The sequence below is a fragment of the Melospiza melodia genome, chromosome 3 (assembly GCF_035770615.1).
Source record: "Melospiza melodia melodia isolate bMelMel2 chromosome 3, bMelMel2.pri, whole genome shotgun sequence".
Taxonomy (NCBI): domain Eukaryota; kingdom Metazoa; phylum Chordata; class Aves; order Passeriformes; family Passerellidae; genus Melospiza; species Melospiza melodia.
Window position 1 is genome coordinate 129936973 of NC_086196.1, and position 69925 is coordinate 130006897.

Below are 69925 nucleotides of genomic sequence, written 5' to 3' on the forward strand. Positions count from 1 at the left end.
ACTAACATTTTTATCTTGTCTTCCTCTTACCAGTTGCATATTTTCAGAATCGTGTATCTTTTAAAATGAACTTTTTTTGCTGCACTTCTACTTAACTCAGTAAACACTCTCTAAAAATCATTTTTATTTTAAGAGGTGAGCACAAAAGGAAGATGCAATTTCTTTCCATAACATAATCAAATAGAGGTTTTTCAAAGTTCCCATGTCATTTAAATATGCCGTATCAGTAGTGGCATGGTGAATGCCAATGAAACACCACTGTCTATTACACCAGCATCATTCTGCTGGTGAATTTCCCCATGTAGACAAGTCCTTAGCAGTATTCCCCAGTGTTCCTCCCATTGTGAGTGACATTTCATAGAGCTGAGAAGAATAACATTGAAATGACCCCAAACCGTGATGGATCATGGCAAAATTGTGAAAATGCTGAGGCTTTGAACATTAATTATTTTGGACTTTAAATACTTCTTTCTTTTATTAATTTAGTGGAATTAGGAAGCTATTAAATAGAACAGACCAAACAAAAAGAAGCCAGGAATTGTCACCAAAAAAAAAAAAATTATTGCAGCCAAAGTGGGACCACCAGGCTAACAAATCTCACTGCAAAACACCTACAAGGTTACTGCTATTCGTACACCCAGACCCGGCTCATATTACTCCATATGGTGATAAATGCAAGCTGTGCTTTTTTTTTTTTTTCTGGGAAATGGTTTTTAATTATTATCAGAGTCATATCCATCTCTAAACACCATGTAGTTTCTCTATTCTTACCAGCCTGCAGCCCTTTTAGCTGGCTTTTGTGTTTCCCTTGACAAGCAGTGGCTTCCCAAGCTGGGAAGGGCTCTGAGAACATCTCCAGCTTTTCCTCCTGCTCCAGAAACAATTGCAGAAAGCCACTAAACTTGGCTGAGGAGGCAGCAAGGCAAGGTCAGGGTGTCTTTTTCTTGGCTGTCCTGCAGCAATGTCACCTCAGCTGCATTGATAGATGGCATTTGCTCCCACGTGTCAGTCTCTGCAGAAACTATTCAGAATTACAATAAAACCTACAACTCTTCCTTCCATTTGTGACTTTCAGGTGCAAAATGGCCAAACCATCATGATCTATTCAGTAAATTCTCAGCAAATGATGCATATAGACAGAGAGGAAAATCGCAATCATAAATTAATTGTGCATCAAAGGAGGTCACATCTTGGATATCTGCTCACTGGTTACCTGGATATCTTGGATATCTGCTCACTGGAAGAGGCTTCTCCCCCAAAACCTGGAAACTTATCAGGGTAGGTGATAAACAAATAGCAATAAGCAGGATTCCATCCAGTTGGGATTTGAATGCCTGCAAAGATGGAGACTCCACATGCCCTCTGGGCAACCTGTACCCATGTCACACACATCATAAAGAAAGCATTTCCTGATGTCCAAGAGGGACCCTCGTGTGTTTCAGTTTTGTGCCCATGATCCTGCCACTGACTATCACTGAAAAATGCCTCAGTTCTTTGCACCCTCCCTTCTTTATACCTTCTCTCTTATTCAGGTTGAACATTCCCAACTCTAATTCCTTTGTACAGAAACTCATCAGCTTTAAATTGCAGTCTTAAAATAGACTTAACTCAGACACTCATCTGGCATGGGCCCTCTCCAGGCACCTTTGGGCTACATCAGCAGAGCACTACAGAGCAGACTTGGCTGTTATGGGCTCTGCAGTATCTATCTGGGGTTTAAATGGGAGACTTGCAGTTGTAACACATTCTATCCAGCCTAGGAGTGGTAAAATTCCATTTGTTTGAAATATTTGTCTCTGTACTTAATCATGTTCCTTGCTTGCTCTTCGATAATGCTCGTTTTGTTCTCACATATTTTTTTGCATCATTTTAAAACGGGTGGGGGGAGATATTTCACAGAAAAAAAATATATATATTAGCAAAAAGAGTTTCATGCAACTATAATTCCATTTAGATCACTGTCAGTGACAGGCAGAATTTACTTAAAAATATTTTCTGTGCTTTACGGTTACTCATTCATGCAAATAAAGATAGCCCTTGAAGCCAAGTCACCTTGCCCTCTCAATCATCCACCTTGCCCTCCAGAGCTCTGGGGGGAATGCTAAATTAAAATCTGTCTGCTCTGGCAGAGGTGGTTTTTTTGATATAAAGCCAGAATAATTATTCAGACATATGTTTACAGCTGCAAGGTTATATTTTGCTGAAGATTTTTTAAAGTGAAAATGTAACTTGGTTGCTAAAGGGTTTACTGTTTAATCACTGCAGAGGTATGGAAGTCAGGAAAATTTGTGAATTTACCTTCTTTCATCTCAGTCCTTGTGATTTGTTTGTTTAGCTCACTTTTTTTTTTTAATAACATAAAATTTTGGAGGGTCTAAAACATTTCCAAGTCATATTATTTAAAGAGTTTCATTCTATTTTTGTGCATACAAGCAGAGTTTCCCCTCTTTTTTGCCTTCTGTGATGATAATAAACACTGGCCAGAGTGAAACGAAACACTGCAGGAAAATTGTGTTAGTCATGTTAAGAAGAGTTCAATGAAGGGCTTCAAACAATATTTTGAGTTGTTTTGCAGCAGTGAAAATTAGCTGGAAGGATGACAAATGCAAATTGAGAAATGCCTAGTTGGAATTTACAAACTGTCCTGTAATGAAAAGAGATCCAGACTTTAATTTTTTAACTGTAACAATCCTTGAAGCAACAAGAACAGAAGAAACAGAAGGGGAAAATTCTCCAAAGGAAGACAATTTTGACTTTGATGATTTAACAGCACTCACGTTGCATAAACTTTGCAGGAACAGGTAATATAACACAAAACAAAGCTTCCTCCAATGTGGCAGGATTCCACTACAGGTATCAAACTCTCAGGAGACTGTCTGTCATCATGCTAACTTAGAGAGAGACATGAAATACCTCTCCATGTTCCCCTCATTTTTATTTAGCCCTCTTCTCAGTTAAGCTGGAGCTTTCAAATGCTGTCTGTTGCAAAGCAGGTCTGGATAGCTTGGCAGACTCCCTTTCCACCTCAACAGCTGGAACACATCTGTGATGCATGAGGTACATAGTGCATCCTGATTTTTGCCTCTCTCCTTCATTAGTGTGTTGTTTAGCTGCTCCTGAAAGAAAAATAATTGTAGTTAGATCAGTGGTTTTCAGTCATTCACCTGCCTTGGGGTTTTCCACTGCCCTGGAAACACGGCCTTGGGAAGCTGCAAAGCCAGGAAGTTGGTGGCCAGGAATGCCAAGGCTTTGAGCAAGAGAAAGATGGAAACACTGGAAAAAGCTCAAGTCATAGTAAACATTCAGAAAAAATTGCCTCATAGAAAAAGATTCCAGAATCTTAATTTTTATTGATTTATTTATTACGTAAATAATATCATTTATAGAATACATATTTTATATATATATATATATAAAATAAATGATACTGCATATTATTTAAACAAAAATCATTGAGAAGTGATTGCTGCAAGCAGGCACCTTCAAGATCTCTTATGCTGCATGGCTTTTTGGTTCAGCAGGAAAAGACATCCAGGTGTTTGAAGCCAAAGCTACAGAAAAAAAGTATAAACATTTTTTAAAAGGAGCTTCATTAATATCTAAAATAATCACCAGGTGAAGTTTTATGAATGTCTCAAAGCTTCCATTCCAGGACTGGATAAGTTTCTGAAGATGAAGGAGCTATCTGGGCATGGAGATAGAGAGGAGCCTGGCTTGTATCCTGAGAGAGGTGACACGAGTCGTTGCTGCAGGTTCCTCTGTCCTTGCAGTCCCACAGAATCAGAGACACTGTGGAAAGAGGTTCAAGAAGCTTGCAGACAAAGAAAATTATTTGGAGTTTGTGAACTCTTACTTTAAAGCAAGAATCACTTCTCAAAATACCTTTGAAACTAGGCCACATTTTGTGTGTTGAGAATAGGCAGAAGGAGGAAAAAAAAATTGCAATTAATTCAGAGAAAGTCTGCTTGTTTATTTTCTTCATCTCTCTGTCTCATAATACATTACATATTGTGAGGTTGAAGTCTTTAGTGCAATCTAATAATCAGGAGAGTTTGAGAAAAAATTCATGTGCACAAAGAAACTTTTTCTCAGTTATAATGTCTAAGCCTGGATAATGACATTACATTTTTGAGACACCCAGATCAACATTGCAACAGCCCATTCCAAGACCTATCAACTTTCATTAACACAGCAATTCATCCCTGCCTTAATCTTTCTTCTTAAACTGTTCAAACTGTGAACCAAATAAAATGTCTGTATCCACATGGCTTAAGTTTTACTAAAGTCTGATATTTAGCTCAGGGTCTGATTCACTAAAACATCTGCCTGCCAGTCTAGATTTGTACATTGATTTTCAGGTAAGACATCTCTCTTTAAAAGACCAGACTTCATGCTGGAATTTAACACTGAGTACAGAAAAAGGTGTACTGACATTCAGTTCAGGGGCTTAATGAATCAAACCAGAATGATTCAGGCCTTATCAGCCTCAGTTATGTGTTGTTTCATCTTCTTCCCTGCCCATTTAATTTAAGAATAATCTTTTGTCACTGTTGTTTTTTTAAAACTTAAGAATCAGGTGGACTGCAACCAATTTCTGACACAATTTTTTTCTTCTTTAATGGAAAGTCAAGGTGCTTTCTAGTCTTTCTGAAAGAAACTCATAAAAGGCAACTTTTTTTTTTTTAGGAGTAGATTTCTGCTCTTTGCAGATATTGCAGAGAGTTGTCCTCTTGTTTAATTGAAAAGCAGCCATGTTTGATGGAGAAATTCCAGCCTCAGCCTGTGGGCTGATGTTTTCAAGGTGTTTATAATACCTAGTGTTCTGTTTCAGCTGTGTTACCCTGTGAACTGGCAAGAAGCTGGTTTATCTGTAGCAGTGCAGGGAGACAGACACCACAGAACTGTCAAAGAGTCACAGAATGGTGTGGGTTGGGGGGACTTTACAGATCATCTGGTTCCAACTCCTCTGTCATGGGCAGGGACACCTTTCCCTAGACCAGGTTGCTCAGAGCTCCATCTGACACGGCCTTGAACATTTCCAGGGATGGGGCATCCACAGCTTCTCCAGGCAATCTGTCCCCGTGCCTCACCTCCCTCATAGTAAAAAATCTCTTCCTAACTATCACCAGACCACCTGCATTTCGGGTTGGTCCTGCAGTCCTGTAAACAGGCACTGCTGTTGTCAAAGAAAGATAAGTCTCTTTTGAGGAGAGTTATTTAAATCCAAAGAAAATCATCAAATCTATTTCCATGGCATTTATCAATATAACATTCATTTACAGAGAGTCCTGAGAGCATGTGTTGCTAAAAACAAGGGTCAAGACAGAGGAGCTGGGGAGTACAATTGCACCAAGTCCTACAGAGAACACCAAGTATTTGCCTCCCATCATGACCTACCCTGGCAATCAACCTTTGAAGTAGTGTTCCAAACCAATCCCTTCCTTCACTGAGAATAATTCCTTATTCCCCAAGTAGCCTCGCTGATGGAGAGGTAAGGAAGTGTGGAAAACCTTTGCCTGTATAGCAGCCTAAGGAGCTTGTGAGCCTCCATGGATCAAATAACTAAGGTGGCGAGCCCATTGGAATCACTGTCTGCACACAGGAGCTCACAGACATGCCTATCTATCTACCTACATATACATACATACACATATGTCTGGCACTTGCACTCTTATCAAATCCAGCTGAGTGGATGCAATGATAAATTCCAAACAATAATTTCTGCAAAGAGCAATCCAGATATGTGGCAGCAGCAGAAAACAAAGAGGCAGAGCAAGCCATGATCTGCTATGAAACATCTCTCTTCCTCAGCCTGCAGCCCACTCAAACAGCATCACAACTCTATGCAGCTGTCCTACCTCAAACAAAACAACATGACGCTCTCCACGAGTCACTAGCTACAACATGAAACTCCTCTGCATTCTGACAGCCATCCAGCTCCATCCCAAGCCTGAATTCCTTTCCAAAGGCCCAAGATCTCTGTGCTCTCCCTACTACAGCCTCTTGCCACTGATGCCCAGAGAAGATGAGCAAATCTGGAGAGCTAAGTGAAGCCACACAGACACCTTGAGGTATGACCATGAGGAGACACAGGCTGGTGCAGATGGCATTTATTTCACAGCTGTGCACTGGAGAGGCAAATTTTGGAGCTGCCTGGTGTGTGAAGAGACTTTTCTGTCCCCTACAACATTGCTGTGTGTTGGCAGCAGAGTTTTCATAGATATCCAGAGACAAAGACTCGTGACTTTTTGCCTTCTCCCTTGAAACCACAGGAGGCCTTTGAGCAGGTAAAACTTCCACCTCCCTCCACTGTAACTGGCACCACAGAGCTTGACAGACTTGTAAAACCATAGGCAACTCTAGTTAATATCATCCCTAGGGATATATGGAACTTGCTTGTAGCAGGTGTTATTTAGCTTTTGAAGTTCCTGAAATTGCCCAGAAGTTAAGGAAGAGAGAGGAAATTTGCACAAAATATGTTAAAATACTTTTGGGGGTGTAGAGAAGGCAAAGATACTGAAAGCAGTGCCACACAGATAATGCTAAAGCATTTAAATTTCAACATTTGAAGCTTCAGATTAGCTGGCTATGGTCAAATTTTCAGTCTTAGAAGCTAAGTAATAAGATCTAAATGTGGACAGCGCAATTAAACCCTTGTATTTAGAAGCCAAAAAAGTATAGCTGTTTGACATCTCCTGAAATGAGGTGAATGTGTGTGTGTGTAAGTACTTACAGACTCTAGTGAGCTCCTGTAGTTTTGAGACACAGTACCTCATCCTTAATCATTCATGTCTTAAACCAGTTTGCAAAGATGCCTCAGGTGAACTCAGAAGAAAATAAGCAGGACACAGATCTGAATTTTAAAGGTACATACACAGTCTCGTGCTGCAAACAAAGTTAAAACCAGAAAACAGGTATTAAACACAGGATTCTGTCTTATCAAGAGATACAGGGGTGGTTCTCTGAATTAGAGTTGTAGCAGCCTTTGTAGAGGAAGTGTGTTTTCTACAGCAGATGGAGAATTTATGTTCTAATGATGAACTCAAGGTAAAGAAAACCATTACCAGTGGACCACAAATATATGGATGAATGAGACAAGACTTATTCTGAAGAGGAAATTTTTGTAACTAATTAAGGAGATACAGGTGGCCAGTAGAGTTACCCTCGCTAACTGGGACCAAACAAAAATTGCAAAATGTGCCTTCACTGTTTGATGAAGAGCCTTCTTCACAGAAACCAGGTATGTGCTCTGTACCAAAGGATGCCCAACTCACGTTTCCTACGTCCCATCCATGAGGATGAGCCCTCAGTCAGCTGCATTAATCCATGTCCCAGTATATCCCAGGCCCACGCCTTGTCTGGGTGTGACAAAAATGGCCTTGAAACTGCATGATAGCATTAAACATCTCACCATGCTCCTATGAGATGGAGCAGAATTTTGTGATAATTCTAAGGTGACAGGCAAAATTTGGACAAGGAACAAAATTCACACTGGATTCCTGTCCTTTACTTAGACTCAGAAAGACCAACTGGCAAAATTCATTAAACTTCTGGACTATGTTTATCTTCAATCAGATGAAAAAAGATAAGAAAAATAAAGGGAGCCTAGGCAAGCAATCCCTGCCATTTAAAAACTTCATTAAAGCCTATATTAAATTTCTGGATAAGCTTCTTTTTTTGTCCTAATGAAACTTTTCATTCTTGTTCTCAGAATTGTGCAGAAACTTCAGTGCCTGAAGTATACAGGCATGCCCAGACTCTCTCCTAACTTCCCCTCCTCCTCCAGCCCCCTTAAATAGCAACCCTTAGATAACAAAAGTTTCTTCAACTTTTTTCAGCATTTCTGTCACAGCACCTGACCAAGCCAGCCTGATCATGGAGAAAGAAGGAAGCAGTGTTCATTGCCTCATCTACTTTCCTCTCTCTGCATGGTATGACCAGCCTGGATAACACTGGGAGCCACAAGCCTGGTGTGCATCAGTCTGATATGAGCCTTTACTGATCATGTTTATCCAGCACCTACTCAGTTTGATCTGCATACCGAGCCACATGAAGGCTGTGAGGCAGAAAGTGCATTTCAAAAATGTGATTTTCCTTTCAGATAAATGCGTTTTACTCAGAGCAGGCTGAATTCTAACTTCTCTCCCGGATTTTGCATTTAAAAATTACTCTTGAAAGTTGAGCAGCTAAGCGTCCAAATCTATGGGGAAAGTTCCAGCCTCAGTCTGTAAGGCAGGAACTTTACCCGTGCGCTGTGCTTTCTGCTCAACTTTTGGTGTGTTTGGAATTTATCTACTTTTCATTGTTTTAATCACAACAGTTCTGAGTGCTTTCAAATGCCCAGAGGACTGCTGATCAATAGATATAATTGCAGATTCAACCCACACAAGTCTATGGGGCTGGATGAGATCCACCCAAGGCTGCTTGGGGAGATGGAGTAAGGGCTCACAAGGAGGCTTTCCATCACTGACCGGCAGTCCTGACTGGATGTTAGCAAATGTGAAGCCCATCTACAAGAAGGGTCAGAAGGACAATCCAGGGAAGTGGTGGAATAACCATGGAGGTATTTTAAAAACTGTGGATGTGGCACCTGAGGACAGTTTAGTGGTGGACTTGACAGTGCTGGGTTAACTGTTGGATTCAATTATCTTAAAGGTCCTATCCAACCTCAGAGATTCTATGATTCTAAAATTATCAGAAATAGAAAGGTCTTCTTTTTCTTTTTCACTGAAGTTTCTTCTTGTTAGACAGCATTAATTGACCCCTTTTATTGATATTCTCTATAGCAAAAGAGAAAGTAGTGATTGGGAAATATCCATACAGCTGTCACTGCCCACAGCTGCTCCTATGGCTTACTCACCTGTAATGACTACTGCTTTTGGAGAAATTTCACACATGTAGGATATGATGCTGCACAGGACCACATAGAGGCTTTCTTCAGTGTTGCAACCAGGGCCTATAGCAAGACCAGGCTGATTTTTCCTATGCTTTCTGTGATGTTGCTATGTAATATCCCAAGGGCTAAAGAAATATTTGGCTATATGTAACAAAATAGGAAAATTAGCTGAAACAATAGCTGGGCAGATCAGAAATATCAAAGTCATGAAGAGAGAGATTCACAAGAAAAGATGTGCCAAGAGCAACTGTGCTTTATAGATACATGCTTAAATAGAAATACAAATGTTTGGGGACAATAAAGCCCAGGTCCCACACATTTCAAACTGATCACCTGAGAAAAGCCTACCTGCAGCTCCTCCTCACCTCCACTTCTCATCTGTAAGACAAAAACAGCACTATCATCATCACCACCCTTATTGGAGAGCCATAAAAACAAAACAAGGCTTCTGAAGCACCTCAAAACCATGGTTTTGAACAATACAGAAAAACTTCACAAAAACGAACAACTTCTGCCTGCCGAGCCAAGTTTGAATAGCAGGCAGAGACCACACACAGAATAATTCAAAACGAAAGGGCTGCCTCTTAAATAAGTATTGCCCCTTCCACATACAGAGTAAGGCCACAGCTCTGTGAGAATAATATTGTGCAATGCTATGCCTAAAACTTCTCATGAAGGGGGTGAATTAAAGGCCGATAGAAAACTTGGACAGGGTTGATGTATCTCTTCTGAGTGCTTATCCACATAGCAATTTCTTTTGAAAGCATCTTTTAGTGTAATAAATGCAATTGAGGGAGAGAAAATTATTTAGTGCAATGTGAAAATCCAGAGATAAAAGAAATACTTGGTTTGTGCTCTTGAGTTGACTCTGAGATCAGTGTTCCTTAAATGGATTTCTCTGATTTCAGACCCTTTATGTGAACTTTCCAAAATGAAGAACTCCGTAAATTACTAGAAGCTAAAACAAACACTTGTTGGCTAAATTAAAATTTCCTCCATTTTCTTTTCCATACATCCCCACAACCAATGGTTAGTAAATGTCTTTTTCTGATAGTGTTTGCATAAAAGGCAAATACAGCTGTTTGAGGACTGGGGTTTTTTTGATGATCCAGATTGATTTGTGAAGAGGTATCACAGAATTTCTATTCAAGTTCAAGGTTTATTATATGTCCTCAGATCCTGAGGCATCCCAGCAAAACCTCCCTGAAGAAAAACCCTAAAATGTTTAGGATCTGTGTCCGTATCTCTATATTCAGTGATGCCTCTATATATTTGTATATAGAAATACATATGCATGTACTAAATATATAATTACATTTATGTTTCCATTTAGATGTATCCATATATCCCTGTATTTCTATCTGGATATAACAAGTGGCAAATCAAAGAGCTGGAGAACCAAATATTGACTCCCCAGTGTGTTGCAGGCCTAGCCTGAGTGTCTGGGAAATGCCCCAGGGAAGGGGAAACCACTCATGTACTGATGTGGTGCAGCCTCATCCCACCCCAGCACCAGCAGGGGCTGCCTTGGCTCCTCTGGTGCTCCCAGGGCAGCAGCCAGCGGGGATGGCTCTGCTGGAAGCAGCAGGACAGGAACAGGACAGGGACGGGGATGGGGTCGGGAGGGAGCGATGTGTGCCCTGCCAGTGAGGTCCCCAGGGGCAGCACAGGGATCCCCTGCTGCAACTCAGCCTTCCCAGGGCCAGGCAGAGGAGGGGAGGCTCGGTTCCCCAATTAAATTTTATACATCCCTCCACTGTTTCTCAGGTTGCTTTCAGAATCAGAAAATCCAAGAAATATATTCACAGATGTTCCCTTGTTTATTTGTTGACTCTGTGTAATTTGTTTGCCCTAATTTGTTTTTGTCTATCATGGGACTTCCCTTTTTAATTTCCCTTTCTCTGTTTACCACTCTTTGTGGAGCAGCGGTCTGTTAAGCTGTGAGAGGCACATGCCAAATTAAAAAAAAAAGGGGGGAGGGGGGAAAGGCACCGCAGATTGTTTTAAGCACTGGCTGCCCCTTTGGGCCTGAAGGCCTTGCTTGCAGCCTGCACCTGCTCCTCCTCTTGAGACACGGGGCTCCTGATCTTTATCCCCTGCCTTTAAGCTGCCTGATTCCTATTATCCAAACTCAAACAGCGTTCTCTACATTCACGCCTCCAGCACTTGGCATGAAATTAATAAGCCTGGCTGATATATTTCCCTGGAAGCCTGCCACTCTTTAACAGTGGTGTTAGATTAAAAATTTTGGCATGGTTAATGAACAGGGAAAAGCTGAAGCCAAAAGTTTCATGCAGCAATGCAAAGATTTGGGGGTTATGAAAAGAATACCAACTTTGTTCGCATTTTCTGAATGCCGTCCTAATTACAGGGTTAGATAACAGACACAACAAAATAGTCATGGCTAGAAGAAAGGACGTGTTCTCATCCTTCCCTCGCATTTGATTTTATCTGTAGCCTTTTCAATCGCATCCCATTCTGCTGTATTGTGTGACCTGAAACACAGTGGTGTTCAGTTGGATTCAAAACTCTGCATTCACACAATTAGCACTGAAAGGGGGCCACAAATCCAGAAACCGCCCTGCCCCACCCTCCCCAAGGTCTGGGAACAGTGCAGTCCTGCTTCAGACTCTTCTGGAGACTGGGAACAACCTCTTCCCCAACAGCAAAGCCCAAGGTGGATTGAAGGTGGCAATCATGTCCCCAAGTCATTCAGGCCTTTGGGCATTTCTGATCTTCATCCATCTTTGGTTTTAAGAGATCTCATTTATAGGATGCTGACAGCATGGTTAGGTTTTTTCACTAGAAAAAATAATCCTAACAAGAAATTGCATGTGCACCCATGTGTGAGTCAGAAGTACATGCATGTATACATACACATGTGTAAGAAGTGCTGTTGATTCTTTCAGGTGCAAGCCTTGTGTCCAAATTTGCCTGACATATAGGTGCATTCACTGACTTTCTGTTCTCCCACTTTGGAAACGAATGATCTTAAAGTTTCCCTGTAAGAGTCACTTTTGCCCCCTGGTTACTACATCATGGCTATGCTGTTACTACCAAAGCTATAAAAATACTCTGGAACACAGTCTGCCAAACTGAAAGAGACATGAAACTAGTGCTAAAGCATGCCTAGCATGTCACCTGTGAGCCTGACGTAGCATTAGGGAGAAGATGAGACTTGTCTTTTCTCCTGACTGCCACAGGTCCCATAGCTGTAAAGCCACAGTGTCCTACTAGTTGCAGAAATTCTTCCCTCCTTCATTTCCTATGGACTCTGGGCTGTGCTCCCAAAAATCCCTGAGTACCTCACCACTCATCTGAACTCCACACCAAGGGCCATCCTCTGCTGAAAAGAGGTCCATGCCAGGAGGAGATCCAGCAGTCTTTTTGCTCTTGAAAACTGCAGCAGTGCTATTGACAACAGAAAAGAGCAACTTCTCCAGCTCACTGCTCAAGGGAAACTTGGAGTGAAAGGACCTTGTATCACCTTACTGTTGTCCCAGATGCTTTCCCTCCCCTGCCCCTTTTCTCCTCTCTTACAAAGAGATTTGTCACCATACCTTGACCAAAGCTGTTTAACATGTCCTATGTCTTATGCAGCTCACCTGTTCCTTCTCTCCTTTCCTCCTGCCCTCTGGAATGTATTTGTATTCTGTTTATTAAGGTACTCATTGGAACTCCATTTTCCTGGTCTTTCCATTTAGCTTTCATCCTTCAAAATTTCTTCTTCCATACTTTTTTGTGATTTCCAGCTGACTGAAAGGAACATCTCTTCCACATTAAAAAGTCTTGGCCATTGTGCAACCACTGAGGCAGCCAGACTCCTTTCCCTTTAGAGCAATGGCCTGCCCTCAGTGCTAATTTTGCAGAAGTGAGATGTGTCCCTCCCTTGAGTTCTGAACATGAGGTGCCCTGTTTGGGCTGGCTGCTGGCTCTTTATGCACCATGCTGGATTCCTGTCCTGGATTCCTGCCCTGTGTGGCTGGGGAGGAGCAGTGTCACACATCAGCCAGTGCATTAATGCCTCACTGACACCACCACGCCAGCTGCAGGCTTGGCTGATAGCACAGAAAAGTGTGAAAGGGTAAGGAAATTGCTAATCTGAGTGATAGGGCATGGCTCCCTGGGCAAGTCCTACCTCTCACAGCTGCTCTTTACACATGCATGCCCTTGGACAGCCTCCCAGGCTGCCTCACTCCAAGGGTCTCCCAGAACGCCCCTCCTCTCCACCCAGGGTCAAGGCATCTCCTCCTGCACTAGCACCAGCAGCTGGAGGCCAATGACACATGAAGTGCATGCTGAACATAATAAGAGTTTACAATGCTAATAACTTAAGCAGGCAGCATTTGACCCAGGCATAAGTGTGACATGGCAAAAAAAGCGATACGGAAGCACAACTTGTCAGGCTTCGCATCTTACGTCTAGATGAAAGAGGGCATCTGCAAAGCATGACCTTTCCCAAAGTGTCCTGCTTGACCTGCTGTGGAGCTGTTTCTGGAGGCAGGAGGGACAGGCCCATGGGGACTGTCCCCATGACTAGACAGTGGGAGCCTTTGTTTCAGAAGTTTGAAATTTTGCTGAGTCTAGAAACCTTTTTTTCTTCCATTGTCTGCCAAAGAGCAGCAGTTCATAGTTTTTGTTTTGCAAGCAACAGTTTCAAGGAAAATTACTTTTCTTCTGCCAAATTACCAATTTCCCATTTGAAGAAAACAGACTGGAAGGAAAGTTTTCAGCCAGTACCAGCCACCCAGCACCAGTTTCTTCATTCTGCAATCCTTCCTTATGAGTCCTTTGTGCACCATTGATCTACACTCTTCCAGCCTACCTGACAGCCCCAGGCACAGTGAAACTGTGATTTTCTCCGTACAGCCAGAACAGACTATGCAAAAACACTATGCATTTCCATTAGATTGTAAGGCAAGGTAGCCCCAGCCACACACTTCAAATATTTGCAAATTTATGATGTTTTGAATGTCCAGCACATCTTTAATTTTTATTGACGAGTTGCACAATAGTTCATCATTAGTAAAACGTAATCAAAATTAATTGATTATGAGCTCACTGTGTATTAATCAGAATTGTCTGCTACTGCAGAAAATGGCAATTAGTCTATGTTACCACTGTGTGAAAAGCAAACAACTGGTCTAAACACATGCTAAGCCATCATTTAGTGTTACATGGCTCCCACCATTCTGGTCTCTATTCCACATAAAAATGGCAAAATCAGAAAATATGTACAATAATGCAGAAATAATTTGTTCATGTGACATTTTGGAAAGAATGTGACAAAAATGTTAAATATCTCTCCACATAATCTCACTACATAAACTGTTCCTAGCATCTGAGTCAGCCATACCACATGATACTACAATCTCCTCAGATTACATGGAGTTTGAGAAGTGTGGGTAAACACAAATGTTATAATTGCCAAAATAAAAGAGTGTTAAGACAGGCAGAATCCAGTTTAAAACCTAGCTTAAGAGACTGGATCCATCCTCTTTCTGAAACAGCTTCAGCTGAGCACATTTAGAAATCTCCCTATAAATCTTCATCTGTAGCAGGGCTTATTGCCTCCATTCCCAGCAGGCAGCCTGTTGCCTCACGCCTTGGAACCCTTCTTTATATTAATTTCCCTTCCCCTTATGTTTTATCTGACTAGAAAGATTTTTCTCCCTTAATCTTTATTATTGTTTATGTGGATGTATGGAAAATAACAAACCTAAGGGAAAAAGACATCTGTATTTAGGCTGGCTTGCAGGAACAGTTGGCATAATGGACAGTGGCTGGGACCTGGGCTCCAGCATTTTCCCAGCAGATGCTCTGAAGATCTTAGCAGTCTGCACAAAACCACACTATCAGTCCCTGTTTCAGACCTGTTCTGACACATTTGTTTGTCTGCTTTTCCTGTCCATCCTGTCCTCACGCCTCTTCCCAAAGCCTGTGAAAGCAAGTCCCAGGCTAATGCTGGCACACAGTGAGGCCCTGGCAGAACCAGTGGTGCACATCAGAGTTTAAGGTTGAATGAGTTGGGGCTGAAAACTCCAGTTTTCCATGGGGGCTGTGCTGAGAGCAAGGGCTGTGGGGGTTACTGAGTGAATCAGGGAAGGGTTGTTTGAGAAATGGGTACTATGTGTGAATTGTGCAAGTGTTCTGGAGACCCACACAAAAGATAAGTCACAGGGACAATATGATAGAAAAGATACACCAGAACTGCACCTGAGGACAACTGTCTGCTGTCACTTATTCCTCTGCCTATCCCAAATGGTGTCAGATAATCAGAGGTCAGCTGTCAAGCAGCAAAGTTCACAAACCTGAGGCAAGGCAGCATCTTGAAAAGACCATCTTAGATCTTCTTCAGAAGCCTTATCAATTCTTTATCTTCTTTTTTCACAAGAGGGTGGCTTGACTACTGGCTTCTCCAGAAATAATCCAGCTCTTCCTTTTGCCCCCTATTTGTCTTCCTAGATTAAACTTTGATGGTACTAATTTCAAGATTTTCTCACATGATTTTTTCTATTGAAGAAAGCAGCAGGTGTTTCCCATGAGGCCCATTCAGCTGGGGTGCCCTTACTCCAGCTTTGCACAAGGCACAGAGGCTGGACCATCCCCTCTCCCAGTCCCCAGTGTGATGCCCCTCACTCCCAGTCACACATGGGTGCTGGGGACATGTTCATCTCCTACAAGGTCCTGCTCCCCCAGGCTGTGATCTGGCATATTTTGGGACACAGGTCTTTTGTGATCAGTGCACACAACTGCATCCATTGTACGACTCAGTTTTTCCACCCCAGATTTCCAACCCAACATGTGACCTAAGAATTATCATAGCACCTTTCACACTCATCTAATTCCAAGCTAAATCTCAGCAGCTCATATTTCCTGTCTTTATGTGGATTTCCATCTCCTCTGGTTTGTTTTTTTTTATAAGGCAGCGGATGGTTGTCAAACACATTATCTGCACAGATCAGTCCCAGTCAAAGCTGGAACACATCACTGGAGTTTTTCCCTAGGATTGTCTGGGAACTTCATTCAGCACTCTGTGGCAAGCTCTGCCTTGCCCTGCAACCAGCAAAAATATCTTTAACTACCCCAGGTGCCAGCTGCCTCCTGCCAGATGGTCAGGGAATTTTCTCCTTTGGTTTTAGACTGACCCAGCAAAGATGGCACGCTCCCATCTACGTGACCCAGCACAGAGCTGTGCCCTCACTCAGCCAGCTTTGAATGGCTTCTCTCCCATAATTGTGATACTGCCACTTTTATCAAGAGATCTGGGAGGGAAGGATCCATCTCTATTAATTTGTGGAACAGGGACCTTGCAGTTGCTGAGTGATTTGTTCCCCAGCCCCAGAAAAGCCCAGTTCCAGGCACCTGGTGTAAAACCCTGTGCCATGGACTCACGTCTCACCATGGATTTGCTGGAACACCCAAGGCCAGATTTGCTGAGGATGCTGAGGATGCCATGCGTTGCCCTGGGGCCCTGCTGACACCCTGCCAGAGCCAGGCTGGCAGAGCTGCTGAGGCAGCTGCTTGCCCACATCTCCCAGCTCTGCCCAGCAGTGACTATCCATGGAGGGGCAGAGGTACCAGGGAAATCCTCAAAGTGAGAGCACGGCGCACTCGTGAAATCGGAGCCTTGCCTAATTATTTCACTTAGCATTCTTAATGTAGCCAATTATACAGGAGGGTGCAATTATTCATGCTATAGGAATTGTGACATGAGAGCAGGTCAGTGGACTTTTTATTATTAGATAAAGTTCATCTCTCCAGAAATATTCTCATGGGCCAGTCTGTGGCAGCCGAATGAACTCTCGCAGGAGTGGTGAACCATTGCTAATTCTGCCTGATCCATATGCAGAACACATTTCACCCTCCTTGTCATCTTTAACACTATCAGCAAGGTACCTTTTAAAAAATCTGTAAGACCCTAGTACAAATGCCTCCGCAGCTCTTTGCCATGGAAAAAAACACAAAATTTAAAGACAAAAAGTTAAATACACATTATTCAATGTAAGTTAGAAGGAGCTGAGTATAGACATGCTGAAATTACTGTTATTGTGATAGAATAGAGAGAATAGGATAGAGCAGAACAGAAGTTGCTTCTTTGTCCAGGTCAGTTAGCCTATATTCTCCAAGTAGGAGTAGTTTAAGTTGATGATACAGTCTGCTATCTCTTTGAGTCATTTTTATTTACAGGCATGTGTACAAAGCCTTTTTTCCACCATCCCAGTTCTACATCTCTTCCAGCCCACATTGTACCCAAAAAATGAGTTCTCTTCCCTTGTCTTTTCCAACATCATGTCTTCTTTCCTTTTTTTTAAATCTCTTAGATCTTCTTGGCTATATAGTTCACCAAACTCATCCTCTCCTTCCCCTAAATAAGTTCATTTCCAACCAGGTTTACAAGAAATCTACATCTTCTGCAACTGTTGTATCTATTTTGGTCCTGAATGCAGTGTAGTTGCCACATTCACAAGTTTTGATCAGGTTTTCCCTAATCTGAACCATAAAAATAGAATAGTCAACCAAAGTTTGGTAGTGTCCAGTGACAGATGGCTTGAAGAAAGATGCAAAAATCTTCATATAGATAATTAAGGAGAAAGCTGCTCTTGGAATGTGGAACTCTACACGGAGGAAGTGTCTTCTTAAACCCCATCTCTTGACTGGTTTCTCTATTCACTGAGGCAAAAAGGTTTATATCCCTTTGCATATTTAATTGCATCTAATATAGCTGTAGACTTCCTCATGATCTGTAATTGCCCTAATAGTAAATGTCTAATTTGCTTCTAATCCTGCCAACCACTTGGAGCTCTATCATATAGAACCACCATCACTACACGTTTATTTTTCATCATGTTAAAAAGCTTTTTTTTTTTGTTTTTAAGTAGTAGTAGTGCTTTCTAGTTTAGATATTCATTTCATCTGGCATTACCAGAAAGAATATGCAATCTATTTACTTTTTTCATTTTCAGTGTTACAAATTCTGCCAATATGTTCCCACTTCCTTATTTTCTTTCCAAGCTAAGCAGTCTTAGTCATTTCAACCATAACTCAGATGGAAGCACCTTCTATTTTAACAACCACCTCTGCTACTGAGATGGCAGCTTCTGCTTCACGCTTCTTTTTTGAGACAAAGAGCACAGAACTCAGACCAGAATTCTGGGTGATGTCATATTTTATGATTTTCATCTTCTCATATTTTATTATTTGCACCTTCATGACATGTCAGGTGTGACTGGAATGTGCTCTGCCTTCAGCTCCATTCTGTGCACAGCCCACCTTTCAATCCTCTCACCTACAGCTCCCTATTGATCAGCCACTTCCACTGGCTGTGCCAATTCTTTTCTCAGTTATGCTGAACTGAGATCCCAGCAATATTTATGAGTAGTTTAATCTACTCTTTCCAATGAACAGAATAATTTAAGCTCCCTTGTATTCACTATGAGCAGAAATCAGAGCTTTCTGCATCACAATCTACTAAGTAATTTATTTTCTTTTATAAACCCTCTTTTCAAAACCTGATAGTCAACACCAAGAGATTCGCTCATAATCTCTTCTCTCAGGTCATTGAACTTTCTCCTACTGGTCTTGGTTTTCACCCCAGTACTTCCTACCTGAGTTCTGGTCTAGGCCTGAGTTGATGTATCCACCCCCCTTCATTATTTCTTCACGTAAAATAGAGGAGTTGATTTCCCCCCCTGTGTATCATGAAAGTTTTCATCCAAACAAGGAAAGGTTTACACCATGGATCACTAACACATGATAGTGCTGATACTTCCTAGGCTTTGACCTAGTAGCTCAATAAACACAAGGTCCAAAAATACATTTTAAAGCTGGTTACTTTTGCTTTAAGGCTAAAGTAAAGTTATGCAGAACAAATTCCAACCTTCCCACCAAAGGAGAAAGGGTGAGAGAGAGAAAGAGAGGCATGGCTTGCTGATATAAGTATGAATAAGTAAGAATATGGCAAATCCTCTGCAGCAGGTGGAAGAATTTTTCTTTCAAGTTTTATGACCATAGACACCACAGTCAATGCATTAAGTTATCCATAATGACGTGTTTGCAGCCTGGATCTTCCAGTGTAAATTGATTAGAAATGTGGACAAACAAGAGGAAAATGTGCAGTTATGCCTGGCCCAAAGTTCTTTACAATAAAATAGTATCACAGACCCGCTTGCATGACAGAAAAACTGCTTCCTGGACAGTGTCTGAAGACACTATATAATTATGTAATGAGGAAAGGCCAAGATTTTCAAAGAGGGAATGAAACATGGGAAGCTATTACGTGACAAAAGGAGCCATCTGACCAAATTGTCGGGGCTGAAAAGATGGCAAATCCTGACCTTGTTGATTTGTGGGTTTTTAATTATGAAAAGGAATAAAAAGAAGCCTGCAGAGGTGATGCATTGCCATCTGTTGTAGATATCTGTCTGAGGATGTTACAAAATGCTCTCCAGAGACAGAGAGGTACCTGTTCTACACATTGGCCACTGAAGGGTGCCTCCATGATATCATCCCACTGTAGAGATCCAAGAGAGTAAGGGAACTCATTTGATTTAAACATCTAACTTGAAGACAGCTGAATTAATTTGGACGTTCTTTACCCAGTTTTCCTTTTGTTGAATTCCATCTTTGTTCCCAAAGGAAAGATTGTGACTCCAGTGCTCAGTGACCTCGGGTGCTCACTGTGCATGGACCCAAGGAGATGCTGAGCACAGCAGCAGCCTGCAGCAGCTGACATTGCAGCAGCTTCTCCAGAACTGAGCTTGGCCAGCTTTTAGCTAGGAAGGCTTCAGTATAGAGCTCTGCTTTCTGCTGCAAAGCACAGGAAGACTCAGGCTAACACCTCACGTACCTGCATTCACTGCAAAGGATCAAAATTGCTCACAGACACCTGAAGAAAACAAAACAGAAAACTGCAAAATTTTCCCTAATACTCCATTAAACCCACAATGAAGAGAAGAAAGGGAAACATGAGCAGCCATGAGAGGCACACTTACATGACTACGTGCAGACGGATGTAATCTCACTCCAGTGTGGAAACAGAGAGCTGCATTACTGCAAGGATGTGCAGGAGCTAAAAACTCACTCTCATCTCTCCTCAGACCTTAGTTTCACTGCAGGAAGGTTGGTGGGGTTGGTAGTTGTGAACACCTGCTTGACAGAAATGAGTGTGAAATGCAAAGTGCTTGTTCAGCTCTTTGGCAATGTTAAGTGCCTCTAAAACACTGCAAGTGCTGCGCATATTTATTATTCAACTTTTAAAGGTGTAACGGGAACTGGCAATCATTATTGGCCTGGCCAGAGCCTGTGTCAGATTTGTTCTTGCTGGAATTAAAAAGCATGGCTATTAAAATTTGAGCAGGAAAACTCGATCATTAGCTCATATAATTGCCTCATAATATATATGGACTGGTTTATCCCTCTGTGATCAGACCAGGGAAATAAGCTCATAATTCTCATGGCCTGTATCACCAGCTTTACTCCTGGCCAAGAGTCCAGCTCAAATTCTGCTCTGGTGGAAGATCAGTATTGACCAAGCACAGGCACAACAGCTGAGTGCAGTGTGAACTTTAGAGATAATGACAGGCAATGATAAAAAGCAGAAAACAAGATAAAGAAATAGAGTCCTACCCTAACGACACAACAACACGCCACCAGTTTGTTGCCACTGAACTTTTCTTGCCATCAGGCCTCATCAGACAGACCAAGGCTGTGCTCCAGCAGCTGCCTTGCCATACAACATAGTCTAGGCAACAGTTTATTCCACCATCCCTGGAGCATCTCCTACCCACCCTCCTGGCTCTGCTCTGGGCTCCCAGAAATTCACTCAGCCCTGATAACCCCATGGTTTAAGGAAAAGTTAATTGAACCTATAAATATGCAGGCTTCCTAGAGAACTTAGTTCCTCTGCACCAGAAAAAAATTTTAAAAAAAATATTCACTAAATTCTGTTAGAGCAAAAATAAAGGCAAACAGGCTCATAAAGATTACAAAAATGTAAAGTGCTTTTAAACTACACTTACTAGAGTCCTTGTCACAGACTTTCCTAGAATCTGCATGTATCATATGCCCATCTTCCTGGGGAGTGGAGAAGAAGGGTGTAGTTTGATAAGTGCATTGTATTTGCTACAAGAGAGCCTTCTGTGAGAAGCTACCAGAAGCTTCCCCTGTGTCCACTGGAGCCAATTCCAGCCAGCTCCAACACAGACTCTGTGCTGACCACAGCTGAGCCCATCAGCAAATGGTGAATGGAGCCTCTGGAAGGACAGGTTTAATCTGGGGTGGGCAGGAGGAGGGAACAGTGCAACAGCTCCAGGTGCTGAAGCAGAGATTGCCCTGCAGCCCCTGGTGCAGCCCGTGGTGTGGCAGCCGTGTCCCTGCTGCCCATGGAGGCCCGGGGAGAGCAGAGTTCCACCTGCAGCCTGTGGAGGAGCCTGTGTCAGAGCAGCTGGATGCCCAAAGGACACTGTGACCCTGGGGGAAGCCTGTGCTGGAGCAGCTCCTGGCAGGATCCACGTTCCCATGGAGAGAGGAGCCCACACTGGAGCCGGTTTGCTGGCAGGACCCGTAGCCCTGTGAGGGCAGCCAGTGGAGCAGCTGCTCCTGGAGGGCTGCACTCCATGGAAAGGACCCACATTCCAGTAGTTCATGAGGAACTGCAGGCTCCCCACTGGAGCAGGGCAAGAGGGCGAGGAATCCTCCCCCATGAGGAGGAAGGAGCAGCAGAGACAACACAGCCCCCACTCTCCATCCCCCAAGCTGCTCGGATGGGAGGAGGGAGAGAATTCAGGAATAAAGCTGAGCCCAGGGAGAAGGGAGGGGTGGGGATGTGTTTTTAAGGTTTTGAGTTGTTTCCCATTGTCTCAAATCAGTCTGATTTAAAGGGCAATAAATCACATTAATTTCCACAAGTCGAGTATGTTTTGCCTGTAATGTTAAGCGCTCAGGGATGTCTCTTTATCTCATCCCACAACATTTCTGTTATCTTTTCTCTCCCCTTTCCAGCTGAGAAGAAGCGCAGTAGAGCAGCTTTGATGGGCATAAGCAAAGAAAATAATATAAAGGTAAGGCAACATTTCAGGCTGGGCAGTACAGGCACAGATCTCACCAAGGTTTGGTTCTTCTGAACCAAAATTAAGAGATTCCATAAAGAAGGCCCAGGACTGACTGCATGGTCAGAGGTGAATCTGAAAGAGCAGGATCAGATTTAGAGGATGTTCTTCTATTTAGAATGAAAGGAATGCTGTGAAGGGAGGAAAAAACAGGCAATGGGTTTGAGTACTCCTCAAAAATATCTTTTGAATGCCCACTGGAAAACAGCTATCAGCACCTTCAGTGGAAGTTTAACTGAGACTGAAGCAGCAGGTAAATACTGAATGCATTTGGTCAAATGTATCAGAATTCCACTGGCATGCAGCAGGGATGGACTTGATCTACTGTTCTGACACAATAATTATCTGGTAGCTGATTTATCTCCTACCCTTTATGAGATATGACAGTGTTCACTGATCAAACACAACTTTCTTCAGTCACAAAAGGTGGTCAAACCCTTTCGTTTTGTGAGCTGGGGCTCACCAGACCTCTCTGTATTAGTATGCTGAGGGTGGCCCAGCAGCAGAGTAGCATGGAGGGCAGCAGTTGTTTTGTTTTGAGCCCACTTTGTGTTTTTCAGCCCCAAGCATCGCCTCCAGCCACTTTCACTTCCTTAAGAGGATTATTTGCCAGCGATATTTTCTTGAAAAAGCATCAACACAATGTAATGCTGTTACTTTTTCTTACAAAAATAAGAGAAGTGAATGACCAAGCATATGTCCATGAGGGATTACTGATATCATTAACATTTCTTGTTTATTTGGTGGCTTAAAAATAACAACAGCAACAAAACCAGACTTGTCTCAAAACTCTTAGTGAAGACTAGCTGATCTTGGTAACCTCATGTTCTTCTCTCCCCTTCCACCACCCACTTCACTGCATAGCCTGGGAAAATAAGCATTTGGCTTTCAGCTCCACAGGCAACAGAAATAGCTCTCAGAACCAAAATTTTCCTCCAGGCTGACTCAGATTAACATTTTTTCAGTATTTCCAGTTAATTTAGACTGCACTTGGAGTAATTTTTGGTAAAGACTAAATCACTTGGGTGGATTTAGAGCAAAAAATATCTCTCATGAAGGGGTAGGTCATGATGAGGAGGAACCTTTGTGCTCTGGTGCTGGAGGCGCCAGTGGAGGTTGGGGTGCACTGGTGTGGGGTTGGTTCCCTTCACCTTCACTTGACAGAGGCCTACCTGCTGTAGGCAATAATTCCCTTTCTCCCAGAAAAACATGTTTCTTACAAGAGAAACATCAGCACTCCTTCAGTGGGAACTTTGCAGTTATGTTCCAGGTGAGATCTGTATGTACCAAGGCAGGTTTCCAGCCTTCTACACAGCATCATTTTTCCATGTCTTTAAACATTGCTCCCAAGGTAACAACACTCCATACAAAAAAAAAAGTAAAAAACATCTACTGTTGGATTCATACATCTCTATCTTAGGACACCAAAACCTCAGTTTCCAGTGTATTTTCTTCAGAAGAGAAAAAAATAAGAGATTATTGTTCTCTATAAATGGGGAACTTGGAGGCCAGGTGGGGCTGCCAGGACCTCAGGGGAGATGAGTTTTTAGAAGTGGTTGTTGAGATGCTGGGAGAAGATCCAAATATCAAAAGTATAAAAAGAATTAATACTTTAAAAAAAATAAAATTAAAAGAGGACTGTGTGCTTATTGGTGGATAGGTCACAAGGAACCAGCTGACAGTAGGAAATGTCCAATATTTGAGCAGTTGAAGTGGTCACAGCCCCCGTGCTGCATTTGCTGCTGAGAGGAGCTAACACAAATATCTATATGGATTCTGTTTTACTTCCAGGTTTGTTGCAGAAGTCATTTACAATCTGTCTTATTAGAAGACATTTCTGTCAACAAACTTACTCCCCTGACTATTGAGGTAACCAATTTGAAAAGGGAACAAAGATCTAATAGCAGAAATGCTCTCTCCCTCTTTCCCCAAAAATCAGTTACTGGTGGGCTGTGTAGGATTTGTGCTCATGCACCAGTGCTGGGTATGAGCCTGAAGGCTCAGTTTGATATAGGTGTATTTGTGAAAGCAATGTAAGTACAGAGAAATCCCACTTCTGAAGTTTACATTCAATTTTGGGTGTAAAATCCAAATGGATTGGATTTCGGATCCAAACCTTAATTTGAAAGAAACATGTTGCAACCCAAGGCAGATCTGGGAGGCTGTAATTCCATGCAAAACAAGCCAGATTTGTAAATCTGTGTAAAACCACTGAGAGATAGGTCACACATGTACCTACACAGCAAGTCCAATCCATTCACAGTGGGCATGTGGAGCCTGACCCAGCAAGCACCAGGTTGGCCAAATGGAGATTTTCATCAGTCACCCCATGGTTTCTCATCTGCCCTTCACGGTTAAGGGTCAGGCTCCTTTTGCTTTTCCAGTGCTGCCTGAGCATCCCCTCCTGCCAGCGTGGGCGTGCTGAGCCTTGCACTGGGAGCTGGAGCCAGCCTGGGGCTGAGAGGGTGGGTCAGTAACCTGCTGCTCTGCATCTGGCCAGCGTATCTGTGCACTGCCGGCTGCACGGGGCCAAAACTGCCTCAGCACCAGTCAGGGCTCCCATCCTGTCAGCTGCTAAGGGTGGTTTTTCCATCAGAAGGTGGCAGAGATTGTTCTTGGGGAGATGTGAGTTTCGCCTCTGCTGCGACCTTCTTTTTCTTCAATGCCTCAATGCAAAGAGTGGCTGCTCTACTGTAAATGTCAAAAAGCTCTAGAATGCTGGAGAGCTGATACTACTCAATAGACATCCTATCCCTACAACCCTAAACTTGCAAAATGGGCTCCTTCACAGATGCTCAGAGGTACTCTTGTCCCCAGTTTGCAATAGGGAAACTGAGGCACGGCAAGCGTGGGTGACTAGCACAAGGTCATACATGCCAGTGGGAGTTCTGGGAACACAGCCCAGAAGCTTCTGGCATATTGAGACACAGGCATATATTTCATACTGCCTTGGCAGGCTGCGGTGCTCTCGTCTCCTCCCCTCACTGTGTGTGCCACAGAAACAGCGTTTGTTCTCCACAACTTCCTTCCAAATGTTTCCAACATCACTTCTGCTGTGAGCTGTAGAACTCCTGCTCGGTCTCTATGAGCACTTGTCCAGCCAGAATGTGGCTGTTCCTGCTTGCTGCTAGGCTGGACTTCCTCTGATCCTGACTATTTGCCAGTTTCTGTACCTTTGATTGGCACATAGGGTCAGTCTGGAGAGCTTGTCCCACCATCTCTAGCTGTTATAGACCTTCTGGTCACTAACACTGATCATGAGGACATTTGTTTTCCTTTGGTTTTACCAGAAATTTCTAATTCTGATAATAATTACAACTTTTACCCTTTGCTAACAGTAAAGAGCTAAGGCAAAAAGAGACACCAGCCTATTAGCAACCCACAGGAGGGTCCAGATCTATGGTTTTATTAAACTATTTGTTGGCTGAAACCTGTGTTGAATGTGGGTCGGGTCTTTCAATGAAGAAGGAATAATTTGGAGTGCATCTAGGAGAACTTGTGAGCATCACAGCTAACCATTAAACTGTTTGTGGGCTCTCTGTTATTTTTTTTTCTTGGAAGGAAGTCCTGACCTTGAAAGTTGTGCAAACACGGGAGTTGTGCAAACACGTTTCCCCCGCTCCCTTCTTGCCCTGCATGCAGCACCAGGGATGGTATCACACGCTCTCCACACACTGATGATAAGCTGAACTAACAAGAGTATGAGGAAAATGTGCCAAACCCACAGAGGGAAATGAAAATCAAATCCCCTTTCTCGCATCAGCGTCAAATTTTTATTTCTTGACAAGATAGGAGCTCGGTGGAAGGGAAACGAAACGATTAAAAAACAGATAAAAACTAGAAAGGAGCTGCATATCCAAGTCATTCACTGCCCTCCCGTGGCTGTGTGTAAAGCACATCCAAAGCACTTGGCAGCAAAAGAAGGCCTCCTCTTCAAGTCAGTGCAAATACATTTGCCAAATTAGTAGATTTTCGTTATCTTATCTTTCACCAACATTTAATGTTTGGCTGTTGGCTGAAAAATAGTTTATACCTTAAATACTGGTAGAATATTACTAGAAAATAACAGAGGGTATGTTATGTGTACAACTGAATTGAAAAACTGTGAGAAGATACAATATATTAATAGTTATCTACAGTTTTTAGAAAATTGTAATAGTGCATTCTTGTGAAAAAGGGAATTTAAAAACCTTGTTATAAAAATATTATTCTCTGAAATTACTCCATTTTTTTTCTTAATACAACACAAGAGTCCCTGAAAAATTCCTGATCAGGTGCAGGTAGGATTACACAGATTACTCATTTTCCTCTGCTGTTGCCAAAGGGGAAGGATTGGGATTGTCAAGTGTGTTGGAATCATTATTTTGCAGCTTTTAATCCAGCCTCATTTTTGGCACGTGTTGTATTTGTTGTCAACAGATACACAGCTGAGGTTTAAGAGATGTTCAGCAATCCTAAATCAAAAAATTGAGTAAATTTTTCAGAATTTCTGCTGTTTTTCTAAACTGTTTCCCACTTTCACCCATCAACATTCTACAGATTGCTAAATTACTGCCACACTGCTGACACACACAGGTTTCTGTGAAAATACTGGGGAGGTGAGCTGTCAGCACAGAGGCAGAAGCTGAAGGGCAGGTGTCATTGCACATGTGATAGTTCAGGGCCAGCATCTCTCCTGTGGGTGTCCCCACACCATGCAGTGCCAGGGGATCCAGTGGACAGATGTCCCTTGGGGCTGTCCCTTGGCAGCCACCCTGTGAGGAAAACCCTAAGCAAGGGCTGGGGAGGGAATTTTCCAGCATGGACAAGTCTTTCTATGTAAATACAGCTTCTCAGTAGTAGCCTACACAGAGGGAGAAGGCTGGGCCCTGGTTTCCTCTCCACAAGAGCACAGGGGAGATGGGTGATTTGGTGAGATGCAGCAAAGCCTGGAGGCTTTTGTTTAGCACAGCATCGTGCATCCAGAGGCACCACGAAATGGAGAGTAGGTGGTCAGGAGCTGAAACAAGAGAAACTAAGGAGGCAGATTTGTCAGCACAGAGGGATCCAGGAGTCAGCCAAGCATGCTGGCAATGCTGTGCTACCACCTGTGCATCCATCAAGGCAAGCACAGCAGAGGTGTTTGCAAAGGAACGATTCAGGACAGAGCTGGGAACGTCCCTGCAGCTGACAGCCACTGATCATCACCAAGGATTCTGCAACAGAAGAAAGGGACACAAACAACAGAATTATGTACGCTTCCCTGATGTATAAAGACAGCAAGATTGGATGGGACATCTCACGTCTCTCTTCTAGGAATAAGACATAACTAAAATCAACAACAGTGTCACATGGGCCACCCCTTGAAGAAAGATGTCAGGGTCTTTTTTGCAGCTTCTTCCAGCAGATCTCTTCAGAGTCTCTTTCAATTTTCCCCAGGAAAGAAAATAGGAATATTTATGATCAGAAGTTCCACGGCTCGATCCCCTCCCAGGGAGATGGCAGGCTGCATGAGCAGGAGGATGCACATCAGGGTGTGCAGGAGCAGCCAGCTCTGCTGGAGACTTGTCACAGCAGCCAGGAGGAGGCTGAGCAGCACAAGCAAGCTGAAGGCAAATCAGGTAGAAGCCCAACTTCAGTCATCCACAATGATGTTTTGCTGAACGCAAAGTGGATGATTTATTTCTGCTTCCTGATATATGGCTGCTAAGAGATGAAGCACCAAGTAGGGAGCAAAACACGTTTCAAAAGCATGGTATGTCTGCATTAGATGATGTACTTTTGTTGCTGAAAGCTTGTGCCTTGATTCACTTGGCTTGAATGTTAAACTGTCTGACTATACCCTGCTTAGGATGGGAAGGTTACAGAAGGGAAAGATCAGCACTTTAAATTACAAACATCATTCAGTCATTTAAAGTTCTGAATAAACAAAAACTAATTACATTTTTGAATACATATGGAACAAAATGCTGACTAAACTAGGCCAGAAGGGGGGCACCAAAGGGGTCTGACATCTCTGGTGCCAGTCAATCACTCATATCTATTTCATTTCATTCACGTGTCAAAGAGAAAAAATATTTACTTGCCTAACAAAGCTTCGTGTGCTTATGTTAGCAGTGGTCTGATGACATGAGCTCCCCTCAGCTCCAGCACAGGGGCAAATGGGCTTAGATTACAGCTAAAAACAGCACTTCTGTTTGAGGGAGATTACACGAGAGTGAGAATGAAAACCCAGCCAAACAGGGACTCTGCTGGGCCTTTCCTCATTCGGGGCAATGTTATACCAGATCAGAATCAGGGTGATTGATGCCTAAGCTGTCATTTTAACCCCAGCATGGAAGTTTGGGGATGTGCAATTAATAACTGGTCCTGGTGCCTCCCAGCAGTGTGGAATCAGATAAGGGGCTTGGTGTGAGCTGCTTCTTGGGCCAGGGCTGCCTCAAACTCATTTCTATAATTTATTTTTTTAAGTTTGAAGCATCATTTGATCTTGAACCTGAATGGAAATAGGAAAGTTCCATAAGATTTGCAAGCTGAAATGCTGCAGGATGACTTGTTCTGCTTCAACATTTTTTGCCTCATTGAGTGACACAGGGTGTGTGGAGAGGCTGCCCCAGGGGCTGCACCATCCCAGGCTGCAGGGAAATATCCACCCCAAAATACAGGGCTTGTGGCTCCTTCGAGTCATTTCTGCCATGCTTTGGTATCTGTGAAACTAAAAGTCACCAATATTTGTAATAAAGGCTGTACAAATTATGATTTTATAAACACTGTTTACCAGAATATTAAGTATTGTATTTATCATTTCCTTCCTCACCCCAGTTTCTTTTCCCTCTTCCCATCTCCCCAGCTATCAAAAGCCAGTAGAATACAAGATTGTCTGTAGAGCCGAGAGAGCGTTTAATTTAGATGATGAATGAACCTCTTTCTGCCTTACAATTCAATGAGACAAGTATACACTTAGATTTGTGCATATAAAAGATGTCACAGAACCTACAATCGTTGGTTCCCATCTTGAAAGGAAACCTCAAACGTCAGCAGCAAATCCAGAAGTTTCTCATCTTAAATGGCAAATGCTCAATGTTAAGGTGATCTGATAGAAGCCACCCTGAAACTTTCAAGATGCCACCAAGCTTCAGAGCCTGGTTTTAGACTGGTAAAAGTTCATCACAAAATCTAGCTGGCCAGCAGCAGGTACTTCAAGACAGCCTGAGCCACAGTTGCAATAAAGCAGGTGCTTCTTACAGACTTTGTGCAGAGGGACTTGCCTGCTGCAGCCACTTGATCTCTATTGTCAGGTATCACAGCGTCAAATAAGATGGCAAGAGACACCCTCCTGTGGATCTCATTCCCTTTCTTCCTGTTGAAGCTTCACAATCATACTAGAATGAATTTTAAAGAATTTAAAACTTTACATAATAACCATAGGTTTGCATGTGTAAAATGATTGCTTGTCTTCTATTATCCTCCTCCTATTCAAGGCTTCTGATTTACTCAATTTGTTTAAATGCTTGCTCCTTCTCCTCACCAATCATGCCTACTTGCCAGAGGATATCACAGTGCATGATCCTGTCTGATGCTACCAGGCTCCTGTGATGCATGGTTCCAAAGCTCTCCACAATCCATGTACAGGTTAAAATATATATGTACAATAATAGGCAAGGCACGTCATTATGAAGCACTTGATATTTCTGCATCCAAAACCACAGAGAGATTTGTTTTACAGTCATACCATTCATTCTTGTTTGCCATGTTTTTTGGCTTATTGTAAAAGTACTAATATTTTCATGGCTTTCAATTGAAAAAATGAAGACTTCTTTAACAACTTTTCTGAGGGTTTTGATTTTGTGAACTACTTCAGTAAGCAGGCTTTAAAAAGGGCTGCTATTCACTCTGACGCTCCAAGTAGGCAAATGTATCCATAGCTATATAAATGGTGCATCAGATGGAGTTGCTTTTTTCTCCTCTTCAGTTCTCATCTTTTGGCCTCAGCAGAAATCAAATACCTAACAATAGTTACAGCAGCTAGAAATTCTTCATATCATCCTCACACTTTCACAATTCCTTGTTATTCTGAAGGATTTTGGTAGCTGGTTATGTGCTACAATGAAACCCCAAGTCATGTTTGTTAAGAAATGTAGAATAAAGTGAGTGTGATATTTGAATTATTTTGTTGGAATAGCAGGGCTGCCATTTCAGAAAATAGCTGGGAGAATATTTACTATTCAGATAGCACTAAGCTGGGCAGGCAGAGTAGCTACAGTCCCACCTTTAAAATGTGTAACCGTGCTTTTCAGTTGAAATATTACAGGAAAATTCTCTGGAGCTGTAAAAAGCATGGGCTGTTCACAACTTGCTCAACAACTCAGGAGAGAGAAGGCACAAACTTCACCCCCTGCTCTATCAAAACATGCACACATTTGGGAGCCACCTGCTTTCACAGTGATGCTTCCTTCACCAGCAAACCTTCGCATTTTCCCCTTGTGAATCATTGTGTGACAGTGAATCACTGATGATCTCCAGGACCAAAAATAGGGCTGGGCGCAGAGAGAGGCTGGGGTAGGAGCCACCTTTCCTGTGTTCATCCCTGGCTCTCCCAAGCAACAGTGAGCCCGCTGTTCCAGCTCTGAACACCCCAGATCTCCTGGGAGCAATCACCTTTCCCTGCTCCACGGTTATTTCTGCAGCGCAGCGCTCCCAGAGCCGCATTAGCATGCGGTGGAGTTTGCACCCCGGGTAATTATGGTTTTCTTTGTCACAGTGAATCACTGCATGTGAAATTACGGCAATTTCCCTATGCAGAGATGTAGTTGATAAATCAAAGCTGCTTACTAGATAATAGCCGTGCTTCAGGTTGTTCCAAAGAAATGCTGCCTTCCAAATGATGGCCCAACCTCAAAGCCTTCATGCCTAAGCAGAGAAAAACTCAGAGAAAACTCAGCTCCTGTCACTGCTGTCTGTAAGGTTAGCACACCCTCAGCCACTGCAGAGTCTACTGTGAAGGACAGAGAAACTGCATCTGCCTGGTGCCAGCCCGTGTGTCCTCTCTCCAAATGTTATTATTTCTGCATCATATTTTCTCCTTTCAATTTCCTCCTTGTTTTGATAAAAAAGTCTTTATTTTAGACTCTCAATTTCCATCCTAATCAGTGCTTCTCTAAGACCCTCTAACCCACTTAAACTGCATCTGCTAAGAAACTCTTTGATGGCTATTGTTTATATCTTTCCTTCTTTCTTTGAGTCCACCCACTGGTGCTTCCTATATCAAATTCCAATTTCTTGCACTTAGTTTCAAGGCTCTTGACAACTCTGTCTTTCTTGTCTTGTCTATTACTGCATTTATCAACTTGTTAGTATTTTTGAAGCACCCAGAAACCATGGTAATGACTGCCACAGAGAAGCTCATAAGGAAATTAATCATTCTGCTTCCATTGTAGGACTTGAATCCTGTGCAGTAAGTAAGGCTTGGAGTTCAAACTTCAAAAGAAATCCCCACCAGCTCATCATTAATTCATCAGTCTCTACCTCCTGCACCAGATGAGGCAGAGGTCCTAAGGAAAAGAAAACAGTAAGAGAAAGAATGAATTGAAATCTGCACTCCATACCTATGCAAAAAGAGGTGGCATTAAAACTACATGTGCAATGGAACTCTGGTATTTCCTAACCATGGAGTGCTCAGTGTTCTGAAATCTGAAGTTCCCTTGAACAACTTCCCCTGTCTGAAATGGTACATCATGGCCCAGAAAAAGCATCGAAGTAGAGGTGATCACTGGGCTTCCAGGTAGACACAACTGGTTTTGGGTGGGATTCAGCCTGGGACTGAGGTGTTAAATTTGGTGTCTGACCATAGGGTACACTCCTGAGCCATGGTCATCTTCCACAATCCCCCAGGGAAATGTGGGTCACACAGTCAGTGCAGCAGGGGCAGCTCTGCTCACCCAACAGCTAACACTTGTGCTCTGCTGAGGAGCCCCGAGGCTGCATGGCCCCTCAGAGCAGCTCTTCATGGATTACAACAATGCAGGCACCTAGAGAAGCCTAGAAAAGTCATAAAATAAAATCAAATGTTCATGGCTAAATGCACAGCCAACACTGTACTGAGACTATCTTTCTCCTGTTTTTCTTGCTGCACCATTTTTTTCTCAGACTGCAAACTTCACAGTATTTCACCTGAGCCATTGAAAACACTGCATGCAAGGACTCATGCTGGCCAGATAATTTGGGCCCTACCACAACATAAACATTGAATAACATTAGTTGCAACACCAACATCACTTTCATCTTCCCTTTAGAAGCTCCCTTTAGGTAGGATTTGTTTGCAGCTCTTCAGCCATCATTTCAGATGCTGTGGGTAGCCTGTCTGCCCTCCAGTTGCTGCTCCTGGTCTCACCTGGATCCTGCCAGCCTTCTCTACACAGATGCCTCGGGTCTCCCAGGACACACTGGGCACCCACCTTGCGCCCTTGAGCCCATCTCACAACAGACACCAGCATGAGGGAAAAGCTGGCAGAGACCTGATCAGCTGCTGTGAACAATTTAACTGGGAAATGAGCAATATTGGAAGGTTTTGGGGTTGAATGGACCTTTACAGGTCACCTAGTTGAATCCCACTTCAATTAGTAGAGATGTTACCATGCAGGATCTGGCCAATAGATAAATGGCTTTTCAGGGAACTTATCTGGGCAGTTTCCCAAGGGTTGCTGTCCTGGGGCACCCTTGGACCATGTGCCTGCCTCCATCTCCTCACACAGAGAACACAGGCACCCACCCTCACCTTTTTGGCAGCACTCTCTGAAGTAAGGATCAGATTTACCACCAGTTACTATAATTTACCAGATTCCCACTGACAGAGCTGCAGTGAGCAACTGTGTGTGCCCATATGGCCCAGAACTACTGTGTGGCATCCAGGATATTTCTCACATGCTGCAATTTAAAGTTTTTGGGAGTAGAGGATAAACAGAGTTTGTGAGTATTTCACCAAGACAGAGGTTCACTGAAACAGAAAGACCCCTGAACTTGACAGGACTCTGCTTTGGCTGCCAGTTCTTCCAAGCTTGCAATATTAAATGTTTCAATAGTGCATGTTTCTGACCCCCATGTTTACTAAACACATTGAAATTTCTAGCCTTCATGGGGGGAAAAAGTCTATAAACAACCTCACCAACCATAGAAGTTTAAGGCAGTGAAAGGAGCAATCTACAGGCTTGGTCTTGACTTGTCTTTGGTTTTCTTTGGGGGATTGTATTATTTTTGCTAGGTTGAGTTGGGTGTTCCGGGATTTTTTTTTTTGTTTTTAATACAACACTGACCCTATCACTTAGGAAGCTGGACCTGATGTCAGGCCTCTGTGAGGTTTGAAAGGCCTGCATACAGTTTTGCACCTTTATTGCCTGCCTGCTGTTGCCCTGTGTTTGTTCCAGCCAGGACCCATCTCCTGTCACACAGCCCCTCTGCTGCTTTTGGGGCAGCACACTAAGCCTGGCTAAGGACTTGCACTTGCTGAGAATTTTCAAAAATATAGAGAAACTAGCTAGCACAGTGCTCTGAGCAAAGACCTTAAAGGTTCTGCACTCCTGACAGAGCTGCCTCCTCAGGATTACTTATTTTCACTCTGGTAGCAGTAGCCATAAAAACAGAGCAAGGAGAGCAGGGACCCCTCCTCATACCCAAGTTTATGTCAGTTCTTCCTCTTGTGCTACACCCTGAAATCTTTCGTGAGTGTCAAGGGGAGAGGGGATCAGTGACAGAATGATTCCATTCAAACAATGCTGGCGGCTAAAGTATTTGCCTGGGGAGATGAGGGCTTAACTGACTGGTCATTAAAGTTTCATGCAATCCCTGCTCTCAAGAGAGCAACTCTCAGCTGCTCACAGTTCCACAGAAAGCAGACACAGAATAAGGACATGAACCAGAAAGGTATTTTAGATCCATTAGTTATAATTTACACACCAATGACATACAGCATAAAGACAAAATATACAGATCTTCATATATATGTACATTGATCAACACAGTGCACAATTTAAAGTTATGTTACAATCAAGTGTACAATTTTAAATATGGCTTTATAAACTAGTAATAACAGTGCTAAAATAATGTATGTCTCGTGTAGTTCATAGACAAACAACATAATGCAGCTGCAGCATCAGAGTCCCCATTTAGAAATGTGTTGCTTCATTTTGTTAGGTTAACCTTGTACACTGCAGCTAGCTGGATATATCCCTTGCCCATATACATCTACATATACTTTATTCTTGCTGGATTGCACACCCCTGTCTTTGGGACTTGCATTCTTCAAGTATCCTGAAAAATAAGAACTTGTACATTTGAGGAAAGATAAGTCAGAAGAACAAATTAAGAAGTGAGAGAAGAACACACACAATCATAGTGCCCAGTGAAGATACCAATGTGACCAGTGCAGACAAAAAAAGCACTTTTAAGGGAGCTTAAAAAAGAACAACAGTCACATCTTGTTTGCCTTACTGCCCCCAATAAAGCAAAATTTTACTGAAGTATAATTAGACAGGAATGAGAGAAGTGGTAAATTCGGGGTCACTTGGAAGCTCTGTTGGAAACTCCGGCAACGCTGAAGCAAATGGCACTTTTGTCAATGACTTCAAAGTGGAGCAGGGTTTTATTTATTCCACAAAACTTGAATGCCTTTTGGAAGCATATGTTTCAGCTGTAACTTGTTGAGCTGAATGTGTAAATCATTACATGAAATCCCACAAACCTTTTTATGCTGAAGTCTGACCAAAAGCCCATAAGGATCTCCTTGGCCTTGAAAAACCTGGGAGTGGTGCAACCAGGACAGAACTAAGGGTTTACACTGTAGTGACACACAGTGCTCTCAGTGACTGGCATTCCTGTGCTGTACACAGACTAACACCGTTTAACATTCCAAATTGCTCAAGAGAGCTGCAGAAACCTCTGCCACAAAGTATTTCACACTTGGGCACCTCCACAGGGAATGAACACACACTAAGCCCTCCCCAACGGCCATCAGAGAGAGGACTGCCCCAAACCAGTGAGATGGAGCTGATTCCTGTTGCAACCCTTCTCTCCACCAAGGCAAGGCTGTGGAGACTGGGGTCACTGCCCTGAAAATTGGATGCACATGTGCAGTGTGGGGGAACAGCTTCCCTCCACAGGACACCAGTACAACAGCCCACACTCACCAGCAGGCTCAGAGCTCACTGCCAAGGCTCATTCCCAAACAGACCCCTGGCTCTGCAGCTCAGCCACAGGCTGAGAGCAGGCTGTGCCCAATAGGGGCCACAGCTACCACAATGAGCCCCTGCACATCTACCCAGCACCCAAGGCACAGCATGCATGGATACCCCAAAGCACAGATGAACCGCTGAAAGCCACTGCAGCCACTCAGAGCTACTTCTATTCCTCTGGTTCCATGGGATTAAACACTACAACCTGCATGCTGCTCTGGATCACAGCTGCTGTGATGGCCATGGTATGGCCATGACTCACACCTATGGGTACCCATTTCCATATCCCAGCTACTGGATCATCCAATTTAATTCTGTATTTAGAGAGCATAATTTGCTTTATTAGTATCACATGCCTAAATCATAATTTTGCAGTATTTGGGGAGGGAAGGAGGGCTAGGCCAAACAGCTACTTGTCAAAAAACAGCTTCAAATTCTTATTCAAACATCTAAGGACAAGACCCACTTGAATTCATCCCCTGCCACAGAAATTTCACTTGGTGAGCTGCCCTGCATAAATCTGCACATAACACGCTTTTCCAGCAGGCAATATTTTGTAAGGCTTAGCATCTGACAGATACAGGCCTTTCAAGGAAAACAGTATGAAACTGTCATGATTACTTGAGCAGACATCACTGACAAAAGCAAATTTGTGCCTGAACTGTTGCTGCAGAAATATTTCAGGCAGTATTTTTTCAAAGAGAATATAGATCTGGAGGGACACTGCCAAGGTTTTAAAGATCAAAATGTGTTACTTGCAGTGCTATAATTGGATGGAAACAGTCCTCCAGATCTGAAACATCAGGTTCAGTTTGGTTTTTAAATCAAACACCACATTTGCAGGATTTCTGTAGGACCTATACATCCCAGTGCCTGTTTCCCCCACTCAGTAACAGTGAGCTCTGCTGACAGAGCCAGTGAGACCAACAGGGGTAAACAAATCCCTTCTGACATGACAGAGTGTCACACAGTCAAACACTGCCACTCACATGGAAAAAACCAACAGACTGCTTCAAATCTAACTCCACTGGAAATGCAGGGCTTGCTTTGAACTCCCATTCTCCAAGTGAGGGGCAGAGCAATCACTCATTCCTTTAAAGCAGCACTAGGGAAACACAAAGGCAGTACTCAGCCTTTGGCAGTATTTAGGGTCAAAGAACCAGGAGGAACAGTGCTGTCTCTTCACTAGGATTTGGGCTGTGCTCCAGCTCATAAGCAGGGCAGGGGTCCCATCCATCCAGTGCACGAGTGGCCCCTGAACCCCTCCTAACATCACCCCACAGTGAGTTTCTGGCTGTGGCAGAGGGATCTGCAGCCAGGGAAAAACCTTCTGTGTTCTGTGTCACCTCAGACATGATGTCCTGGCATCCATCAGCCTCCAGCTCCTGCCAGGAGCTGCTATCCCAGCTCACCTGGCAATCCACAGCTGTCCCCAGCAGTTTCATGGCTGCAGAGACACCTGCTGACCCCCAACCTCCACAGCAGCACCATCAGGATCTCCAGCATCCCTACAATGGACTCGCTCACAATTTTCATCAGGGAGGGAGGAAAAAAAGAAAAAGGAAAAAAAAAACCAAAAGGAAATTAAGATGCCCTCTATTTTTAGTTCTGTACTGCCCCTCAGCATTAACATTAAAAATAGATATGATGGAATGGAAAAAAAAAAAAAAGACTGCAGGACTAAGAAAACGTTGTTCTTTTAGCAAAATTTTGGAAAGTCAAAAACAATTGCTCCCTTTTTAAGAAAACACATCCTTTTTTTTTCCCATGCAAACCAAAATAAATGAACACTTTTTAATTTATTTTTTTAAACTTTTTGTTTGTTTGTTTCCCCACAATTTACCAAGACAGCTTTCAAAAGAAAATGCATGGATTAAATCTTTTAAAGAGGTCTGACCATCCTTTAATGGTCTTTTAATGACTGGGACTCATCTGCTGCAAGCACACCTTGCAATGCTGAACAAATGGAGAAAGCACAGCCTCAAACATGCATCAGTAAATGAATGAGAACATCTCCATCAGAATTTCCAACACACTAATGATTTTAAATAGGAGCTTTTTGGTGCAGATTCCTTTTATTCAGAATATCAATACCTACAATTTTTGCAGATAAAATCTCTCCTGACTTTGCCATGGAGTTACCCAGGCCATTACCTCTGCACTTTCAAGCCCAAGACTTATCTTCCTGTGCCCTATTTTTGTGCTTAGTTTCCTGAGAAGTGTCCCAAGTAACTGGATGATATCTTCCCCCTTGGTTTTGGTTCACTTTGCCATTCATACTTGCCCACAACATTGACTGGAATAAGGCTCCAAGGACATGCCTAGGGAATTGTGGAAACAGGTGCAAATTCACACCAAACTTGTCAGCTCCCACTGCAGTGGCTCCATGCATGAACAGACCTGGGGTTTCAGTGCAGACAAAGGTGTCCCTGCTTTCAAAGCCAAGGCTAACTCCAAGTTTCCCAGAGCAGGCACTCAGGATCCTAGGGAGCAAGCTATTCTTTGAGTGCTGGAGGTATTTCAAGCTCCAGACTCACTACAACTACCAACAATTAACATCCTAAAGCAGCTGTCTGCCCTGTGTGCTCCTAGAACATTTGGTACAACCAACACATTATAAAAAACTTGCTGAGGGATCCTGATTCATCTAACTGTAAGTCACTGAGAATGTCATAATTTAAATAGGCCACCAACAAAGTCTGCAGTCAAATACCCAATTTTATACGCATATTTAAAAACACAACAGCTCAGTATGTTTGATATGCTCTCTCTCTACCAAAATCAACTAATCATAGCCAAGCAACACTGAAGTACATGCTTAACTTCAAAGCTGTGAGTAAATCCAATGGATTCATTCTCATCTCTAACCTGCATTTAGGGAGACGTGAACATGAAGCATGTCAGAACCTGTGCAATCATTCTGGAATCCAGATCCAGAGACATGTCAGCAAAGGCAATTTAAATTAAATTCTGGTCATGCTTTCAGCATCTGCATTTCCCCATACACATGGCAGTGCTGAGGGAACTGTCCCATCTCACCTCCTCCCATGCATCAGCTTTAGGGACTGTGCACTGCAAGCCAGCACAGTGCCCAGCACCCCCTGAAGCCCCTCCCTAGGCAGCTGTAAAACATTCAATTGCCTGGGCCAACAGCCTGCAGCTACACAGCATCCCATGCCTACTGATACCTCAAACTGCTTTCCACCTTCTTGGGTTTGCTGTCTGTTGGTAAGGAACACAAAGCACCCACTGCTGAGACACACCAGGCTTTTAGCAGCAAATCCCAGCTCTTTAGCCTTGCCTAGAAATAGCAGACAGCAGCCATGAGCAGGGAGTAAAAACATAATAATAATTCACTAACACAGAAGAAACTTGACCAACAGACATTCCAGATGAGTTAACATTGACATCTCCCTCCTGCATAAAAGTATTCTAGAATAGTGATTTCAACCTTCTGCAAAGAACAAGAAACATTAACCAGCTCCTTTCTGCAAGATTATGTTTTCTTCCATCCTTCCCTGACTGTCTCCAAAAGAACTGGGAGCAATTCTTTCCTGCAGACCCTGTAATACCCAAAGTATGGGTAGCTATCAAATAAAATTCCCCCGAAACTTTGCCAAAGCACAGAATCTTTTTCGGTTGGAAAAGACCTTTGAGATCATCAAGTCCAAGTTTTAACCTAGCACTACCAAGTCCACCACCAAACAATGTCCCTGAAGTGCCACAATCTGCATGGCTTTTAAATACCTCCAGGGGTGGTGACTGAGCAGCCTGTTCCAATGTTTGACAACCCTTTCAGTGAAGTTTTTCCCAATATCCAATCCAAATCTCCCCTGGCACTTGAGGCCATTCCACTTATCCTAGAGCTTGTTACCTGGGAGAAGAGACAAACCTCCACCTTGCTACAACCTCCTCAGGCAGTTGTAGAGAGCAATAAGGTCTCTCCCGAGACTCCTTTTCTCCAGGCTAAACACCCTCAGCTCCCTCAGCTGCTCCTCACAAGACTTGTGTTCCAGTTCCTTTCACCAGCTTCATTGTCCTTCTCTGGACATGCCCCAGCACCTCAATGACTTTCTTGTAGTGAAGGGCCCAGAACAGAACACAGGATTTGGGGTGCAGCCTCACCAGTGCTGAGACAGGGGGCAATCACTGCCCTGGTCCTGCTGGCCACACTGCTGATACAGGCCAGGGTGCTGCATGAATCTCATGCACCTCAGCACACCCCTGGCTTATATTGGCATGGCAGTCAGCCAACACCATCAGGGCCTTTTCTTTACAGCATCCATCATTTCCTTCCATGGAAGAAAGCTGTGCCAGTCATACCTCTTCCATTTCTGTCCTCAACCCACTGCTGTAAAGATAAGATAATAACACAAACCAGCTGTGACAAATGCTCCATTTCCCAGAAGTTTGTCCCACTTTGATGGGAGATCTGGTTTTGAACATGAACAAATATAGGCTTGAAAGGTCCTGCTGCCCTCTAGACCTCCAGTTCGCCCACGTGTGTTTTAAATGTGTTTACCTTGGTCCACCTGAACAATTACACAAAACAAAATACGGTTGAAATAGTCCAAGCACTATGTGACAGCTGAATCAAGCAAAATGGTCTCTTCCAAAGTGGTATAAACCTCTTCCTGACCTGAAGGGGAAAACAAATCAGAGTGATCCCAAGAAACAGCTTATCTGCACAATGGGAGACACTTGTACACATCACTTGCATTGTTCATGATCTCTGTACTCATCCATGTCCACATCTGAGTCAAAGAGGGAGTGTCCAGTGTAATCTGTGTCAGGGGTTTGGGAAATACTGTTCCCTTCCTCATCAAATGTTTCTGTCCTTGAATAAAAACTGAAGTCCTGCAAAGGGGAGTAAGTCTTGCTTGCTTCACTGCTCTCCTCAGATTCATACAGAGTGTTGTCATCATCATGGTGCCATTCTGGCCAAAATTTCCTCCTTATTCTTTCACAATACATGGCAAGGTTAATGAGTTCACCTGCAACACAACACAACAGACTTCAGTAAATATATCCAGGCAATAATGCTCTAACTCACCTGATGATGCAAAAACACATCAGTTGTGTTAGGAAACAAACTGTGTAGGGCCTTTCCAAAGAAGTTTCAAAATTCCAAGATGCCATCAATCCCCTTAGCAGCTGTTTTTAATTTTAATGTAACGACATACAAGAAGGGTTACACAGGAATAAGAACAAATGCATGGTCACACAAATAGCAAAGTAAGTATCCCAAATTCAACCTCTACAAAAAGAAGTCAAGACAAGACACTAAAACTGTAAGGTTTCTGTCGTAGAACTTTTTGCTTAATTGCAAACACATGGTTCCTAAAGACAGAATTTGATCTTCTGGATGACAGAGCATACTTATTAAATACAGTGAATGTGGGGTTTTCACCACCAGATGGCAGCGTTGTCTGCAACATAAATTCACATTTAATATGGCCACCGGCTCACTCCTACTGCTCCCAGCCCTAGTATCTTATGCTTGGTTTATAAATACACGTATGCTTACAGAATAAATCGTTAAAAAAATCAAAAAAGAAATAACAGCCTGTTAAAGGGGAGGTGAATGTAAAACCTGTATTCATGACAGCATAAGTAGGTTGATAGGTACAGAGAATCAACCACACTGATTGGGTATTTCAATCTATTATCTTCTATTTATTTTCATTCGAGACAAACTAATTCAACAAGCATAGTAATCCTTCTACACAGCCATGAGCCCTTCAGAATTTTACCTGTGATGCCCCAGACATCAAGAGGAAGAACTGCATAGCCAATATTTATAGCCTTTCCTCATTATCTGAGGAAAAGAATAAGGCTGTGCCTCTTCACCACAGGTTTAGCAGAGCTGTCTTGCACAGAGTAGGTTTACAGGTCAGATTCACTCCTTTTACACTATTTTACTATATCCTTTTCCTCCTTAGCTCTTCCCATTTTTCATGCTGTGCGGTTTTACTATGAAAATGGATGCAAAGATACTTTATCCCACAAAAAAGAACCAAATCAAAGAACAACCCTCTGTGGGGAGAAGGGGCTTGCTGGCTTCCAATTCATGCAAAAGCAAAGTGACTCCAAAGCCAAGCTGGATCTCTTCCTTGCCTGGCATCTTCAGGAGCAGCAAAGGCTGTAATTTCAGTGAGACAAGAGCACTTGCAGTTCTACTATCAAGAAAAGTTCTCAGCTCAGCAGAATTTGGTTAATGGCTGTTCTTCTGTTTTCTCATACATTACCCAGCATTCACTCCTTAGAAGCTTTAAGGCTTTGCCATGTTAAACAGGGAAAAGATCAAGTAAAGAAATAAAAACAATTGCTGTGTAGAACACTAAAGAGAAAACAAAGAATTTTAACAGAAAACAATATTACAGGATACAAATGCTACATCAAAGGCAAGAACAGTCTGCTGAAGTACTGCAGTCTTCAAAATGTCCTTCCAAGGTACTCCAGGTTTAAACGTGAAAAATGCCACCAAGAGCTTTTAATCAGAGTTCACTTATGCCTTCTTACCTTTGATTAGTCTCTCTGGTCGAGTCCCTGGTAATGTCCACATTGCCTGTGCCAGATGTCCAAAGACAGTGGCATCAACAGTAGAAACAGTTGATCCCATAATGTACTTCTTGTCACCTGTAAATACAACAGCAAATATTTCTTTATTGGATGTCACTCTTCCCCAAATTAAAAAAAAAAATCACAGCTCCACCTTTAGCATATTCATTTTACTGAAATAATTTCAATGAAAATGTTCACTTGCTCAAAGACAGGGATTCCAAAGCTGTTTCAAGGGTTCAGCAGGTGAAATCCATTACTGCAGCTGCCCCTGTGCTCAAGACTTCTATAACCAGGCCAATTACAGACCCACCACTGGCCAAGGAACGTCCTCTGTTCCTCACAGCTGGCAGTGCTCACACCCTGTACTCGTTCTGCTGCATTTAAAATCTGCTCTGTAGCTACAATATGCCTGAAAACACCATTTCTGCCTTTGCTGCAAACCCAAAACCACTCAACCACGATTCAAAATCATGAACTTGCTGAAAGAAGCTTGTCACCCTTTACTTCCCACCCATCCAGATCCAGGTTCAACTTTCTCATCTGATCAGCTGGAAAAAGAAAAGTCACACCCAAAGATCTCCTCCCTCCCTGTTTGTTCAGGGTGAAATGGATGCACCAGTCAGACCTGCAGCAAGTGCTCAGAAACAACCTGCATCTCCAGGAGGAGGACAAAGCCACAGGCAGGAGTGGACAGGTCCTCTCACACACCCCCACTGCAGTGCCCTCACCCCCACTGACCCCTGACAGGGAGAATTCAGGGGCATGTCAGGCACTAAGTGAAACAGCAGCCCTTGGGGACTGGCCTGGTGCAGTGGAGGGACAGGTCTGCTCCTCTCAGTTCTGCTTGACCTCTCTGGGCACCCCAATATCATGATAGCCCTAAACAGCCACCACAGCACAAACAGACCAGCAACTAAGGGAAGAAAACACATCTTTTCAAAGCCACTGTTTGCTACAAAACATCCACTGTAGACTGGTTTTCCCATCACAGGCAGAAGACCTGGAACAAAGACCAGGCACAGAGCACACAGTGAGTGAAACATGAAGTACTGCAGAGGTCAGGTTAGCTGGCTGCACTGCTCCTGCCTCGGCCCAAAGTGCCATTAACTCTGTGAAATGTGGCACCTAATTGAATTCTCAAAATCCACTTATCCCATCTCCCCAGGACATTCTTCCAAGCTGCCTGTAATTCAGCAGGTTATTCAATGTTCAGTTTATTGAGCAAGTTCCAGAGGAACTGTCCAGTGTAAAATGCATCAAATTCCAGAGTACAGTACAAGGAATGCTGCCAAGCCCCTGCACAAGAGCACAGCAAAACAGGAATACCCAGTAACAGTAACCTTCTCTGGCCTGTCAGATGTCATTTGAACATGCAGCTAACTCTCCCCAGCTCCTTCCACGGTTCCATCAATTCATTGTTTGAAAACTCTGTACAGGGTAAATGTTGTGTCTTTTTGGTATTTATCTGACACCTAAGTACCCATCAATCTCAAGCACAGCTCAAAAATGGGTCCCTAAACCACAGTTACATGCCAGCAGCAGGAATTTAGCACCATACAACTGGGTCTTGAGATTCAATCCATAGTGGTGTTGTGCTGGGAAGAAATAATGCCATTTCCATCTTGCTACAACTAAAGCAGGCTCTGAGTGAGGGCTAAACCATCCCACCCTCTGGTTCCCCAGGCACAACACCCCACACCTGCAGGTGCATGGAAACAAAGAGCAAGAGGAGAAAATGAAACTGTGGAGTTATAAAACTCCAAATCTTTTAAGTCATGCTGCTCCACAAAGTATGGCACCTCTGTACATTTTCTTCCACCATCACCGATGTGTTCTCAAAACTTCCAGTGCAACTTCAGTCCAGACTTTCTGATGGACCAGATATCTCTGTGTCTGTTTTTAGGCAGGATTACACAGTGTCTGTCACATCCAGGCTGCCATAGCACTGATCATCTCAAACACCCTCTGCATCCCCTGGCTAATCCAACAGAAATGAAATCACCTGGTCACAATGGACTTGGATCAATTTTGTACTGAATTCCCAGAATTTGAGAGTACCCAACTCCACTGTTTACAAATGCATGCACCAGAAGATTCAAAAGCAGCCACTCCAACAGTGGGTGAAGAAACCCCAGCAAGAAGCAGGTCTGTGGGACACAAGCCTGCACCCTTCCACAGAGGCAGCTACAGCACTTGCAGGCTGCTACAGGGCACTTAACTCACTTCAGAGGCTCAGATCCAGGTTAGTCTGACCTCTGAGTTTTCAGCTCTGAACGCCCCTACCCTCCCCAAAGCATCAAATGCTTTCCAAAATCCACTTGAGGAAGCTGCTGGCCTGCAACTCCCTGCTCAAAATCCTCATTTACCAAGGAGCCTGAGAGGCAGAGAGCTGAGAGGGCACCAACAGATTTATGGCCACTCACTTGCCTCTTCTAAACAATTATAAAAATGTGTCTTTTTATATATTGCTAATTCACGTGCTCATTCCTCACACTTTCTGACACTATTACCACACATTAGGAAACTGCTACAACACAAGGAAATTATATTTGTGGTTTAAAGACTGCAGGACAGAGAGAAAGGTGATCCCAATGGGATAGGTTGATCCATCACAGAGGGATTAGTTCCAATTTCAATGTTTATAAGGTCTGGAAGAGTCTGTCAGGGAAATGGGTATAAGGGAGATAGAAAAATTATTCTCAGAAATAAAAATAAAGAAAATAAAAAAACACCAAAGATGTGATTGGAAATGTCAAGATTCATGTCATAAGAACTGACAGCTGCAAAGTTATCATTCTCTGGAAGCAGCTTTTAGAATTAAAAGTTATTTTTGTTCCCATGTGAATGGTCCTTGTTAAAAAAAGGGGAGCATTAATCTGATATTCCTGATGGCTGACAGCTACAGTTTGGTATGTGCAGCTATTCTGCACCACAGGCATCATTTTTAAGCTCTTAAGATAACAGCCAAAATCTCAACTACTTCCTCTTCTGGGAAAACACTTGGGTACATATATATGGAGGGGAATCTCACAAAGACTGTGCAGGCAGTGAGCTGACTGACTGCCTTCTCCTTCCCCCTTTGAAACAGGGGACCTCTAGTCAGGCTGGAAGTCTTCATCCCACCTCCTGTCCCCATTCCAAGATACCACCTCGAGGGCACAGTTACCTAGACCCTACCATAAACAGTTGGCTGACGAAACAGGAGCACAGTGATGAAAATTAAGGCAATTACAGAAAAGTAGACAAACTCATCAATAATCAAAAGGGAAAATAAAATTATTCATGTTAACTGCACACTGACTAATCTGACATCCATTTCAGAGGGGAAGATGAAAAAAATGTACAACATTCAGTTGGTAATGTAATAAAATAACAGGAATACAACAAACAGCCATCAAGGCTTTTTGAAGTACACAGGTACATTCTCAACAACAACCTGGAATTAAGAAGAAAAACTCTGCTGGTAACATATGTATAATACAATTTAAAATTTGATATACTGAAGAAGTGGTTGAGGATTTTCAGTACATTTTCTATAAAAGCCAGAGACTGATGACAGCATTTACCTTCACAGGAAGATGACCCAAGCCACCCAGGAAGGGAGAAAGAAGTAGGAAAAGAATTTGTCATCAGGCTAGAGTCAAACTCTCATTTGAAACAAGTCCAATTTTGAACAGATTTAGAGAGTGACTAACATCTGTCAGCAAAACAAGGTGGCACCTCCACCTGCTGAAATCCCATAATTAAAACTGGATGGCTTTTAGAAAGCTACCTCCAAGCCAGCAAAAAGGCACAGCCTCAAGACAGCAGTCAAGCAGTCCAATCCACAGAGATCTGTCTAGATGATTAAATGATCCCTTTGAACTTGAAATCTTACAAATCTCAGTGTCAGTATACACTCCAGAGAAATAAGCAAATCAAGATACTTTCACAAGTACTCAGATACATGTTTTAGTTTTCACTTGAAGGTTCCATCTGCTCTTGGTAGCCAGGGATGACTTTAGCACAGACATATCCACTGCCACTCCTTTCAGCCTGACAGGCTTGTCTAGCCAGAATCAGGGGCTTTGCTGGGCTTCTAAGTCATAGACTGAACTTGGCCCAGCTCCTGTCCCAGCCCCTCTTCTCTTTGTGATGAACATGGAGCCACACAGTGCCAATCTCAAAACTGCAACATCAGCAGCCCCACAGAGGAGAGCACCTGGAGCTGGCCACAGCTCTGCAGCAGGTATGACCAGATCTCCTCTTCTAAAATGAATTGCTCCCTTCCTTCCTCCCTCACAAAGAAAAGAGGCTTCTTTATCTCCAAACAACAGATTTTCTCTGAAGAGACACTAGAATAGATAATTGCTTCTGTTAACAAACAAAATGCAGCATAAGAAAGTGCTGTTAAAGTAATCTTCCCCTTGCCCATTGTGTCCATGCACCTCATAAGTTTTTTCCACCCTGTTCCCAACCCAGCAACTCAACAGGTTTGTTTCAGAAAACTGTACAGCTGGGTTACTGCAAATACCTTCCTTTCCAAAACAGCTTGGAAGTCCAGAAGCATGCTTTTTCCTTCCCTTTCTCAGCAAGCACTCAGCTTCTGCCCTCTGCTGGGCTCTCCCCAGCTTGGTCCTTTCATCTACTCCACACTTGTCTCTTTAGAACATGTACAGTGTGTCCCTCACTGCACATGTTCTAAAGCACAGGGCAGGGAGGCATCCTCCTGTCCCCCACTCAGCCACCTCTTTAAAGCAACTGTTACAGGGAACAACACAGGTACATCTCTCTTGGTTTCTCCCACAAGAGACATATGGAAAGTGACCACCTGCACCACAGCAATTCCTCAAAATGCAAGTCATACCCAGATGCACAGTAAGCTTAGCTCTCAGTGGAGCAGAAGGCAAGAAGCACAGTGCAGAACAGTTCCAGTGCACATTTCAACCTGAGCCACATGACAGAAATGAGGTTCATGTAATTCTAGCTAAGTGAACTCAACCTTAAGACTAATTGTATGGGATGCACCCAAGATAACCAAGAATCTTAAACACATGTATTTTGACAGCACAGAACCATCTCCTACTGGGAGCTTTGAATAAAGCTGCTGACACCAACCAAACACAACAAAGTTCAGTTCATCAAAATAACATCTGCAAAGGGTTTTCAAATGGCAGCCTCGGAGCAATCTGTCAAACAGCCACAAATAAAAAACAGGAAAGGAAATACAACCAGGAAATAAAAAATGAGACTCGCACTCCCCAGCCCCCATAAAAGGTATAAAGAGGCTTCATTTGCAGAACTAAACACTGCATTTTCCTCATTTCCTATCGGTAAATGCTCTTCCAAAACAGCAGGCCATGTTTTGCTGCTCTACATACACATACTCTGTGCTCAGAGAAGGAAGCCTCTTATGCCTCTAGACACACAATTTGGCAGCAAACAGTGGGAAAAGAAAACAGTGCCTCTGCCAGAGCAAGGAAGGCACTAAATGACAGCCTCTACCTTCTGTCAAAATGAGATTATTTGCATGTGATCAAGCTGTCAGGGAGCCCTGGAGGTCAGTTCCAGCCTGTGGAGAGAGGGGCTGTGAACAGAGCATCATAACCCGCTGTACCTTACCCAGCAGCCCTGCCAGAGTCCTCATGTCCTTCTCCATCAGCGTGTACATCTCCTCCTCCGAGAAGCGCCCGATGCCATGGCCGTACATCTCCCGCTTCACGATCCCTTTGGTCAGGTGGCAGAAGATCCACTTCAGCAAGTCGCTGAAGGGGCCGAAAAGCGAAACCATCTTCTGTGTCTCGTGAAGATTTTCCACCCACTGGCAATAAGCTAAAGTCCTGGAAGGATGCAGAAAGAAATTACAGCAGTGTAATCCCCAGAGAGCCCAACCCAGCAGAGGCTCGCACAGAGGTCAGGCAGGTGCTCGCTGCCCTGATGGAGAGGCAGCTTCCATAAACAGCAGCCTCTGAGGCAATCGGAGTGCCAGCAGAGCAAACTCACTTTACAGTACTTAGGCAGACTGCCCAGTGCTTATTCTCTCATTAAATCATGACTCACTTCAGGAGAAAACAAGATTCATGTTGAAATATAAAGTAAAAGCTGCAGAATTCTGCTAAACTCTTGTAACAAAATACATTTATTAGGTAAAGACGACTCACTGCACAGACCTAGGGAAAACAACAACCAAACAGCCCCCCCAAAAAAATCAATCTTTCCCACCAACCCTTCTCCTTTCTATGCTGCTGACACTTAGGCAAGCAGTAACTTTGCTCCAACATAAATACTGAAGCAGTAATTTTTCAGAAGGTTTCTCTTCCGAAACTAAGAATAACATGAACTTTTAAAAATAAAACACAAAAAATTAAGAGGTGATGGTTATTGAGTTGGTTTTCTCCTATACAGTTTCCTCTATTCAAAATGCTGATTTTATGAGAGACATTTCTAAAGGACTCTGTTGTGTTCCATGCTTTAGTGAATGTCAAGTAATATCTTTTTAAAAGTATTTTTATATAATTTGCCTCATCATCTTAAATTTTTGTTACCCACATGAGTTTTTGTTATTTATTAATATTACAGGCACACATATATTGATTTGTTGCTATAGAAACCTATGAAAAAAGAAACATTAGCTTGTTTAATATCCAGAAATTAGTATCTTTTAATATCCGAAAATTTAGTATCTTCAGAAATTACAAATAAACCAAAAAGACCATATAGATGAACTTTTGTCAAAAAGTTCAAGGGTTTTTGGAAAAATAGCTAAAGGCACCTCAAAGTAGACAAGATAAACATAGGAAGCCTGTGGGGTCTCAGAAACACTGGGAATTGATACACATATTCCAATCCAAGCCATTCCAAGGCTTCATTGTTTTAGTTTGGAATATGACTTCAGTTTTATCACTGTACATATTTCCAACACCACATAATTTCCTTAGTGCTGATATGATTCACGTAATTCAGGAAAGGAAAGTAAAAATAAAAACACAGTATCTGCTGGAGAACTCCTGTGACTTCTTTTGATAACATACATTTTATCAAACTCACATTGTCCACTGCAGTTCAACACCTTCTGCTCTAGCTGGTTTAACTGAAGTCAGGAACAGTGAGGTGTGAACAGGCTTTGCTGCAAATGCATAAACAAAAATGTACCTGCTCTGCTACTGACGGCTTTGACCCTCAACAGATTATGCCACAGCCTCCAGCACTGTGTAATTATAACAAAAACATCCTGCTGACATTTCACATGTTTCAACACCACTTTCAGAATGGGGTGTTCTGCACAGTCTTGGTTTTTCAAACTTGATGGATGAACTCAAGTCATTGAGCAGGTTTCAGCAACACAAAGATTGAATCAGAGACAGATTTAGCAGAGGCACCAGCAGTGCAGGAGGAATGTGAAGCCAACAAATGCAGCAGTAAAGAGCTACTGGAAGTCCTAAAGCACTGACTTTGTCTGGAAGATGTGGTATGAGACTGCCCTGTTCCAGGAACAAAGGTAAAGCAGGACTTAAGGCAAATGGAAAGAAGGCAGGCCTGAAGGCATAAGAGCAGGGATATTATAACCCATTAGATCAGGCCGGTAAGGGTCCCATCCAGCCTGGCCTTGGGCACTTCCAGGGACAGGGCATCCACATTTTACTGGGCAACCTGTGCCTCACCACCCTTTGAGTAAAGAACTTCTTTCTAACATCGAATTTACATCTCTCCTCTTGTGGTTTAAAACTGTTCTCCCTTGTCCTATCACTATCTACCCATGTAAAAAGTCACTCTCCCTCTTTCTTATAAGCCCTGTTTAAGTACTGGAAGGCCACAACAAGCTCTCCCTGGAGCCTTCTGCTCTTGATGCTGAATAACCTCAGCTCTCCCAGCCTGTCTTCAGAGGAGAGGTGCTCCAGTCCCCTCATCATCTTTGTGGCTTCCTCTGGACCTGCTCTAACAGGTCCAGATCTTTCTTACGCTGAGAAGAGGTGAGGCCTCACAAACACAGAGTAGAAGGGGAGAATCACCTCCCTTGACTTGTCTTGATGCAGCTCAGGATGCCATCTCGTGTCCAGTTTTTTCATCCACCAGAGCCCCCAAGTCCTCCACAGTGCTGCTCTGAATGAGTTCCTCTCCTAATCTCTAAATTAGTATTTTTACTTGAATAAACTAAGAAGAACTTGCTCTCTGAAAGCACTGCTCTGCCTTGCTGCAAAGACCCTCCTTCCCCAGGATGGACCTGACCTGCTTCATCTCTGCAATACAATTTAGTTACTGTGGACAACAGGACTGGCCTGGAGAAGGGCAACAAGAAAAAGAAGTCAAAACAAAACAGAAAAAGAACTAAGGAATTCCATTGCAGTGCTTTTTAAGTCACCCCAGTTGCACAAGATTAAACCTGCTCACTCCAACCACACCAGTGAGCTGGCATCACACCAAGAGTGAACAACCATGTCCAAAATTGTTTTAATTTCATAAAACAAAATGAACAAGGTTTCCCACGAAGCTAATTGGCCCATACTTTCATGCAAAAATACACTTTCCCAGAGCTCACTTGCTTGCCCTGGGAGAGAAGGTCTTTGTGTCTGGAAGAGGCAGAAATTAGACCAGGTGTTTAATGACTAGGACAGCAATAAAGAACTACACAGAATTCAAGTAATCCTGCACAGGCTAAACTGTCAAGCACAAATCTTCAGACATCTGCTTGTCCCTTTGAATGAGCAGAATAGTTTCATGCCCCAAGTGTCAAATTTACATGGGCAATGAAGGCAGCTAAATAGACAATCACAGAATTTACTTCCAAAAATGTAATGGTTCTGAGTAAACAAAACAAGGAAAAAAGTAGGCTCCAATTTAGGGAGAGTTAAAAGAATTCTATTCAAGGGTTCATTAATTTTCTGCCAAAATATGCTTCTCAGCATTTAATTCCACCCATCACTCCTATATTCAAACTACATTAGTGGAGTATGATCAATATCACAAAAGATTAGGAAATGCCAAAAATTGGGTAGTCTACATAATAATCTACTTCAGTACATCATAACTATACATTTTACACTGGAGTAAGCATTTATGGGATGACATAATTATTTAAATATTGGCCTGAATTGAGCATTTTGGGAAACATTACCATTCGTATTTGTGCCAGCACATCTGTACAAATCTTAAGAGTAGAAATAAAACAATAATGCATTAAGGAGCAATGCTGTGGGGGTGAAGTAAATCCTAAGTCTAAATGTAACAGCAGCTTTGGCCTCAATACATACATCAGGCAAGGAGATGAAGAAAGTGACTCATCAACAGCAGCTTGCCTGATTATCCCAAAACTCTCTGAACTTCAAGGCAAGGGGAAGGCATTCACAAGGATGTGAACAGGGGGTTATTTCTCCTATCTGAATGTGCACAGACCAGAATTTCTTGACATACAAAAGGATTATAACAAATTCATTCCACAATCAGCTGTAGAAACCCCACCTGCTGTGCAACTTCTCAGAGCAACTGGTTTTAAGACACCAGCAGCATTCAAGGCTCATCACTGTTTGCAGTAGGAGAGACGCTACTCTTAAAATTGGCTTGATGTATTTAAAAATATTTACATTATAAAAATATTTTATGTTTAACACTTGGCAGGTCTGAATACTAACCAAACTCAGATTCATCTGTATTCTTATATTATGCTCTTCCTGTACTTCAAGCATTCATCACATGTGATGCTTGCTTCTTAAAAGACAAAGCAAGAAACAAGTCAAATATATTTGCAAGTGTATATATACATACACACATATTTATAAATCACACGCACATCTATAAATCACACACACATTTATAAATCACTACAGCTGTGTTTGACAATACAGCTCAACCAATCTAATGGGTTCATCTGCTTAAGCCGAATATTCAAGGCTTTATGTTCTCACTAAGCACATTAGTGTCACCTAACTAAGATCTGCCTCCTGAGATCGAAGTGACAGAAAGCATCTCACAGCAACTGCTAGCCCTACAGGCACCCAGGAGGTGCCTGGCCTCAATCCCAGCAGTATTGTCAAGCCCAGCATGCCAGCTCCAGAAGGAAGTGAGAATCAGACCTCCCTTAATCAGAGGTCTGATCCCACAAATGTGCTGCAGTTACACCAAAAACCCAACGCACTCCCCAGAGGTGGCTGTGGGTGCCCCACTGGTTTCTGGGGGTCCATGGGTCACTGCAGGCAGTGGAGGTAACTCAGAGCAGGCCTACAGCAGATGGCAGAGGTCTGCATTGGATCCAGGCCTGGAGTGAGACTCACAAAATTATTTCATTTCCATCTCTTCACTGCTGGCTCGCCTCAACACCCATTCAGATTAGAGGACTTTTTTTTTCTTTTGCCAACTAAACATAGCAGAAGCTTAATGGCTTACTGCCTTCTCCAGGGACTGGAGCTCCAGCACCAGCTCCAAATGAGTCTTGTGCATCTCAGAGACAGGGTGTAACCCCAGCATGGAAACAGGCAGGCTCACTTGTTGTCTTCCTGCCTGAGCCCTGCTGGGTGTCCCAGCCTGGGGCAGAGAGAAGGTGCTCAGAGGCTGAGGCTCTCCACAACCCCACATTGCTCCCAACTCCAGCCACAGCAGTCACTTCCACATGTAAGAGGCACTAACTGCTGAGGATCAGCCACTGCTTGGCAAAACTAAACATTTCTGGAGGAAATGCTGAGCATCCACCAGGGTTAGCTCCACCCAGAGACAGCACACCACAGGATGTACTTTTCTTCTTTGTCCCATAAATGTACTACAGTATTACTAATTTATGATGAAGCTACTTTGCATGCTGCTGGCACAAAACAGCAGGAATCACATTCTGCATCATGGCTTTGGAGGCTTGGTTTTATATACCTCATTCTGCAGAAAGGCAATCACTGTTTCACATTCCTCACCATGGGACATTAGGACACCAAGAAAAAACCCTAAGCTTCTAGTGGGAATGCTCAGGGACAGATGTGAAGGGATCCCACAACTACAGATACAATGCTGTCAAGGAGAAATATGTCCTACACAGTGAAAGCCTGATTTTACTTTGGTGTAAGTACAGATGGGCAAAGTTTTTCTCCAGGAATTACAGCAGTACAACTGCAACACTTCATGGCTCAGGCTTTGCCTGCTACAGGAATCTGCAAGGTTTAACCTCACCAACATATCAAGCCTCTGGTACAGCTGGAGGGACATACAGTAAGACTCACAGTTGAACTTTTTACTGCACTGCAGCAAAAATATATGGCTTGGAGGAACTCAGCTGTGTGTGACTACACAGGAAAGGCAACAGGGATACACAGGCAGGCATGCCCATCTCTGTTCCTGATGTAACTTTGTCCACCTGTTAAAACAGATGCCCCTTCTCTGGACCAGTGCCTGAGTTTGCAATACCTGTCTTCCACATCTGCCTATGTCATGTCCAGCAGTGCCCAGCCAGCTCCAGGTGAGCCTGGATGGATGGACAACAGCTTCACAGAGGAAAGCACTGTGTAACTGAGACACAACAGCAGTATAAGCCCGCCATCAGTAATGATACATTTAACACAGTTAAATCTATGAACCACGAAACAACTGACACTAAGGCAAGGAGATGAAGCATTAGGGGACTAAAAGGCTTCATCCTCCTTATGGCAGCCACAATAACTGAGGATGGAAAAATGAACAAAAAAAGAGTTAACTTTACAGGCTGCCTGTATCATGTTTGGGAGGCTATGACACTGCAGATGGGTGTAACTGGTGAAGGCTACACTTCTTGGAAGGCAAAGATTTAATTTCTAAACCAAATCACTTCAATACACTAATTACTGAGTGCTAAAACTGTTCTATCAGGAGACACTAAAAATTATTTGAAGAACTATATGTAAACATACTGTTGCTGATCTTTGATCAAAATGTGAAAGAAAAAGCAGATAAATGCATTCAATTTATAAGTCACACACTGTTTTGAAGAAAAAACGTGCAACATAAATGCAAAACTTAGCGCAGCAAGCACTTAAATACATACTAGAAAGTAAGCTATTGGGAGAAAGCCTTGTGCCTGCTAAGGGAGCAAATGCAGTATCCAAGGTGCATGTCCAGCTGATGCCTCTATGCCCAAACTGGAAAGGGCACTCAAGAAGGACAGAAATGTAAAGCACAGAGGAAATCACAAGAATTATTTCCAAAGGTGTCAGTAAAATGCATAAAGTCCCAGAAAGGTTCTATTTCTATTTTCCATTTATATAAGTATTTCAGCTTCTCAGGATACTGTGACTAACACTGGACATTATCAATGGGCAGTGCTGTTAACAATCCATATCAACAGGAGAATCCTGTGTTACAGGAAAGGCAATGAGCCTTACTGCAATCACTCACACATAATTAAAATCAGTAGAAGTAAGAAAACAATATTCTGGATTCACCACAGACACTGGATTCATTCCTCTACACCCCTCAAACCACAAATACATTCAGCCACCTTGATCTTTTGGTCTTTACTAACAAGGCTGCTCCTGTACAGAAGTCACATTAAACAGAGGAGCATCCCACTGCTGCTTCCTTCTACAAAGCTGCAGTCAAAGGCCTGACTTTACATTGCTTGCACAGCACAGCTTTTCAAGGGAATTATCCCTGGCTCATACCACTGCACACATAAAGGAGCAGCAGTTTCCCAGGATGAAGAGAGTTGTGAAGTTAATAATTTGGTACCCAAGATTTCTGCAAGAGAAAAGAAGCATTTGAGCCAAGCTCAGGGACACATCTGACAGAACAGAACACAGCCAGCTTTGCCATGCAAGCTTACCAGTACAGGTGCTCCTCCACCATCTTGGTCACAGCTCTGGAAACAGCTCTTTCATGTGGACCAAGGTGTTTATTTAAATTCACTCCAAGTTTCTCTTCCAAAAAGTCAATAATGAACTCGGTGCCAGATACTTTCTTGTGATTGTATTCAATCCAAGGCATTTTCCCTTGAGGGGAAAGTTTTCCATCGAAATAGTTCTAAGGGGGAAAAAAATCAAGTAAACAAACAAATATACAGAAAAGAAAAGCCCTTCCGGTTCTGTTTTAATGAGATAAATATTTTTAAATAATTTTCTGTGCTCTTAATAAAACAAATTCACAAATCTTTTTTTTTAAATAATACTCTAGAGTAACAACGGCTATTCAATCAGAGCAGCAGCTTTACCCTACATAAAATTCAGACAGAATTATTTCCAGGCCCTGCATGGTGTTCCATGCTTCTACGCTGAATGTCATGTGATATAATATTATTTAAATAATATTCTTTATTATTTAAATACCTGGGTTATTTAAAGGTTGGAGATGCTCAGATCTCCCACAAGACAGTGCCTGTTATCCTAAAGAAGTTTTAAATCAGAGGACTCACAACTAAATTCAGTTCCTGCATGCATCTGCACTTTCCATGTTAAAAGTACCTTAAAAAAAATAAATTCACTACCCAACTCAGGTGGCTGCATTACCTCCAAGGACAAAACACACAGAGTCACAAGCATACATGAAAGGTATACCATTCCAGAAGGCATATCATTCCATGAGCAGAAGGGAAATCTGCTTTCTGCAACTTCAAAACTTAGAAATCTCAGACATTTACAGACCTACTCGTTACAACTGTGTCTCCCAAGAGCCCAGCACAGCAGAGCACAGCATCACTGAATACTGCTATACCTGCTCAGCACAGCACTCACACAGAAGCAGCAATGTGTTTTCCTATGACAAGGTGAAACAGAGATTAGAGAATTTCTGTCTCATGTAACAAGCATGAGAAGAAATGCTGGCTGTCAAAACATGATCAGATATTTGTCTCCAATTCTCTTACTCCTGAAGGCAAAGACACAAGGCACAACCTTTTTCCTTTCTTGTGATTCCCATCCTTGCATCCTGTTATTTAGTGAATGAAAACTCCTAGCACAGAAAGCTGAGCAGTAAAGGCTCTGCACTCTATCTCTGGCAATCACCCCAAGAATTTCAGGACCTAGCTCCTAATTGCTGGAGGTTTAGGCTTGCAGTTCTGGATTGATGTTTGGGTGTCGAGTATTTACCTTTCCTGAGTCCATTTAAGACAGATTAAGGTGCTCTGGCAGCAAGGAGCATACACCAGAACACACCTCCAGCTCAGTCTGAGAGCGCCAGCATCCTGGCTGCCCCCCCAAATGCAGATGTGCAATGCACTGGGATCATGCAGCCGTTCCCAAAGGCTCTTCCTTCCGGATGAAAATGAACAGGAACACCTCTGGGAAGCAATGCCTTCTGGCTGCAGCCTTTCCAAGGCTTGCCCAACAAACAGCATGGCAGGGACACTGGATGATAACATGTCTCACACACCTCACCCCTGTGTGAGTGACCAAAACAGCTGAATCCCTCCCACCCACACCTGTGGGTGACACAGGGGCCAATCCCATGGCACAAGCTCTAAATCTGCAGAACATCTGAAACTGAAAGGAGAGCACTCCCCTGTCCTTCCACCTTCCAAGACCTCTCCTTCATCAAAAATGGCCTTTCAGCACTGAAAATGACACATTTCAATAATTTTTCTTCATGACTTTACAAGAGAAGCACAAGGTTTTCCTGGAACTACACAGCATATTTAGAAGATCCTGAGCATTGCTGGCTTAATCTTCATTAAGCCCTTCCATTAAGACATTTCCCTTCTTGTGCACAAACACTGGTGGCTTGCAGAAGCTACTGGACTTGAAGTTGTGTTTATTACATCTTCCAATTACTGCAGTCCATACCATTTGCAACCCAGAAAAAAGCAAGTTATTACTCAGCTGCACATTTCTTCAAGCACATATATCTAATACATATAATATATAATACACATAATACATATAAATACATTCCCTAAAAAGATTTTTGTGTTTCACTACATACGGTTTATCAAACAAAATAGGAAATATCTTTCACTGACCTGAGAAAAATCTTAGTCTCTTGAGAAATCTGTTGTACTGTTTTTGTATCCACTGTTCTCAAACAGACATTTTTAGGCTTGAAACCTCTGCATCCTTACGGTGATACTAATTGCTATCAAATATTTATCAATTTTCCACTTGAAAATTGTTCCAGCTGCTAAGCAGGAAAAAGCTACAGTATTATTAAAAACCAAAAACAAACCAAAAGAATATCCCTTTTCATTCACAGTACATTAAGTGCCTGCAGAGCAACAATAACAATAGCACTACAAAACCTCATTCATAAGGAATTTACAAAAAGAATGACACAAGGTATTTCTAGGGTAATTTTACAGTACTATGCAGAAGAAATTAGATTTCACATTTTCCATTACTCCCGTTTATGATTTTACGTTCACTCATGTCTTTTCCTGAGGAGGCTGCCATCTCCACAGACCTGGCATGAAAACAGCATATTCCTGCTGTGCTAATAATTTATCAGATTACATAAAGGCTCAGCTCTTCATATTCTTGAGGAAATCAAGGAATACCCAAAAGATTTTGATGAGCACACAGACAAGGCTCTTTCAAAGCAAGCTTTACCAAGAAAACCATCAAATGTTTTGAAAACACAGCTAGGGATTATGACAGCCCAGCTGGGGTGGGGCTGCCCAAACCATTTTTCATGGAAACTCACACATAGAGAGGCAGATTCCAGAAAACATAAGCACATGACAATAGTGCATGTTTTGGGAGAAATTCAGGTGATAGTAAGGTAGGAATATGTCACTCTACTCCAACCGTCACATGCCATTAAAGCACATTGCATAACACAAAGCACAACACTCAACAGTCTGATGCACCAAGGAATCAAAAGTGTAAAAGCTGTTTGAGCACCTCACTGTCTTCTGTTCACCCCGTTTCAGAACCCTCCCTTCAAAGCAGTCCCTCCCCAGCAAGGTGATGACCACAGCAGGTCTCCTGGAACAAGCACCAGCTGCCACCTGCAGCACCTCTCCATCATGGCCCCTGACAGTGTGCAGGGAATCAAGGTGTTTCCTTCAGGATCCTGCTGATCCCCCTTCACACCCACCCTGCTGCCTGCCAGGCAGCCACTGGATCACCTACAGCATCCTAAGGGTAGCACAGTCATCAGGGAACAAGATCGAAGTCTACAGGAACAGTGTAAGAGACTCCAGCCAAGAACAGTGCCCTCTTCAGCTCCCCTTCCACTCAATCCCACAGCAGCAGCCATACTTTCCTCCACTCAACAGAGCCCAATGCAGCACCACACTCCTAACACAAGGACAGAAACAATATCTGCTTCTTCCAGAAAAAAAGAGCTGTGTCCTCAGTTCCACCAAACTTACCTCTAAAACCTTTCAGAGGGTCAGTGACCCCACAAACACCTTAAGCCCATGTAAGCCAGCACAGCTAAAAGCGCCATCCTGGTGTTCCCAGCACCCACAGGACCCATTCCTGCTCCTGAAAAATGGCCCACAGAGCATGTGGGGAACCAAGCTGAGTTAAAACCAAATAAACTAAATATCACACTCTAGCTAGGCCAGCTCTGATCAGCCTGAGCTGCCACAGAACAGCATGTGCAGGAAGGGACAAGGGCTGACGGTAGGCACGTTGCTTTTGATGGTCTCGTCAGTTTCGTGTACGCACAGCTAGTGAGAGACATGCAACACCAAAAAGTAATGCTGACCTTCAGTACAAAAACTGAAGAGGGGAGGACAACCCTCTGGAAATTCCTCTCTGCAAAAAGCTGTGTGATTTCTGAGCAGCATGAGCTCTCCAAACAACTCCATCCTGAATCACACAAATGCTGTGTTATCTTTCAGAAGTGACCAGCTACAGTCACAACCATCTTTTATAATGCAGTTTTATTTACCTACTCTCCACCAGAGCAAACCTGACCATCACAAGCCTTTGAACTGCATCAGCCATTAGAAAGAAAACAGATCTCACCAAGAGAGTCATCCCCTCAAATGTGCAATTTCTATCCAAATTATTTTGAGAAAAGCAATGTGCACAAAGCCCTCCTGCTTCAATGACACGTTCAACCTTCAGAATCTTGCAAGTTCTGTAAACCTAAATGAGGAAAATACATCCCATAGGATGGAAATCTTCCCCTTTAGTACTCCCAAGCATCTGATTCAAATCCCACTGAATTGTAAGAAAACATTAAACTCAGACTTTTAAAGAATTAAGCAAAATGTACTGATTAGACTTTCTTTCTCTTCCAATTAAAGGAGTTTAGCTGCATATGAAGCTAAATACAAATGGCAAATGTGTTAAAAAAGGTGCAATAGGGTTGGCTTTCCACTGAACAACATTTGACTTATACAAAACATTCTTCCTAACACCTTGGTATGGAATAAAAGGCCAAATTTATATTACTGAGGAAAAAACAGAGAAGAAAAAAGGAAAAAAGTCCAGACACTTCTTCTACCTAAGATCTTAGTTATATATATCACCATTATTTTATCATCTTAAAGGCATTCAGTGCTTAACACACACAGAAAAAGAAAACCATCCCAGGTCTCAAAAAGCCTGGGTGCTGCACAGCTTGCCAACACCACAAGATGTGTGCCACACTTGCAGTGTCCCAGCTCAACCACGATGCTAAGGGGCAAGACCGTGAGATTCAAGTGTCCACTCTCACAGCTTTCTTTCACTGGAGTAGCTCAGGGCTCATTCTCTGCAGGAAGATGGCATGGGATGCACCCAACCACAATTAAGGAGCAGTACTCATGACCTCTAAAAGCAATCCTATCTCACTTCACTGGGGAGGAAGCATTAGCCATGGGAGAGGAAGCAAAAGCTAAGCACTTCTTCTCAGACAGCTTTAGAGATAAGGCCTCCAGAAAAACAAGAACCTGCAGCTGTCTAATTGTGGTGTCTTTAGCATGGTGAAATTCAAGGATCAAACAGTCTTCTGCTTTAGTTTTGGGGTGCTATTTAGTGTTATATAAATTCCAGACTATTCTCCCACTTCAGCATTTTAACATTGATTTAGCTTCGCCAGTTAAGTCTACAGCTGTTCCAGATAATCTTATTCAAGTCATATCTTTAAAGGTTATACACTAAATTTAATTGGAGACATAAAAACGTTGGCAAACCCACCTAGCTGTAGGTGTATGTTTACATCTCCCTGGGTGAGACAGACTGGGGGAAGGAGAGGCAGGACGCCTATGTGCCATTTCACGCAATTACAGAGAGCTGCAAGGCAAAGGCAAACTGCACGATGTACCTGGTAGGGTAAATCAGCCATCCTCAAGTACGTTTCCATCTTCAGGCAGAACGGGGATAAACTCGGAACGCCATTCCTAGGCCTTGAAAACTGATGCAGTATGATAGCATCCTTCGAATCGAGCTCTTCCTCTTTCCTGTCAAAAAAAAAATTAAAAATATAAAAAAACACCAACAAACAAACAAGAAAACCAAGCCAAACCGGACAGGCGCACGATACATCAGTACATTGAACATACAAAGGAGAAACCGCGGCTCTCGTCAGCCCTCGAGGGGTTTCGCTGCAGGTTTTGGTTGCCGGGTCCGGAGGCAGCGAGGGCCCAGCCCTGGCCACCTGTGGGGGCGAGCGCAGGGCTCGCTGCGGAGCCGCCTCCTGCGCTGCTGCAAAGGGCGAGTGGGGGGGAAAGAAAGGCAAATGGCAGAAGCACGGTGAAGGAGAGACCCCGACCCGCGGGCCCTCGCCATCCTGACCCCGCAGGTGTAAGCGCTCCGAGCGCCGCCCCGGCCCCGCGGGAAGCGCCGCAGCCCCGCAGCCTCACCGTATGGCCAGCAGCTCGTGGAGCAGGTAAGCGGCGGCGGCCAGCAGGGCTCCGCCCGTCAGGTACAGCGTCTTCTTCCACCAGGAGTCGGAGCCCAGCGCCGCCATGGTGCCGCCGCCGCCCGACAGCGGGAAGGCGACGATCTCGCCCCCATAGAAGGCGGGCGGCGGCTCCTCGGGCCCCGCGCACCAGCCCAGCGACAGGCTGCGGTTGCGGCTCAGGTCCGCCACGCAGGAGCGCGGCGCCGCCAGGCCCACCCCCCACAGCATCCTGCGCCCGGCACCCGCATCCCCCGCCCGGAGCCGCCGAGCCCCCCGCCCTGCCCTGCCCGGCCCCCGGGCCCAGCCCGGCCCCGCGGCGGGGAAGGGCCGCGCCGCGCTGGGCGGCTCCGGCGGCTCCCGCGGCTCCCGCGGCCGGCGCTGCGCGGCTGCGCGACCGCGCTGGGAAGGGAGGGGTGGGGATGGGGAGGAGAAGGAGAAGGAGAAGGAGAAGGAGGGGATGGGTGGACCCGGCCGGGTGTGTCCTGCCCTGCCCTGCCCTTGCGGAGTCCCCGGGCCCGGCAGCCGGTGTGCAGAACTGAGGGCGAGGTGGCTCGGGAGGCTGCCCTGTCAGACTGGCCGCGGTCCGAGCATCGCCCTGCTGCTCCTGGAGGAGCAGAAGCCTCGCATTCACCCGGTATTTGGGACAAAAAGAGCCACCCCCGTACGCCTCCGCCCCCGGCTGCAGCTGAGCATTGCCGCTCTGTGTCTGCAAACACCGCCGCGATTTTCTTCTTATTATTTTGGTGGCTGAGGAAAACATCCCTGTGAGCAGAAAGGGAAGCAAAATGGCTTCAGAGCAAATCCCTTGTCCCACAAGGTCATGAGATGTTACTGGCGCTGAGGGGCCCAGCGTTCCCTGGCCTCCCCGCTGCCGTAGGATCTTTGGGAGTCCCATGATGGCATGAGCAGGACTTCACCTGCATTCTGCCAAATATCCTCAGCTCTGCATATCACACCAGCCCCAAAACAGCACCCTTTGTATTTTGGGTAATACCACTGCCTAAACAGCCCCTTGTCAAATGCTGTGGTGTGTATAACTCCATAGCCGCTCCAAAATGCTCCCACAAGTTGGATATTTTATTATGGCATCGCACAGGAGAAATGACCTTATCCTTAACATAAATGGACACCGTTTACAGTGTCCAGGGGAATGGACCTCAAAGTCTGTGACCAAGACTTTGTAGATGCTTTACCTCAGGATATGGGACAGGTGGGACAAAGGAGGCGAATGAGGAAGAGGAGGTCCCTGAGCAAGCTCATGAAGTTCAGATCCATATAGTGACTTCTCCTACTGCCCCCAGTAGCCAGTTTTGCGTTTAATTTTTCTGTGCAACATCAATGAGAGCAACTTGAAGCTGTCAGGAGAGGTTTAGGTTGGATGGTAGGGAAAGGTTATTCACCCAGAGGGTGTTCGGACACTGGAACCGGGAAGTCACAGCACCAAGCCTGGCAGAGACCAAGAAGGTCACAAGTGTGATTCTTGAAGTTGTCCTGTGCAGGGCCAGGAGCTGAACTTCTGTGACTCTTGTGGTCCTTTCCATCTCAGGACAGTGTGTGATTCTGTGATTCTATGAACTGTCCCTGCCTCCTACCTGCACTCACCAGGGAAGGCTGCTGTGCCCTGCAACTTTCCTGCAGCACCTCCTTGCAGCATTTTGTTTTGCTCCTCACTTTGAGCTTGTTGTTTACACATACTCAGTAGCCACAGGCTGCCGTGCAAGTATGTGTTCAATACTGTACTGATACTCTGTCTCAGGAGTCAATCGGATCAGAGAGGTCCTCACAGTAAATCTCATTCCACATACAGGTGGAATGCCCTCCACTCATCCTTAGCAAGATGCTGGCTGAGCAGCTTCTGCACAGCTTTTGAGCTATCCCACATGACAGGTGATGCACAGGTAATGAAACAGGAGTGGAAAGTGAGAGCAGCAGCCTTTTCCTGCCACAGCTGATCATTTGCAACATCCAGTTTTGTTAAATTCTTATGACAGGGCAATGAAGAGACAGAGAAGAAAAGTGCCTTTTCTCTGCTACAGCACCTGCAAATCTCAGACTGAAGATTTGTTTCAAGTGGCAGACAGCCTAATAAATCTGGACTGCCACAGCCTGGTAGCTGGTCTCAGCTTTTGTTCCTGCATGGGAATTGCTCGCTGTGTTACTGATAAGAAGGATCCAGTTACAGCTGGGATCTAAGTTTCTGTGAGGGCAGGGAGAGGTCCTGGGCATCCACATCCCAGCTGCTGCCACTGCTTGACTTTCAGAGACAAATGAGTTATCCTGAAATCTGTGTTTTTATCAATGGCCAGCACAAGTGAGACCTGTGGGGGAGAGCAGAGAGGGAAGGTCCTGGTGCAGACCCAGAAAAGTTAGGCAAACCTGGATGCACTGCTGCAGTTTATGCTCTGAAGATCAATGCTGTGTTTTGGTAGTCCAGCTTATGCCTTATGCCAGGATTCCTAGAGCAGGACTTCAGCCAGGTGTTTGGCACTTGCTCAGTAAGGGCACTGCTACCCTTCTTTCAGAGGAGTGTTTTATGCTGTGTTAACCCCATTCTGGCTGCAGTGTTGCTTGGAAGCTGCAAGAGCCCAGAGCTCAACAATGCCTCCTAGAACAGTGTGGAAGCCTCAGCAGCAGCACATGCACCTCATGGTTTGTCAGATACAGATCTGCATGGAAACCCAGCAGCCCTGACGTCCTGCTCGTAAACAGGATTTTTAGAGGTTGATTATGACCTGCATGGTGGTGACCAGACCTGGCCATTTAAAATGTGCAGGTCCCAATGTCACATCTTGTTTGCCAGTTTAACAGCAAATAAAGAGCATGGGTAGAACACAAGTACCCTCATACCTGTCCCACACTAGGTTGTCCTGCTAGTGGTGCTCTGCCAGCCTTTCTTCCTTCAGGTTTCAAAGATTTCTGCCAGCTGGTATTGAATCCATTTGGTCTGGCAGTCTGGTGGTCAAGCTTATCACCAGGAAAAACAGCAAAAAGTGTGTCCTTAGCCTGCTTTTTCCCTGGCTGTGGAAGAATGCAATGTCCCTTCCTTCAGGCACTGTTGCCTGTGGCAAAATGACTTGTATTAGGGAGGATTATTAGCTGGTAGCAATGCCCACAAACCCAAGTATTGTTTTCTGCTCCTGTGCATTGCAGGTGCCACAGTCTGGGTGGTTCCTGAGACATGGTCTGATTTTCCCAAATTTGCCTCAGAGAGGCTCACAAGTGATGCCCACTGCACTGGCAGCTGCCTCGCTGTCTCACTTAGGGAGGGTGGAAATCCAGCTAATTAAGCATGTTTGCCTAATTATCACTGTTCACTTTTTTGAGTGGGGAAAATGAAAACTAAGAGTGATGCACTCAAAATGTCTGGCTGCAAACACACACCGAGTGCAGCACAGACTGCAACAGTCATCCCACAAATACATCACACAGAGCAAAAGACCCAATACATTCAAGTACACTTCTATCTGTAATCTGTTCTAGTCCAGCTGCCTAAAGGAAGAGAGAGTAACAGAATAAAATAAGTAGATTTTTCTAGTTAACATAAATCTGACTTTGTTATATAGCAAGTCAGATTTTTCTTCTGAAGCCTGCAATTTGATTTGGGGGCAGGAAGGCACTTAGAATGTTACTAGATTCTCTGCATTGGCATAAAGACTCTTGATCTTCATTACCTTTTTTTTTTTTTTTCCTGTAATGTCCTTGGGTTCATTGCACATTTTTTAAAAAGCCTGAGGTTACCATGGCAGGCTGCCCACGAAAGTGGCATCGTGTGGAAACCACAGTCTGAACCCAGTGGTTTGTGATGGGACTTTGTGGAGTGCCAGTGCACAAGCTGTCCCAGCTGTGTTTTAGCTCAGAACTCAGTCAGCTTTTTAAAAATCAGAGCTCATGCTCTGAGCTCATGCTTACCACAGGTTTTACTTCCATGTACTGCTGGGTTTGAAGAGCAGAGTTTCACTCACTAGATCTCCCCTGGGGTTTTAAGAAGTAGGGCCACCCATTTTTCACTTACTTCCCACACTGGTGTCATCCGTGGCTCCTACTCACTGCCTCTCTCATTTCCAAGTGCTCAAAGGCAGGGCAGCACAGAGCTTTGAACAGCTCCATGAATCAGGGTGGGTTGGTTGTACAGGTTGTTCTGCCTGAAGTGAAAGCACCTTGCTGTGCCCTTGCACAGGGACTGGCTGTCCCCAGCTCAGGCTGGGCTCTCAAGTCAGCCCATGGTATGGGAGTGCTTTCCTTCTCTTTGAAGCAGCCCAGACTTACTGAGCCCTTCACTGCCACTGACATAATTTAATGGGTTTTGTGGTGAGGTCTGAGTTTATGAGAGGGTGAAAAAAAGGTTTGTCATCACCAGCAGGCATGCAGAATCCTTCTGAAACAATCCCTGACTGCTGCCAGGATTGGTTTTGTTGTAATATTAATGATCTCTCAGGGCAGCTTGAGTTTCATAAACATGTCTTTTTAATTATTCATATAAGAATAGCCAAGGTATAGATGCAAAACAGTAATGCTTTGTTTCAGTTTGGATTTAGAAAAGGAATTAATGATATGATACTTTAATGACATATAAAGGCCCAAATGCATAGAAAATGCAGAACATCAGGAATCTAAACTACTTCAGTGCTATATGGAAGTGTCTGTATGTAAGTCCACATTAAGTGCAATTCCAGCAGTTCTCCACAGTTTACTTTGCACTTGCTGGGAAACAAAGCCACTTTCTAAGGCCACACATACCCTGAGTCTACCCTGAATAATGTAACTCAAGTTCTGTGCTTTCAGAGGGAAAAAAAAAAGAAAAAACATGAAACCTCCTGCTTTCTGCAGGTGGAAGTACTCAGGCTGGTAGCTGAGTATAGCTGACTGCTACTCAGCTGACAGACCCACAGTCTCACAATTCTTTAGTTGTTTTTAATTTTATTACTCTGTTTTACAAGCTTTTGGACAGCTGGCAACCCTCCCAATGTCATGGGGGCAGTTACATGATTTATAGTCAGGTCTTTCATATAAAACTTTCTCAATAGAAGAATAATGTTGGGAACCTGCTACAGATTGCTTGCCATAGCCTGGTGCAGTGGTTCCCAGTCTTTGCTCATTTATAGGTGCTCTCTGATTCACAGCATCCTCAGAAGTAAGTAAGATTTCAGTACATACTGCCATGGCCTGGTTGGCATCTCAGTTGATATTTTACTAATAGTAGAGATGTATGAAATTTTTACAGATTTTCTTACACAGATTTCCTTTCTTTACCCTATTAACTTTTTTCAAGAGGTCTATATTGTCTTCAGATTTTCAGGGAAAATGAGTTGGTTCAATTCATCTGCCTTAGATTTGCTTGTAAGCCCTAAGGTGGTAATAGAGGTAAAAGCACTGTCTGCTGCAGACAGTGCAAAATGGAGCAGTGTACCATTAGAGAAAACAAACCCTGCCAATCCAGAGCAATTGGGCCACAAAATGGGAAGAGGAGATCATTCCAGCACGACACATTTGTCTGCAAATAAACTGTCAGCTGAAAGCAGTGGGAGGGGAATGAGAAGGGATGGGAGCAGGGAGGAGGAGAGACCTTTCCAGAAGCCATATTCCTGAGGCCAAGGCTGTGCTTTCATCTCCCAAGAGCTCTGGGAATAAAGACAGGTGGGAGAGACAGTGGCAGAGCCAAAGGCCTGCAGTCTGCATCCTCCAAGCAGGTGAACTGTTGTGCACTGTAGAACATAGGAGGATTTTGGCTTATTATAAATTTGGTTCTGGAAAAAAAATGCTTGTTAAGTAATCCTGTAGACAGAAGCTTTTTCCTTATCCACAGGTGAGATTCAATAAGGGAGAGGTGCTGCACAACCCACATGGGAATGCTGCCCCGCCCTCACAGGCCAGGTAAAGGTTCTTTCATTACCTGCCATGAAGTTTTTCAGCCTGTGTAGCTTCCTCCCTTAGTTATCCTTTCAAGGGACACCATCTCATCTGACAACACCTTTAGAAACTTCAATGTCTTCATCTGAGTCCTCATGCTTCTCCTGGAGAAGGCAAGAGTAATGTTTCTGCAGAGCACTTCATCTTCAGCCATAGCAGTGTGACCCAAACCCCACCCTACACACATGGATTTCTTCTTAGCAGACACCTTTGCTTGGCAGCTTTGGCAGGACTTTTCTTACTGTGGTGCACTGAGAAATGCTGTTCTGGTGATTCTAAATTCAAGGAATTGTTTTTCCTGGCTGCAGAACAGAGGCCTTTGGACGAGTCTATGGTCAGAGAATCACCTCAGTATTCCAAAGCTTTGTGGTCTTGAGAGGTTAGATGGTCTTGCTGTTGGGATTGGGAGGGGTGAGAGGAGGATAATGAGCACATACCTCTCTTTCACATCAAAAGGCAATGTGGTAGTGCTTTGTTTAGAAAGAACAGCATAGGGTTTTACTGGTTTTTAACATCCCTGAGTGTGGGAGAGACACAGTGCTCAGTGTTCCTGCAGCAGCAGCGAGCACTGGGTGGCTGTGGATGTGCCCATCCAGGTCAGGACCTCCCCAGTTACAGCTGGGACCAAGGCAGGGAGCACCCCAAAGGGTCCCCCAGGGATAGCCAGGTCCTGTCAGTTCTGTAGAGCATAGCTGGGAGGTGGAGCAAGGAGGGCAAGGTGCTGAGCTGCCACCTCTGCCACAGCTGGAAGGCAAAGCCCCGTGTGTCAGTGCTGGGGCTATGCTCCATCACAGGGCATTTGAGGCACATCTGCTGATTTACATTTGAGTTGGATACATCCTTCTGAGCTATCCTTTATTGTATGTTTCATTTACTTTAATTATTTTATGTCTGCAGGTTGTGTGTGCATATTCTAACTCAGGAAAATAAACACCATATCATTTTCTCTATCTTCTACTATTGTAAGTTTTTATAATACAGCTACCATACAAGGCAATGTTAGCAATTCAATCTCCCAGTTATTCATCTCCCAGTTATTTTGTGATTGTTTCTGGTGTGGGTTTTTTTTGTTTTGTTTTGGTTTTTTTTTTTTTTTGGTTTTTTTTTTTTTTTTTTTTTTTTTTTTGGGGGGGGGGCGTTGCTTTGCTGGGGGTTTTTTAGTTTGGTTTTTTTTTTTTTTTTTGTTTGGGTTTGTTTTGGGCTTTTTTTTGGGGTGGGAGGTTTAACATACCTCATGAGAATGCAACAGATTTTTCAGATTTATTAATGGAACACTAATGGTCTTCACAATCCTTTTAGGAAGAAAAAAATATTATATCTTTTTAGAACAAGTAAGTGAATATTGATCATATCACTGGAGTGACTTCATGGGGGAGTACAAGCACAATAAAATATAGATCAAAGTATGTATCCTGAATTCCTAATGCACTGAGAGGTGGCTGTGCAATTAATGCTTGTTTGAGCCCAGACAGGTCAGGTGATTTTACAGTCTAGGTGAAATCCCAACCCTTCTAGCCCTATATTCTAATATAACTTGACATTTTATATTGCTTCATTGAAACACATGTCAATAAAAATAAAGTTTACCATCAGCACAAACTTTAAGTGATTAGAATTTTGTCCTATGACCTGGAGAACATTGTGGATGAGAAATCTGTCTGCAACTCATGGTTAGTAAGTCACCACCTTTCCTTCTAGGAGCTCAGCAAGGGTGTAGGCATTCGGAATGAGCACTGGAGGTTAATGTGCAAGAGCAAGTGGGAGGCTGTGAACTCGGGAACTTTTATGCTTCAGCCTGACATGGAGCCCCTCTCCATCATCAGCAGTTCCATCAGTAGTTCCCCTTCAAAGGCACACCAGAACCAGACTGCCCTCTCTACACCTCTGCTTCAATTTCTCCTCTCCATCAGAATCATACTTATCTTCCAGACATTGCTCATACTCCTTCCATTTCTGACTTTTCAATGCTCTCTCCCATTCCAGGCACCACTCATGGGCACCTCTCAAACCCCTGCAAATGCAGTATCAGCACCCACGTACTAATTCATGTTCTGTCTCACTTTTCCTCCAGTCTGCTTCATCAGGCGAATTACAGACACTGATTCTTCTGACTTCTGAACTTCTGGACTGCATGGCATTATTCCTTTCAAGCATTTATAAAAAGTGTATGGAAAATAAGTTTTTTTTTTTTGTTGCCTTTCTTTTTAATTAAAGCTGAGATTTCAACAGAGTGAAAAACTTCAGAAGCCATTTTCAGAAAAACTTCCTACAAGATATTCATTATTTTTATCTCAGCTCAAAGCCATTGCACAATTCCTTTCCCACTCCTTTCTCTCTCTTTTTTTTCCATCCCCAGGGAACACAGGGTGTTAGTGGAAATGTAGAGGAAAGAAATTGTCAAGTCCTGCAAAAATGGTCACGAAATGTCACTGGACCACAAAGGAACAATAGGCAATAAGATGGCATAATGGGAACCATGGAAACTTCAAGCTGTATTTTTATTTTAAAAGGGATTAAATGCAGATCTCCTCTGAGGCTCTCATACTACTCCAGTTGGGCTTGAGCACAATTAATGTGTCAATTATTATCTGAATGTGCTGTTCCACACACAGGCTGAGCCAACCTAAAAGCTTACTGCCCCTCAAGGGGCTCTTCTGTCCCATCTTGTCCCTCCATTAACTCCCAGTGCTGACCTCCCAAATGGCACTAGTCCTCCACAGTGGGAAAATTCAGCTCCCTGAACAGCCCAACCACCAGCAGCATCCAGGGAAACACAATAAAATAGGAAAGAAAGCAGAAAAAAAAATTACACCTCAGACAAGAATCAGTCTGAGCAAAGAGCTGGGACTGTGACCATGTGGAGCAATGTGGGAGAGATGAAACACAACAAGCCAAACCACAGCTGAATAGCCAAGACCACCCAGAACACCATTGTTTGCTCTGCTGGATTTTTTTTTTCCCAGGACCAGCTTCTTACTCTGTTTTGTTTTGTTGCAGGAATAAATGGCTGGTAATAGAAGAGTCAAGGGTATACAACCAGAAATAAACACAGAGGCTGAAAAAGACCAAGTTCCAAATATTGTTTTTTCCCTATCCCAAAGCAAGAATCACCTCTTGCCTCACCCCTAGTCCTGGGTGCATGCCTGCTGCAATGACATTGCTTTTTTCACCTCCTACCACCACTATTACTGTAAGCATTGAAGCTATGGCTCCATAAACATGGATAGGCTGCAAAATAAAAGACAAAACATTTGCAAATTCATTTTATTTAAATTCTGTCCATTTCAATAGCATCTACGAAATTTCTGCAGCAGCTGGGCTAAGAGAAGTGTGAAAATGTCATTGGTTTTCTAGGCACAGATTTTAAGAAAAAAGTTTCTGGAGCACAAGTGCATAATACATATTCACAGCACAATACTGATTTAGATTACTCTGTGCCAGTTGGACATTTATGAAAAAGGTAAGGGTGTAAAACACCAAAACCAGTTCATAAGTGTAGGATATTTTTGTACTGTTTATCTCATTAAAATGATTTCTACTGCATTCTATCATTT

The 69925-nt window shown here is 43.5% G+C and overlaps 1 protein-coding gene across 1 annotated transcript; it reads right to left on the minus strand.

The window, feature by feature from the left end:
• Positions 1-33901: 33901 nt before the first annotated feature.
• On the minus strand, positions 33902-60704 carry FAXC (failed axon connections homolog, metaxin like GST domain containing). The gene is made up of 6 exons (XM_063153053.1): positions 60424-60704; positions 59886-60021; positions 54520-54716; positions 47373-47590; positions 41730-41846; positions 33902-40201 (listed from the first exon to the last, which is right to left on the minus strand). Exons 1-6 carry the CDS (start codon positions 60690-60692, stop codon positions 39918-39920), a joined length of 1221 nt encoding a protein of 406 aa, XP_063009123.1. The 5' UTR covers positions 60693-60704; the 3' UTR covers positions 33902-39917.
• Between the last annotated feature and the right edge of the window lie 9221 nt (positions 60705-69925).

Bases quoted from the DNA above. Each gene is read 5' to 3' on its own strand.
- FAXC (XM_063153053.1), bottom strand. From the start codon at position 60,692: ATGCTGTGGGGGGTGGGCCTGGCGGCGCCGCGCTCCTGCGTGGCGGAC. The intron at 54,717-59,885 runs GTACATCGTGCA...TTTCCCCCTTAG, and splicing joins TGGCTGATTTACCCTACCAG to AACTATTTCGATGGAAAACT. The intron at 40,202-41,729 runs GTAAGAAGGCAT...GTTGTGTTGCAG, and splicing joins ACCAGAGAGACTAATCAAAG to GTGAACTCATTAACCTTGCC.